This window comes from Adiantum capillus-veneris, chromosome 30, assembly GCF_014529385.1.
Source record: "Adiantum capillus-veneris isolate H3 chromosome 30, ASM1452938v2, whole genome shotgun sequence".
NCBI classification, from domain to species: Eukaryota; Viridiplantae; Streptophyta; class Polypodiopsida; order Polypodiales; family Pteridaceae; genus Adiantum; species Adiantum capillus-veneris.
In genome coordinates, this window is record NC_140960.1 from 1650188 (window position 1) to 1722276 (window position 72089).

Genomic DNA, 72089 nt, shown 5'->3' on the forward strand with positions numbered 1-72089 from the left:
GCTCCTCCTCTAGTGATGATCATTATGCCAACAGAGATTCATGCAGAGGTGACAACAGATCCCTTAGACGTTCTCATTTTCACTTCAGATCTCACTTCAAATGCTTTGGTTGCACAGAATGAGGGTTATGCACATAATTGGATTCTTGATTCTGGTGCAAGTTTTCATGTCACACCGCATAGAGAGTGGTTTTTCTCTTATGCATCGATGCATGGCATAGTCAAGCTTCATGATTCCTATGAGCTTGACATTATTGGCATTAGTGATGTGAAACTTCAGATGCATAATGACACTACTTTTGTGTTGTAGAATGTCAGACATGTGCCCAAGCTTACAAAGAGCTTGCTTTCTATAGGGCAATTGGATGATCTTGGCTACACTATAGTTTTTGGTAATCGTTATTGGATGATCCGCAAGAACAACCTTATCATGATGAAAGGTCGTAAAAATGGATCCATGTACTCAATTTTTGTTTTGAGTGTTGATGAACACTCTGTCTATGTTGCCAAGCTGTCGTGTACTGAGTTGTGGCATAGCCGACTAGGGCATATTAGCCAAGAGGGAATGAAAACACTTCAGTTTTTTTCTACTTACTTGTGTTAGATTACACGAACTTTCCATTGTGTGAGCATTGTCTATACAACAAACAGACTAGGTTGACATCTTCGCCATTGAACAAGAAACTAGGCAAACCCCTAGACTTAGTGCATAGTGATTTGTGTGGTCCAATGCCACATAAAACTCTAGGGGGGGCAAACTACTTTCTCACGTTCATAGATGATTCTACCAAAAAGGTGTGAGTGTATCTCCTTAAGTGTAAGGAAGAGATCTTTTCTTCGTTCCAAAAATTCCTTGCCATGGTTGAGGACCAATCAGAAAAAAAGCTCAAAGCTTTTCGCACGGACAATGGTGGAGAATACATCTCCAAGGAGTTCAAGGATTTTTGCAATAGAAGAGACATTCGTCAGCAGTTTACTGCTCCATACACAACTGCACAAAATGGGATAGCTGAAAGAATAAATTGCACGATTCAAGTGCCAGTTATCTCTATGATGTCTATGGCGAAGCTTACTCTAGAGTTTTGGGGGAAAGTTGTTCTGACAGCAGTGCACATCATCAACAGGTCACCTAGTTCTCCTTTGAATTTCAAAATTCCAGAGGAATTAGGGACTAGGAAAACGCCAAGCTATGAGCATTTACGTGTATTTGGATGTGATACCTATGCACATGTGCCCAAAGAACTTCGTCTCACAAGTTAGATCCCAGGTCACACAAATGCATTTTTATCGGCTATGGTGGAAATGGAGAGATGGGCTATTGTCTGTGGCACCCAAAATCCAACAAAGTAATTCATGTGATTTTCAATGAATCAAAAAATCACAAGAAGCCCATCAAAGAAGTTGAGTACAGACGGTTCGTTCTGAGGATGTAGCCTCCGAACCAACTCAGTTCAGTAGTGTTGCACCTAATCCTTAAGTGCAAGATATTACTATTGCTCCAGGGAGAGTAGAGTCCAGCAATCAAGCACTGAGATGCTTTGTCAGAGTATCACGTGCACCCGAGCGGTTTGAGCCAGGTATACATCATATTTTGGTCACTAACAATGGAGAGCCAACCTGTCATAAAGAAGCTATACAAATGGACGATAGTGATAAGTGGGAGCAGGCTATGCAATCAGAATACAATTCGATTGTGGCCAACGAGACATGGAATTTGGTTGAATTACCAAAAGGCAAAAATCTTTTACCTTGCAAATGGTTATACAAGAAGACGTATACAGCAAAAGATCATGAGCCTGGGTACAAGGCTCGTCTAGTTGCCAAGGGGTTCAAGTAGCAAAAAGGTGTGGATTTCGATGAGATTTTCTCTCCAGTAGTCAAGATGACTACACTTCACACTGTGTTTGGCTTGGTTGCTATCCAAGACATGGAACTTGTCCAAATGGACGTGAACACAACATTTCTTCACGGGGATCTTGATAAAGATGTCTACATGAAACAACCAGAGGGCTTCGTATGTGAAACCCAAAAGCCAACGAGGACAGAATTGGTTTGTAGACTTAAAAAGGCACTCTATGGACTCAAGCAAGGTTCAAGGCAGTGGTATCAAAAATTCAACAAATTCATGCAGTCTTAGGGTTACATAAGAAGTCAAGAGGATCACTGCTTATACACAAAAAGATGGAATGATGGTTCTTTAATCATCTTGATCTTGTATGTAGATGATATGCTTATCACAGGAAAATCAATTGATGAGATCAATTAGTTGAAAAAGATGCTAAGCACTCAGTTTTCCATGAAGGATTTGGGAGATGCCAATCATTTTCTTGGTATGCACATCAAGAGAGACATGAAACGTGGAATTGTTGAATTATCTCAAGAAAAGTACATCCACAAAGTCTTGCAATGTTTTAGTATGCAGGGAGGGAAGTCATTGAGTACCCCAATGCAAGCATACTCCAAACTTAGCAAGGAATATTCTCGCAAAACAGTGGTTGAGAAGGAGGAAATGGCAAAAGTGCCATTTTCTTAAGCAGTTGGCAGTTTGATGTATGCTATGGTAGCCACAAGACCAGACATTGCATATGCAGTGGAAGTGGTTAGTAGGTACATGGCAAACCTTGGCAAGAAGCATTTGAAAGCAATAAAGAAAATCCTCAGATATTTGAAAGGTACAGGTAAGTGTTTACACTTCAAAAACAGTGATGCATCTATTGTAGGTTACACAGATGCGGATTATGTGGGTTGCGTGGATCGTAGAAGATCCACATCTAGCTATGTGTTCATGCTTGTTGGAGCAGCTATCTCTTGGAGGTTGTGTCTCCAAGACTGCACGTCTTCATCTACCACTGAGGAAAAATATGTTGTTGCGTTGACGCAAGCAAGGAAGCCATATGGTTAGCTCGTCTAGTGGGAGATTTGGGCATTCACGAGGTTCCAATACTATATTGTGATAGTCAGAGTGCCATTGCTTTGGCAAAGAATCCGGTGTTTCACTCAAAGTCGAAACACATAGAGGTCAGATACCATGTCATACGAGATGCATTGGCTGGCAAGCACATCGACCTTGTCAAGGTTCACACTGACGACAACCCCGCAGATGCTCTCACAAAGAGCCTAGCCTCGAAGCGATTTACACATTGCATATAACTTATGGGTGTAGGATGAACCCTAGGCGATGCTTCATCAACTTTGTATAAACTCACTATATTGATGCTACTATTGGCCACCATGACCTTCAAGTGGGAGGTTGTTGGGGTGTAGGCCAGGTGGCCGTGGAAACCACTCTTACTCACATTTTCTTCCTAATGAATACAGGGAGAGAAAAAGTGAGAGAGTTGACTTCACTCTCTCACTTTTCTCTCCACTAACCCAACTCCCTCTGTGTAGCTTCTCCTTCATCCCCTTTCGCCTTCTCCTTCCCTCTCTTGCACTCACCGCACAGGATCCTAGATCCCCATAGTGTTTGTGCTGACGACGTCTCCCAAACACCAAGTCGAACTTGTCACTCTACTTTGGAAGTATGATATGGACTAAAGAGCAGACATGCTTGCGACAGCTAAATCTCTCGAGCACCAAATGGATTAGTCATCCATTTTGGAATGATGTCGCAGGGTAAAAAGGGATCCTCTACTCGCTAAGAAACATGGACTAATGACTAGGCTTTATCTTCTCTACCTCATAGTCGAGGACGACTATGATTTCAAGAGAGAGGTAATGTCATAAAATATAATATCTAACTTTACCAAATGATTTTCTCATATTAAATTGATCATTTAATATGGGAAGATAAAAGGGGAACAAGAGTTAAGATATAGATATGTGCTTCTAGACCTATCTCAATAGGGGACTAAAAGGAGAAATGGTTGCATTTCAATAGGGGACCAAAAGGAGAAATGGTTGCATTTCAATAGGGGTCCAAAAGGACACGGTCTACCAAAGAGCAATGTGCAATAAGTGCTTCTAGATTTACCTGAGCAAAGGACCAAGAGGAGAGATGGTTACATCTCAATAGGGGTCCAAAAGGAAGTAGTCTATCAAAGAGCAATGTGCATTTAGTGGAGCTTAAAAGATCTTAGGGTTAGCTTCATAAAAGACCTCCAAAGGCTAGTGTTAAAAAGTCCTTTGATCTTAGGCATGCTAGGGCTGACCTTGAGGTGGGAATCTTACCCAAGCATGAGGTGCTTGTCATGCTTGCTAACTAAAGTGCTTAAATTGTTTGTGGGAACCTTTCCTAAGCTTGAGGGGCTTCTCATGCTTAAATGACTAAGGTTCTTGAAGTGTTCAATTCAAACATAAACTCTTAAGAGGCATAAACAGTTTCCATGCTTAAATGACTAGGTGCTTGAAGTGTTCAATTCAAACATGATATCTTAAGAAGCATAAAAGAAACATGTCATGATCTTCCCCATGTGGCCCTCATGATGTGCTTAAATCCTATTAGATAGGCTTTAAAGGGGTCCAATGAGAATTTAGATGCATAAAAATAAAGAATTAAGCTCTTTCTCTCAAAGAGGAAAAAGAGGACACATGTCCAAATGATATAATTAAATAATACGAGAGAGAGAGAGAGAGAGGTGGACCAAGCATGAGAGGGGGTATACTCTCCCACACACACACACACACACACACACACACACACATACTCTCATTGTGTGGAGTGCAAAGTGCAAGAGCTCCATCTCCTTCTGCAAGCTTGTTGAGAAGTGGAGAGCCTACACCAACACTCTTGGCTATGGAATGCAAATCCAACCAAGAGACATGCTTCAATGATTAAGATTGTCATCTTCTTTATCTTCATTACTATGCTATTATGCTATGCTAAGCAAGAAGAGTGACGATAAGTGAGGAACTATTTCTTTCTCCTATGGATGATTCTTCTTCCTACTCCCTACCCTCATTCCCCGCTAGCTCTCTCTACCTTCAAAGGTGTTTGAGGCCTTGGGACTGAGGCCGGGGATGGTCAATGCTTTCACAAATTTTATGTTATGCTTGTGATGCATGAATCTTTCCATCTTCATAGCATCACCAAGGTCACAAGGAACACAAAGATTGTATTGTACCAAGTCTCTCTTGATGGAAGAATCTATAATACAAACGCCTTTTGGAGGGGGGACGGGCTCCAAGTAAATCCAGTCCTCAACTATTGTCATGTTCTCTAATACTCTCTCTTGCAAAAGTATTGTTCATGCCAAGTTAATTAAGTACTATGTTTATGTTGCTACCATCATTAAGTTCACCCTCTATGTTCTCAAAGTAACCTCACAAAAATGCTCACTCTAATTCTCTTAATTCCGCTATTCTCAAAGTTTATAGGCCATTTCCATTACATACGGGATGTCTGGATGAGGAATTTTCACTAATCTTGCATTGTATATGAGAAGACATGAGTTCATGGAGGCTTTTGGTGTCCATCATTTTGGGTGTGGATTTCCACTGGGATGGCACCACTCTAACCTCATATTTTGTTGTTGTTCTCCTATGAAGGATGGCAAAGTCCATAGGGAGTGTGGTTTTCTCTCTTCAGATGCTATAGACCCAGCATCTTTGTGGAGAGATCGTATCTCTCCAGGGAACTCATGATCCATATTGATTTCAGTGATCGATGTAGACTTGAAAATCTCACTACCATCTTTGCGGTTTTTAATTGTTTCCCACAAGGATTGTGGCCATGGCTCTTCCACTTCTGAATAGGTTGTAACTCTTGAGACTTGGTCTCATCCGTCAATCCACTTTAGACCATTCAAAAGTCAACATGGAAGAAGGCTCTAGATAAGAGGAAATGATAACACCCTAGGGATCGTGTACGTAAAGCCCAAGACTAGGGTGTTACACATTTGAATATTCAAAGAAGTCTGAGATTAGCTGCAAAAGAGCGAGATGGAAGGAAAGTGGATGGATTTAGAATGCCCATCCTCGTGGATCTCAGTCATTTTCATAAGCATGTTTGGAATTTTGGAATACACTAAAATTCAAAGAAAGGGGAGGAGGAATGTAAGGGTGGGAACAAGCCTTATTCAGGCGCTAGTACAGTCATTAGGATCTGACAGGTATCAAATACATTTACCACAAAGAAAGGGGAGGAGGAATGTAAGGGTGGGAACAAGCCTCAGTCAGGCGCTAGTACAGTCATTAGGATCTGATAGGTATCAAATACATTTAGCACCATAGATGTATAGTGCATAATCAGTCAGAGCCCAAACCGAGTATCTATAAATAGGACCCATTACTTCATTTTGTGGGTTAGTGATTCTACAGTTTAGAGTTTCCCTTTTGTAATTGCTAAGCAATTGCTATGAGCATCATTTAGCTCTTTCATAGCTTTATCTAGTGCCCCATTTATACACTTCTTGGTATCCAAATACATACCAATTCTACTCTCTTGTCTTTAAAGATCCATTTCAGCCTTTATCTAGTTTGTCTGCTGATATTTGAAGTCTCAATATTTGATCTGATCTAGTTAACTCCAAGTCTTTGACATGGGATAGCTGCCAGTAGTGACTAGCTCATTCCACAAGGATATTTACAAAACACGATTTGGAGATCTCAATCCTTATGCCTACGTCAACAACCAAAGCCAACGTATAGGCCATATTCATTTTATCTTCACTCAATTTTGCTTTCGTTATCCAAGAATTCTATATTTCACACTTTGTCTCACAGTGGCCTCATCTTTACTGTATAGAATAGAACAACAAGAACCAAATACTACTACTAGAACACGACAATCCATACAACAAGAGGCAACGGTTATCGACTACACAATGTACTCCATCACTTGCCGACCAAACGAGCGAAAGTACATAGGTGTAACAAACAACTACAATAGGAAAAATGCATAATACACTAAAAATCCACCTTCGAAGATGCGTATCAATGTATTGCGCTATCAGTCATTTCTTGAAAACTTTATTTTTGAAAAGCTCTCTACTTGTAGAAATATCCTTGTAGCAAGTACTCTAGAAAAAAAAATTCATTTATAGATTTAATAGCACAGGGTCTGATGGATATAAAAATTTGCAAGCTCATCCACCACATTGCAAAAAATACACGTTTTTGAAACAAGCAGGAAAGATATAAACTATTTTTACTTTTATTGTGTCCGTCACATTTTCTCTCCTTTCATTACTTGTCCCTCATTGATTGTCTTCTACTATCCACTAAGTTGATCCATTATCAGTAACTTGCTCGCTTCTTCAAGTCCAAAAAAATTAAAAATTAAAATGGCATTGCCTTCCACATGCTTCACTTATAATTACTAACATGATAATCTACTTTCTCATCGTATATCCTTTGAATTTATGTTAGTGTTTACAATGTCTTTTACGATTCACTAAGATGGTTCTTTATCAAAAATATATTGTTACTTCAACTCTACAATAAATAAAACCTACATTCCCTTCCACATGGCTCACTTAATGTCAATATCTTCTCATGCCTTATTGGCATGATTGTCTGCTTTGAAACTTTGAAACTGTGTATCTTTACCTTGATTGTGTAATACCATTTTAGGGAACGCTGGCTAAAAAAAGCTTTGCCACTTGGCACATAGCTATTGGCAAAAGAAAAAGGGAGCATCCACAAAATAACACCAAAAAAGCTTTACACTGTGCATGTTGATGTGCTTTTGTGAAGTAAGAAGACATCGACCCTTCGCCCATTGACCCTAACGCCAAAAAAGCTTTACATTGTGCATGTCGATATGGTTTCGTGAAGTAAGTAGACATCCTGACCCTCCATGCTCGATCTTACCCTCCTGGTTGTCCTCTTTCTTTTCACTCTCTGTCATCTTCTTATTTCCCATGGTCCGCGTGAACAAGAGAAAACTAAAAGTTGAGAGTGTTGGTGAAGAAGGAAGGGCTACATTGATGTTGGAATACCTACCAACATTCCTCAATAGGAGAGTGAGAGCAAGCTAGATGCAAGACATGGCACAAAAACAATGAACACATGAGAATGAAAATACAGCTCCAAAGCAGCTAGAAAAGCTGTTGGGTTGATGCAAGTGACAGTGTTCAGAAATCTAATGTAGGGGATACCAAGTATCCACAAAGTAGTGAAATCTATGTGAAGCCATAGGATGTTGAACTTAAATTATCTCAAGTAGGATATTTGCAAACTTTCAATGGGTCCCATAAAACCTTTCCCGCGATTCTAGTTCTTGATTTTATACCACAATTAGAGATTTTCCATTGCTTCTAAGAACAGCAAATGTGCCACTTTTGAGAGGAAAAAAAGGATTGGATTATCTAATGCTCAAAAAACCCTTGACATTGAATCCATAAAAGAATTGATTTTTGCTCTACTGCCACCCATGCAAAATAGAATATGGATTACTTTAGGTAGGAGTATTCACAACGAGGTTGCTAAACAACAAGGGTTGCTGAAGAAACATGTGCTTGAGGTTGCCTTGGTCGATATGTATACCAAATGTGGCGCCCCCACAAAAAGTTTTGGTTCAACTTCCTACTTGGAATGTGGTCTCTTGGAGTGCATTTATTGCAACATATGCCCAACATGGCCGTGACAAGGAAGGTATGGATTTTTTTCACAAGATGAAAAACGAAAAGGGTCCCTCTTGATGCAATACTTATGCATGAATCTTGAATGCATGTGGTATTGTGTGAGACATTGTTGTGGGCGATAGTATTCATAATGAGGTTGCCAATCAAGGGGTGGTGGAGAAACATGTTATGCTTGGAGATGCTTTGGTCAATTGTATGCTAAATGAGGTGCCCTCACAAAAGCTCAAAAAGTCCTAGATGAGCTCCCTGCCTAGGATGTCGTCTCTTGGAGTGTGTTGATTACATGGGTTGTTGAAAAAGATCTCATGCTTGGCAATGCCTTGCTTGACATGTTTGCTAGATGTGGTGCACTTCAGAGAGCACCAGAACTTCTCAAAAAGCTTCATGTCCAGAATGTGGACTCTTGGAATGCACTTATTGCAGGAGTTGCCCCACAAGGGCAAGGCAAAAAAGATATAGTCTGTTTTCAGCATATGCAAAGCGATGGCCTCTCTCCTGATTGCAGGATTTGCTCCACAGGTGTAGGGTCAGAAAGCTCTAAGCTATTTTTAGGAGATGCGAAGCAAGAGCCTCTCTCCAAAACTTCTCAAGAAGGTTTCATGTCCAAAGTGTGGACTCTTGGAATGCACTAATTGCAAGATTTTCCCTATAGGAATAGGGCTCTATGCAAGATACTAATATGGGCATAAAAATTCTTGCTGATATTGTTAGTCAGGGGTTGTTGAAAAAAGATTTCATGCTTGGCAATGCCTTGGTTGACATGTTTGCTAAATGTGGTGCCCTTAAGAGAGCACAAAAAGTGCTCGAGGAGCTTCCTGTCCGGAGTGTGGACTCTTGTAATTCATTGATAGCAGGATTTTCCCTATAGGGGCAGGGCCAGAAAGCTCCAGTTTGTTTTTAGCAGATGCAAAGCGAGGGCCTCTCTCCACATGCAATCACCTACGCATGCATCTTGAAGGCATGTGGCTCTACACAAGATGCTAATACGGGCACAAAAATTCATAATTGCATTGTTAGTCACATGCTGTTGAGAAAAGATGTCGTGCTTGGCACTACCTTGGTTGATATGTATGTCGAATCTGGTACGCTTCAGAAAGAACAAAAAGTGCTTGAGGAGCTTCCTATCAGGAATGCCGTTTCTTGGAATGCATTGATTGTGGGATACGTGCAATAGGAGCAGGGCCAGAAAGATCTAGGCTATTTTTGACGGATGCAAAGTGAGTGTATCTCTCTAAATTCAGTCACCTATACTTTCGCCTTGAAGGCTATGCTGTCATCTTGAAGGCATATGGTATTACGCAAGACACTGATGTTCATGATGAGATTCTTAGCCTGAATTTCCTTTCTTTTGGCCCTATGCAGGACACAATAGGTAGTGATCACGCACTGAGGGAATAAATTTAGCCTTTCAATGAGGAATGTGGACCAACGACAAGGCAAGATCATCTACTAATGAAAAGAAGATCTTTGGATGAGGAGGATGATCATGGCCCTTGTAGGTGACCACTAAAGAGAACGAGTTTACCTCAGAGATGGATGCGAAGTCAGCCTATGGGACAAATCATGTGTACAACCTATGCTTGCACCTCGAAAGGCTATGTCCTTGGGGACTCTTGGAGAAAGACGTCGCGCTTGGCCGTGCTTTGATTGACATGTATGTCAGATTGGATGTCCTAAAGACTGCGAGTTTGTGTGTGTGTGTGTGTGTGCGTGTGTGAGCCTACGGACAGACAATATGGCAGATTCAGCCTACCCTAAGACGAAGAATATCAAAAGTAGTGGAGTTTTTCCTTGTACAATTGTATTCTTTTTATAATAAAAAAGTCCAACACTGGAGGAGATGGATAAGTCCTCTCATTTGTGATGCGAGGTCATAGAGTTTCTGGTGAAAGCCTCGAGGAGAGATGTTATAGAGCCATCATTATAAGCTATGCCATGCGATAAAATCCACATAATGAAGCAGTTATTTACTATCAGTTATTTACTTCTTGCCGTATACATAATGAAGCAATCAAGGCAAACTAGTTTAAATTTTCACCTCTCCACCGTCCAACTCGCTAGAATCTACTCCATTTTTGCTTCCCGTCGGGTTATCTGCAACTCGAAGGAATTTTTTTTGTTCTAAGTCATCAGGTTGAGGCATAGTCTGTGCGCCTTGGAGATGGCAACGACAATGATGCTGCTGCGGACACCATCTCTCCTTCCTCTTCCTTGCAAACCAATGAGGGTTTGTGCACGCCCATCCAGCTATGTCGTTGTTTTAAATTCGGCCCAGAGTAACGCAGCCCGTATCTTTACGTCGCCTATTTGCGACACCCTACTCGCCATATCCAAAACACTTACACATACACAGAGACTCGCCCAGGCAATGTTGAGTGCTATCGGGCGAGTGAGTTCCAGACCGACCCCCTGCGAAGGGGCGGTGATTGCAGGTTTGAGAAGCAAGCTTTCGATCGCAGGGACACTGGGCTGCTTTGCCGCTATTTCCTCAGGCTCTGTGAGCACGCCATTGACTGTGGTTGCTTCGGGAATGGCGAAATGGCTGGAGCTGTACAGTGGTGTGTTGATGTTGAGGGTACTTCTCAGTTGGTTTCCCAACATACCGTGGGAGAGGCAACCATTGCAGGCAATTCGGGATATGTGTGACCCCTATCTCAACCTTTTCCGTAACATCATTCCGCCCCTTTTCAATGCATTGGATGTGAGCCCCCTTCTGGCCTTCTTGGTTCTTGGTATATTGACCTCCACTCTCAATACTGCTGTCCAAGCTTAGCTCACCGGTGTATCCATGGCCCAGGTGCTTTATCCCTTACTTTTTTTCATTTATTTACCATTTGTTCAGTTATATGCAACAATGTAATCATTAGTAAGATCTTCTTATAGTTTGCATTTGTGTATCTTTGTGCGGGTGCATACATGTACATGTGCATTATGTATTGAGATATCCAGTGATGCTCTCCACAGATATTCTTGCTTGTTTTCCATGTTTGTTCAGTGAGGGCCCTGCTCAAGAAAGCCCCTTGATAGATGCCTCATTGTGCTGGGCTACAAGATGTTGCATGTTTCCTGGCTGTCATAGCCTGCTAGTTCGGTCTGGGTATGTGGATTTGTTTGAGTGTGTGTGTGGGAGCATGCACTGGTACCCAGTTCTGCGCTTTCTTTTACATTGTGAAGTTTTGTAGGAGTTGCAAACAGTTGGTGTTAAGTAATTTTTTGTTTGTGGTGCCTTGAGGTATCAACTACCCTTCTGTTTTCGTCTATGCCTTTATCAAGTGCTATGGCTGAGTCTATCCTGCTTCTGTAAGTATTTCATCTTGTAGATCTTTGTATCAATTGATGCTCTGTGGTTGTGTGTGTGTGTGTTGGGGGGAGGGGTGTGCACGAGCATATTCAGGAACTGTATGCATGGTGACTTGTGGTTATATTGTCTTGTGAATAACTATTCCGAGTCTAAGGGCTTATACTTTCCTTGTGACCGTGAATCGGGGTCTACATGTATGAAATTTTTGTTGTTTAAGAGGTTGACGTTTAGAAATCAAGTCTTCGCACCATGTAATCAATGCTATGCATATGATTCTTCAAGAAGACAAGATGATATCTTCAGTGGATACTCATTTGCTCATAGAGTATAGGTTCCACTTCCTTAATCACCAAGGGGTCCACCACTGATTTGATATGGAAGGAGCTTGTTCTGAGCTTGTTCTCATGGTGTTGGATTAGCAGGACCAGCTACAGACCTTTGGACATAGACACGGCCTTGAGTCCTTGACTGGACAATTATCATGACAAAAAATCAAAAGCAAGGATTACGGAAGGATGATTTTGTCGAATGTGGTGGAACTTCCAAGAAACAAACTATTTGTCATTAGTGTGGTGAATTAGGACATGTTTGGAGAATTGTTCTGCTCCTGATGATGTGGCATTAAAATTTGGTTTTTTCATCACGACTCACTCGCTTTGTGGTATTTGTGCACGCACTTTGGTTTTAAACCTTCTTCACTATATAGATCTGAAATCAAGAGGGGTTTTTGAGGCGTCAGTCAAAGGCCTGGAGGAGGATGGCAGAGGCAGTTGTTTGAGCTTCCTTGGGAGAGGCAAGAGGACCTATCAAGTCTCTTAAGGATGGTATGGTGGAGGAGGCAAAGGTTTGCTTGGAGGGATAATTGTTATCGGGCTTCGTTGTAGGGCTGTCCATGCTTTTTCTCCATTTTTGTAGGGTTTTCCATGTTATTGGCCCTTAGTAGTGGGGTTGGGTAGTCCCTTGTTGATTGCAATCTTGTGAAAGTTTGTATGCAGAGCTTTGCTCATACACCCTCTTTCTCTCTGTATTCTCACATTTTCTCTCACCTTTCAAGCCCTCCTATATGTGCTCATGACCACGCTCATTTCGCTACAATTTGGCAAGATTGAATGTGGAAGTCGTGTTATTGACTTTATCTATTATTGACTTTATCTATCATCTAAGTCCAGCCATAATTTCTTGTGGAAATTCGGCAACAACTTTCCCTTTCTTGTTAGCCTATTTCTTCAACCTTGCCTTCATAGTCACTCAACCTCTATTTCAATTGGCCAAAATGGAATTCTGTTTCTTGATCTTGTAAGAATTGTCGGAACAGCGTCTCGGAACATTTTTTTCATTTCAATATTTGTGCTTATAATTGTGTGCTTCATTTTTAATATGAAAACATGTTCGGTTTCATTGGGCCATTGTATTTTTTTGAATCCACATCTATATGCCTACACTCTCTCTGTCTACGGTTCAACATGGACCCCAGTTGCCGTTCGGTCTTTTTGTAGAGGCCATGTCTCTTTCTTGCGAGCAGTTGCGCGGCATTGCTATCTCTTTGTTTGGTTCACCAAGACTTGTTGGATCAGGAATACGTCGATACCTTGCTTTTTACATAGTATGATACAGACTGGATGCTCTTGCTACCTTTTGCTTGGCCAGTGGTGCTCTCATCAAGTGGCAAAAGTTTTTTGATTTTAAGGTAGGAGTTGACGAGGATTGCTAGTGGGGTGTGTAGGAACATTTCACTTGGTTAGCTAGAGGTTATACATATAGATATCCCGTTTTTCATGTTGGTATTGATATGTGATATGAGTAGCAATTTGAGCGAGCTCTACAATCTATAAGGCGGAAGTTATGCCGTTGGTCTTCCTTGCAGAGGTAGTGTCACGAGGTTGTGGCAACCACTAACCTTAGTTGTTGGTTTCTTTCCCTTGATTTTTATTTGATTTTTGGGACCCTCTTTTTTGAAGTCACAAATAATCGGACATTGTGTGGCCAGTGTGAAATGGTCGACGGCCGAGAGTTTCACCCGCGGTCGGGAAGGGCAGGTCTCCACAAGATGGTCGGGCCAGTCAGCATTGGAATCCGAGCAGTAAAGGGTGTCTAGGCTCAGTTCAAAGTCCTTTAGGCCCCTCGTGACACTTATAAGTTGGTGGTTACAGGAAATCAACTCAAAAGAGGCATAAGGGACACTTGGCGGCTCCAGAGGATCTTGCCAGATCTACATGAAGAGGGGGTCCCCAAATTGAGAGAGGGGGCTGATTTGCTTCATTGTGAGACTATGTGAGTAGAGGGTGCAGCTGATCACAACTTTAATGGAAAGCTTGCCTTCTCCCTTGCTCTATGTAGCGCGACGATTTGCTCTCGCGCATCTCCCCCCCCCCCCCTTTGCACATATGGTAATGCCCCACTAGTAGGGCTTCTCAGATGACCATGTACAGTTCTGGGGTTTTATGCGCGTTTGCCAAGGCAAGACCCTTCTATACAGGAACCGGATTTGCTAATTGCTAATCCCCCACAGGTACATAAGAGTTCCGTTGCGAAGGATTGCGAAGATGGAGAGTTCTCTTGCGTGAAAACTTGTCCGTTTCAAAGGGAAACTGTCCCATTGCGTGTAGGAGCACCTGAGACACACGTAGACATGTTCGCTCCGCCCAAAACGATGCAAAACAGAAAATTGCAGCCTGCTGTGCTTTTCTGCAGGTTTAGGGTTTCGCACCTAAACTGCAGGACAATGCCAGGGGAGCCTCGGAAAAGCCTCGGGATGCTTAATCAGGACTTTGGGCACCTGATAGTGTCAAAACAGGGAATTACAGCATGCTGAAATTGACCTACAGCTCATTGGAAAGCTTCCAAATCGCAAGGGAAAGTGTCCTTGACGTGTACTTTTGACCTACAGAGGTTTTTTGCGTTTTTATGTTGGCGAAATTGGGTCAAAAACCTGCAGTTACAGCCATGGACAGGTTTGGACAGCTTGGTGAGAGTGAGGTGAAAGTGTTCGGATCGTCTATTCACAATAAGAATAAAGAAATACCGAAAGGGGCGCCAAATTTTGGGGCCTACAGGGTGTCGCTATCTGCTTGGTAGCGCTCTAGCTGCCAGGCCGTGGTTTGTTTGAAGTGTTAATACACAGGTTTATTCGTGATTGGTGAAGTTCCTCTGTCGTAAAGCTCAAGTAAAGTTTTTTTTCAAGTGAAGAATCGGGTGAAATCTAAAGTCTACCGTCTCCTACGGGCCGATTTCATGGTTCCGTTGCTAGGACATAATCACTTTTTCCTTAAAGAGTGAGCCTTGGTTGGTTTGCGGCAAAGACAGAGCATAGGAACTCGGAATTACACTATGACTGATAGAACAAACGATGCCAGGGAAGAGGGTTCTTCTTCACAGGACAGACAGGCTATTGCTCCAGTGTTCGAGGTTGGCGAGAGTTCACGACCACCCCTGTCTGTACCTTTTGTTGATTTGTATGCTCCACAAGGTCAAGGGTATATGACTGGGCAACTAGACGAGGATGCGTTTAGGACACAATTGGTTGCTTCTGTGAATGTGTTCTCTCGGTTGGTGCAGAATCCTAGGTTTATGGAATATCTTCAAGCGCCGCCAGCGTCACGGCAGACAAGACAATTGTCTCATGCAGTAGAGCCTGTTGAGGCTCAAGCTCAGGTCCCTTGTGCGTCCCAACAAGGCGGGGAGCACTCACATGTTGCGGAGTCACGTGGGGCTCCAAGACAAGTTCCTTCTGTCCACAAACGGGTGGTTAGGACGTCTATTCCATAGGCTTTACGAGTTCAACTAACCACCTTTCAGAGTCCACATGTTGCATTAAATGGACAGGGAACCAGTTTTTGTTAAGACTTACACCACTCTGTTGCTTCACATGGTCTACGGCATACTTGTACGGCGAGTATGTCTTCGAGATGGCCACCCATGCATATGTTGCACCCTTTGTCCGGCCGCCCACCTTTGGCACTCATATATATGGGGCCAAGGGGGTACCCATTAGATATTATCTGACCATTGTACGGGTCTTCTTCTCTGGTAGTCATGCGGGGCTGATCGCCCCCTCTTCCACATCTAGCGTTTGTTCTCTCTCTCTCTCTCTCTCTCTCTCTCTCTCTCTCTCTCTCTCTCTCTCTCTCACGGTTCCGCACACGCGCACTCACATGGCATCAGAGTGAGCTCTCCATGGTCTTGGTGCTTCCCGCATGAGGTCCTCCCTCCCAAGAAGAAGATCAGCCACGATTAGCATCAGTCAGGCAAGCAAAGGCTCTTGGTGAGTTTCTGTCGCAGAGAAACCCCTCTCCACCTGCATTTTTTGCATCCCTTGATGGCGATCACCCTTCTCCTCCCTAGCACTGGCTATTACAGACCGTTTCATTGCGACAAAGCCCTCTCTCTCCATCAGCGTTTTCAGGCCATATTTGCGTTTTCTGGGGAGCAGGCTACTTGTTTTTTTTGGAGCATACACCAACGTTTGCTGCACAGAGGGGGAGCGCTAGGCCTATGGCCAACCCTGGATCTTGTCTACTGAAACAAACGAAGAGAGTGGATCTCTCGGCTACATGGACTGCCTACACACGCTCCGACGAACCACCCGACCATAGCCACCATCCGATAGCTCCCCCGTGCTGGGGCCAGCGTCCGAGGACGTAGGCGTGCACCTGTAAGACCAAGCGTCCCATACCACCCGGCCTCACCTCCTCGAGGTGACCTCGTGCACTCCTAGCCTTGGAAGAGGGTTCCTCTTCGAAGGACAGACAAGAAACTCTTATGGTCTTCGAGATTGGCGAGAGCTCACGGCCACGTCAGACTGTACCTCCTATTGATGTGAATGTCCCTCTAGCAGTACAGGGCTTTATGACTGGGCAACTTGAGGATGATGCGTTCAGGACTCAGTTAGTTGCCACAGTGAATGTCTTTTCGCAACTGGTGCAAAATCCAAGGTTTATGGAGTTCTTGCAAGCGCCACCAGTGCAACAGCAAAATAGGCAACCTACACCGCGAACGGAGCTTGTTGAGGCTCAAGCCCAAGTACTTCATGCGACTCAGCAAGATAGGGAACACTTGCATGTTGCGGGGTCAGGGGCTCCAAAACAGGTTCCTCTCGTCCTTGAACAGGTGGATAGGATGCCTATTCCACAGGTTATGCCAGTTCAGCCCGCCACCTTTCAGAGCCCGCATGCTATCTTGAATGGACAGGGAATTGGTTACTAGGCTATGCACCCAGTTTTTCCATCACCCATGGTACATCTTGGGTATTTCGGGGGTAGGTCTGTGTGCCAGAGTATGGCTGGTTATGCGCTTGGAAGTCGGCCGTACATGCCAAGAACAATGTTTGGGTATGTATGGTAGCATCGGCATGCAACAAGGTTTTAAGTGCAACCAGGGTCAGTTTGGGGTGCCACAGGGTCATTTCGGCAAGGTTGGTTTTTGTGCACAGCAGCCAGATATGGCACCTTTGACGCAAAATGTTATTGGCCAAGATGTGCAGATGATGCCTACTACAGTGTCCATGTTACAGACTATTCCGTATGACAATTTGGGGGCACTGGAAAAGCCGAAACCTTACAAAGAAGGTGGTGCAACTGTAAAGTTCAGCACTTTCAATGGCTTTGAGGATAAAGCAAAGGCTCTCACTTTCCTTCGCCAGTTTGATACAGCTTATGCAGGAGGGAATTTTACAGAGGCCTCTAAGGTCAAGAAAGCTGCCACTTTCTTAAAGGACAATGGGCTTACATGGCGGACGACATTGTTAATGCAAGGACAGGCACCCGCCACTTGGGTCTACTTCAAGCAAACGTTTGCATCTGCTTGGCTGTCAAATGAATTTGAAGCCGACGTCACGACAGATTGGCACCGGCTTACTTCGGCTACATGCAAGGGCTTGCTGGAGTACAATCGGAGATTTTGTAAAGCGTTACTCTCAGTGACCTCCTACAGATTTGTGCCATTGACAGAGCAGATAGAGAAGTATTGTTGTGGGTTGTCTAAAGGGCTTCGGGACTACTGTACCAAGAACAGAGTGGCTACCCTCACTAAGCTTATGAAAGTTGCTAACACTGGTCTTGCCTTCTTGAAAGGAGAGGACAGTGGGTTTCCGAGCAACGAGAAAGGAGGGTAGCAAAAGAAAAATTCAGCGAAGAAGCCCAACGGCTCCTGAAGCGTCACAGGGGTTAGAAAAGGCCACCAAAGATAAGGATTCAGCACGGACTTCTGGAGCGCAGGCAAAGAAACAGAAAAGGAAGCCTTTTGTGTGCAAGTCGCTCGAGGAAAAGAAGGTCCTAATGGCTGAAAATAAATGCTTTATATGGAGCAGCCTGGTCACTTTGCTACCAATTGTCCACAAAGGAAAAGACCAGCTGACTCAGATGATAAAGAGGACCAGAAAGGCAAGAAGCCTAAACCCACGGCAGGTTTGGTGCCAGATATGGTGGGTGAACCGTAATAGGCCCAACACAGATGCCAGTGAGTTATGCAGGGCGATGCCAGTGAGTTATGCAGGGCATGGGGTAAAGTTAGGGATCAGACGGCACTCATCTTCTTTGATCCAGGTGCCAAAGCCAACTTTATCTCACCAGAGTTAGCTATGAATGTCACGTGACACATCCAACCCTATGTGTCCGTGGACAAGCTACAACATGATCAGGGTTCAGTCAGTCCAGTCAGTCTAGATTTAGAAGTGATCTGGCACTTTTGTGAGTCTATTCGCAGACCGTGCATGCCCAGTCACTTAGCATAGATGCATATCCTCTGGTTGCACACAGCATGATCATCAGTATTCCCTTCAGAATCCATCAAATTCAGTCAGGGGAATTTTCCAGTGCAGTTAGCCTATTTTCTCTATTTTTGGTATTTTCACTTCTTATTTTTAAGTGACTTCCCAACAAAAGTAGGTAGGGCAATTTTGCTAAGTTAATATATAAGCAAACCCAAGTTAGCACTAAATGGCAGAAGAGGCAGCAGGAGCACATGCTCAATAGGCACCTCCTCAGCAGAACCCCAACAGAACCCCCCAAGTGACCTAGCATTTTTGCTCCCAAACAACAGCCTAGCGTTTTTGGATCAGATCACCGCAGACCAGCCAGCGTTTTGCATTTGCAGAGCCACGGCGACAAGACCACAGCAGATCAGCCTAGCGTTTTTGCATCTGCAGAATCCCGGCGACAGAAACACCAGAATTCAGCCCTAGCGTTTTTGGTTGCAGATCAGCCCCGGCGTTTTGCACCATCATCGCGACGAAAACTCCAGAACCATCAGCGTTTTCAGTTTTCAGCAGTTAGACTTCGTAGATCAAGTCCCGAACCTCGCAGATCTCACCTTCCCGCAGCAGTTCCTCGCCACACGGTCAGTTTCCGCAAGGGTTTACAGTTTCAGCCCGGAAAACGCAGATTCCAGCATCTGCGTTTTCAGCGCGTCGTCGTCGCATCGTCGTCATCGACATCGTCACCAACATAGAGTCCGAATTCCGCAGATAGAACATTTGCAGATTTCAGCCCATAGCGTTTTTGGACAACAGTAGAAAGATTGCAGATTTCAGCCCTAGTGTCGTCGTCGTCATCACTGTCGTCATCGCCGGCATAGCCTAGACTTGCATCAGTCTCATGCATACCATTTGTACCAGATTGTGCAATCATAAGTAGACCACTCTCGCCGACGAGAGTGGGGCCGTCGGAGGAGGGTTTTACAACGTCTCTGGTGTCGTATCTCTCTTCTCTCTCTATCTCTCAGTCTCATACACTTGCACGCACAGTGTCCATTCACTTTGTTTGTGATCATCGCATTTTCCATTAAGAACGGAAGGCTCTCCCTTCCATAAGAACTAAAAGGAACCTTGAGCACAGTTCGGAGCACTCATCTGGAGCAAAGCGCGAACAATCGTTCCGCTGCACCTAACATTGGTATCAGAGCTTTGGCAGTGTTCTGTATCACTCAAGGAAAGAACCACAAGAACCACATTATATTTTTTTTTTGCTTGTTGAGGTCGCACGAACCCAAGTTCGCTTGGGCGTGTTGATTCCTAATCGTGTTTTTTGAAGAGTGACAGGAATCCCAAGAAAGAAGGGCTTGTCCAGCCTCCCCTTGTGTCTCTTTTCACTCATTGAGAGCGGACCGTGCACTTAGCGGCCGGCCAATCGACGTGAGGTGGGAAAAAGCAACCTTGGTGTGAGTGCAAGGCCGCCAAGGGGTGCGCCCGCAGGAAGGAGTAGAACTCGGGTGAAGAGAAGATCTTTCTCAAACGCGATTTGCAAGCAAAAGAAAACCTCAAGAACCTCAAGAACACCAAGACGCCCAAGAACCCAAGTTCCTCGTGAACTTAAGAACCCAAGAACCCAAGTTTCTCGAGAACTTAAGAACCCACAAGAACCCACGACTTCAGAATGGTCATCACTCGAAGCGGAATGGATACTTCGCTCGGAGGTGATGAGCATGAGAGAGGCGAAGAAGAATTTCCCCACCAGGAGGTTTTGTCGATCCTCCCCCTTTTCCATCTACAACAAGGATTGCACTAACTCCTATGGAGGCTTTCGACAAGAGGATGATGGACAAGAAGTTAGAAGACAAAGCAAGAGATGCCGAACGAGAAGCAGAAAGAAAAGACTACGAAGAAGACATGGCAGCCATAGAGCTCCAGTACTAAGAAAGAATGGCAGCCATAGCGCGTGAGAGCGAACAAGCACGCTTGGAAGCCAAAGCAAGACAAGCAGAATATGACCGTGAGACCACAGCAAGAATGCAAGTGATGTTGCGACTCTTTTCTCAAATGCAGGCACAAATTCAACAGGATCGGGAAAAGGAGACTCTTTCATTCTCTTCTTCTCCAAAGCATGATACACAAGATTTGCATGATTGTGTGAAGCATGATGATGAATTGAATGACAATGATTTGCATGATGATTTGAATGACAAGCATGATGATTTGGATGACAAAGATAAGCATGATGATTTGAATGATATTGCTAAGGATGATGATTTGGATGATAATGATGAGCATGATGATTTGCATGATCAAGATGTGATTTCTCACAAGCATGATGATTTTGCATGAAGATGCTGTGATTGTTCACAAGGATGATGGGTTAGGTAATACTTTCTCTAGTGAAGCTAACCTCATTGTAGATTCGATCAATCACGAAGAATGGATCTTGGCTTTCGAGTCGAGGTCTATAGAACCCCCAAAAGAAGATTCGATAGATGGGAACCGATCTTGGCTCTCGAGCCTTGGTCCAAAGAACCCTCACAGGAAGTATTATGTGTTCGCATGATTGATACGCACGCATTGTTCGAGTGTTTCATTCGTGACGGTTTCTTGTATTTTAATCAACATCGTTATGTGATCCCTTTTCCTAGGCATGACATATTGTATGTTGAGCACGTTTCTCTCATGGATGAGCACTAATGTATGCGGATTTCTCATGAAAAGCTGAAAAGTATGTATGTAAGGAAGTCACATTCCATGTCTCTTCCTTGGCATGACACAGTTTCCAAACGAGCACATGAAAGTATGAGCACCAAGCGTGGGCATTTCCGTTGTGTTTTGCCACAATTGATTGCTCTAGATCATAAAAGAAAGATTCGATCGCATCGTTTGCATGTGTTTGATGAACGGATTGTCACTCCATCTCTATGTTCATCTACATTGCATACACAGTCTTTAGAGAAGACAAGATTGTTTTCCTTCACTTTACATGGAATGGGTATGTTCATGGTTTTGTGTTCGAAATGGTTTCAGGAATTTTCAGCCATGGAGATTCTTGAAGACGAAAGAAGCAGGACTCTAGACGAAGTTGAAGCATCGAAGGAGCCATTGAAGACTTTGTGTCGCTTTCGGCGCGGCCCAAAGAAGCAAGCGTTGCAGACCTTTATGAAGTTCAAGTACCGCATGACCCACACATCAGAGTGGGCCGGCGAAGAGTCCCTTCTAGGATTCCGGATGCTATTGGCGATCTCCCTCGACGCCATACAGTTCGGTACCAGTACCTCACTTTGAAAAGGAGGGGATGTCACGTGACACATCCAACCCTATGTGTCCGTGGACAAGCTACAACATGATCAGGGTTCTGTCAATCCAGTCAGTCTAGATTTAGAAGTGATCTGGCACTTTTGTGAGTCTATTTGTAGACCGTGCATGCCCAGTCACTTAGCATAGATGCATATCCTCTGGTTGCACACAGCATGATCATCAGTATTCCCTTCAGAATCAGTCAGCGGAATTTTCCAGTGCATTTAGCCTATTTTCCCTATTTTTGGTATTTTCACTTATTATTTTTAAGTGACTTCCCAACAAAAGTAGGTAGGGCAATTTTGCTAAGTTAATATATAAACAAACCCAAGTTAGCACTAAATGGCAGAAGAGGTAGCAGGAGCACATGCTCAACAGGCACCTCCTCAGCCGAACCCCAGCAGAACCCCCCAAGTGACCTAGCGTTTTTGCTCCCAAGGAACAGCCTATCGTTTTGGATCAGATCACTGCAGACCAGCCAGCGTTTTGCATTTGCAGAGCCACGGCGACAAGACCACAGCAGATCAGCCTAGCGTTTTTGCATCTGCAGAATCCCGGCGACAGAAACACCAGAATTCAGCCCTAGCGTTTTTGGTTGCAGATCAGCCCCGGCGTTTTGCACCATCATCGCGACGGAAAATTCAGAACCATCAGCGTTTTCAGTTTTCAGCAGTTAGACTTCGTAGATCAAGTCGCGAACCTCGCAGATCTCACCTTCCCGCAGCAGTTCCTCTCCGCACAGTCAGTTTCCGCAAGGTTTACAGTTTCAGCCCGGAAAACGCAGATTCTAGCATCTGCGTTTTCAGCGCGTCTTCGTCATCGACATAGAGTCAGAATTCAGCAGATAGAACATTTGCAGATTTCAGCCCATAGCGTTTTTGGACAGCAGTAAAACGATTGCAGATTTCAGCCCTAGTGTCGTCGTTGTCATCACCGTCGTCATCGCCGACATAGCCTAGACTTGCATCAGTCTCATGCATACCATTTGTACCAGATTGTGCAATCATAAGTAGACCACTCTCGTCGGTCTCGTCGACGAGAGTGGGGCCTTCGGAGGAGGGTTCTACAACGTCTTTGGTGTCGTATCTCTCTTCTCTCTCTATCTCTCAGTCTCATACACTTGCATGCACAGTGTCCATTCACTTTGTTTGTGATCATCGCATTTCCATTAAGAACGGAAGGCTCTCCCTTCCATAAGAACTAAAAGGAACCTTGAGCACAGTTCGGAGCACTCATCTTGAGCAAAGCGCAAACAATCATTCTGCTGCACCTAACAATGAAGTTGGGCATCAGAGCTGAAGAGATGGGGTACACAGCAGAGGCAGGGTTGGCATGTCCTGGCCACTCAGAGTGTGTTACTCCCATTATTGAAAAGTTGCGTCTGCATATTCAGTCGTATGTGGACACATAAGAGTTCTATATCATGCCATTGGAAGGGTGCGATGCGCCACTTGGAATTCCGTGGATGTTCAGAGTGCATGGCGTGCTGGATGCCTTCGGCAAGACGATCACCCTTCAACATAGGGGCAAAACTCATGTTTTGGATGTAAAGCTTAAAGGGGAGTCTGTCCCTATTGTATCTGCTTCCGCTATCACTTCTGTAATAAAGAATTATCTTTCTGTGTACTTGATTTTTGCACGTGATGTCTCATATAATTGTCAATCAAATTTATCTGTGTTAGATAAAGAAAGGTCAGCATTTCTGCAAAAGTTTAGTGACTGTTTTTCTGATTCGTTACCGTCGCAATTGCCGCCAGAGAGACCTGAGGATCATTGGATAGATTTGGTGCCAGGGTGTAGCCCACCAAATAGACCCCCCTACAGGGTTAGCATGGCGCAATAGAAAGAGATTATGGGCTAGGTCGAGGAGTTATTAGAGAAGGGGCTGGTTCAGCCTAGTTCTTTACCCTTTCGCTCCCCAGTGCTCCCATTGCAGAAAAAGGATGGCTCATGGCGCATGTGTATTGATTACCGTGCGTTGAATAAGAATACCATATTAGAGAAGGGGCTGGTTCAGCCTAGTTTTTCACCCCTTCGCTCCCTAGTGCTCCCAGTGCAGAAAAAGGATGGCTCATGGCGCTTTTGTATTGATTACTGTGCGTTGAATAAGAATACCATCAAGAATAGGTTTCCTATTCCTAGAATTGATGTTATTCTCGATCGTTTAGAGGGTGTTGCAATTTTCAGCAGGATAGACCTTAAGAGTGGGTACCATCAGATTCGTATAAGGCTAGGAGATGTGCACAAGATTGCGTTTAGAATGACATTTGGTCTTTATGAGTTTCTAGTGATGCCGTTGGGCTAACAAATGCTTCTGCCACGTTCAACAGAATGATGGACCGCATTTTCCGCTCGCATCAACAGTTTGTTGGGACATTCTTTGATGACATGATAGTCTATTCGAAGAATGAAGAGGAGCATAGGCATGTGCACGTCTGCTGCACGTGTCGGAGCTAGGGACTTGCCGAGCACCGTGTGCGAGCCACGAAGGCTGCAAGCACACAACTAGCAGGCCTAGCAAGCTCACAGAGAACAGGGGTGTGTCACTCACCTCCCTGCGCTTGTCACCGTGAAGGATTCCTCGCCGCGAAGAAGAGGGAGCCGCCGTCGTACTGCGCTCAACCGCCTCGCCGCCGCAGGTGCCGTCGCAATGCTCGATCACACACACACACTCTCTCTCCCTCTCTCCCTTAAGCGCGCGCGCACACACACACACACACACACACACACCTGTGAGCACACAATGGAGATGGGGATGGAGATAGAGGGCAAGAGCACTTCTTCTATTGCACACCCAGAGAATGGGTCAATTTTAGGTTTAGGTGACTTTTATATGAGCTCTCCCCATTCACATTTGGGCGCCCATGCTTAGCCAACTAACCCTTGTGTGTTCCAGTTAGAGTGCGCCTCTCATCGGCGATCACTCTACCCTTTTCCTATTGGATTGACAAGCCCGGTGCCTGACTCTACTAAATAAATAATACGGCGTCCGTCGTAGGCGATAGGGTGTCCGTGAGCCACGAGGGTTAACATGCCCCCCTTCCTGATGTAGATTCCGTCCTTGGAAGCTATTGAGTTGAAGCTTGTTATGTCCATGTTGTAGAGCATCTGGATTTGAATCTGCAAGGCACAATCACTGTTTCAGCAAGTGGAATTATATGGCCATAAATCATGAGGGGAATGTAAAGTACATGTAGAAATGAGTAAATGCAAGATTTATGAAATTTTAGACTGCCATTAAGGACAAATAAATCGCTCTTTGAGTAAATTAATAATTTTTAGAGTTTTGGGCTTATGGGTGAGTCTATCAATTAGTTAGCTATGACTAAGGTTAAAACAACTACTCTAGTACTAGCTAAGAAGATTATCTAAATGCAAGATTCCCTAATTGTGCTTTTCAGCTTTGATTAGCCAACTAGCTCTCACAACTGCAAACAAAAGCTTGAAATATTAACTGTAAGCGCGATGGAAGTCTTTTAAATGTCATTGTTTTTTTTTCTTTTTTTACTTTGGTTCACAATCATTTGACGTGTGTGCTTATTTTGTATGTCCGGGGCTTTTTGCTTCTCAAAGAAAAGCGCACACACTGGGAACCTCTAGGGCTCTAGTACCATAGACAATACATGTGAGTGAAGTACCAAATCAAGCTAGGATTTCTCTTCCAACATTAGATTTTTCATTTGTGGCACTTATGTTTTTTGCTTCCATTTCCTTTGTATTCTCACTAGTGTTTTTGTTGTTTAAGTGAGCAAGCTTCTCTATGCCTTAAACATTCCTAAGGTCTCAAATACTCAGATAATTTTATCAGCTAGGTGTAGTGGTCAAGTAAATGAGTTAACCTAAAGTCACGGTCTCCTAATCTCAAGGCTCGTCCATAAGATTAAACTCTAATTCCATCAACTTAAGTAAAGACAAATTTATACATCTATAATGGCAGATAACAAACATAACTATTGCACTCAAACAAACCATGAAAAATCATTATTAGCAATTATACATATCCACCAACATGAATCATGGAAAGTAGTACACCTGGAGGTATGGAGTTGCTCATTTCGTCGAAGCAGATGTCCTCAGCCATGTGGATGGAAATCCATATAAGTCCTACCTAACACATCCAAAAAACAAGCACTATACCTCTAGGAGGCATGTCAGTGTGAAAAAATTAAAACTCCTAGAAAACAAACTCAAAACACAATCCAGACCCCTAACCTATCTATCTGTTATCCCTTTTAGAATCAAGGAAAGAGGATATTATATAAACCGGGTGGCCACCCTAAGGCTAGGCCTCTATCCTCATCATCTAGATAAACGAAATCATTTTTCGTGAGGCCATAGTCTTCCTCGGTCTCTATTATTTCTTCTTTATCATCCTCTTGCGCAAGCGTGTTAATCAAGAACCTCGCGATGCGTGGATACTCATCTTGTGCAAAAGAATAAGCATGTGCCACCGGAGAAACATTCGCTACTGGGTAGGGATCACTAGTTATCCATAGACGTATCAGCCATTCTAACTCCTCAAAATTTTGCTCGCGCGCAAGTCTCTCTACCAAATCCCATTCGCAAGAAGGTACAGGGTAGCAGATGTGAAACACTTGAGAAAAAGAAAAAGGGTACCTTTCATAAAAAATAGAAGCGCATGCCTCTGGTGAACTAGCCATCTTTGAGAATACAGATAGATTTGGTTAGGTCTTTAAAACATGAGTTGTTTTTATGTGCTGCTTGATGTGACATGGTGAATTTAGACTTATGTGTAGGATCTGATAGGGTGCTCTCTCGTTGCTAGTCGCTCTTGCTCTTTTACTTAAAAAAATAAAATAAATAAAAAAAAAAATATAAAAAAAAATATATATTTTGGTTTGTTTGCTAGAACTAGTATAAGGCTTTATATATACATTCCCTAGGATTGGAGATTGAGAGGTCAGGGAGGAAGGTTAAGAGGGGAGCAAGTGAATGATGGATGTCAGCAAACACTCCCCCCTTCTTTGGGTAGATCATACCTTTTGGAATGATGTCGTCACCTTTTGAAACCAATTGTTCCAAGTTGTTACGGGTGAAGGCTTTAACCAATAGTTTTCGATCGCCCTATGAGTTTCATCTAGTTGCAAGGGTGGTAAGGTACTCTCCCATGATTTTATTTGCAACATTGTTGTAGGTGGTGAACCTACAACGGGAGGTGCAACCTCTTTCTTGCTTGTATGGATATGTACAATGGTAGGTGGAGGTTGTGTCAAAGCTTCTATTTCCGTATAGGAACTACATGAAGAGCAAGAAGCTTCATTTGATTTCCTTGTTCCTGAGCTAGATGGAACAAATCGTTCTTTCTTTGGTACCCAAACTAGCCCTAGAGCGGGTGTGTAACATTCCGTGATTTTTTCCTTTCCACGATTTTCAATTTGTTTTGGAGCCACAGGATTGGGTTTACACGGGCCAGGTGACAAGTAAGAGCACAATTTACGTTTTGGCACCCAGATTTGATCATTTTTCATAGTAGCCTTGGGCTTCCAATAGTTTTTTAGGAATCCAACGTAACATTTCTTGGGACGAATGGGACGTCTCTTACCAGGCTGCTGTCTTTTAGCATTGGCTATGGTTGCTAAAGAAGCTTTAGGGACCCACATGTATGTTTTCTTTGTTATATTGGGATGGGTCTTGTGTGTCTCAAGCTTTATTTCAGCTACATCAGTTGAAGCTCTAGAGACTTGGGCTATGGGGACATATGGTTTAACCTCTTGGATACGCAATGTTTTGGGTTTTATTTCCTTAAGAGACAATATCTCAGGTACTATGGCTTGCGTGGCAGGGCTAAGAGTTGGTTTTTGCGTTGTGACACCCCCAGTCCCCCAATCAATAGTGCATTTGGTGGCTATCATCCACGTGCGTCCTAGGTTTATATTACCCTCCATAGTTCTAGTAGGCATGACCAAAAAGTCTTGAGCTACAACCCCATTGTCATAACTGACAGAAGTGTGTCAGATTCCTAAAACCGTAGTTTTTTTCTTGTTGACACCCTTGACTTGGATAATACTCTCAGATAGAGGTGGCTTCCCTAACTGACACCACACCCCATATGATAGCAGATTATATTTAGCACCCGTGTCCAATAAGGCGTTATACAGCACTTTTCCATAGGCACTATTTAACTCAATAGGGTATCGTAAAGGCGTGTCAGAGTCCAACCAATCATCCTCTATTTCAACGTGGAATGCATGTGTAACTCCAAGATTAGCCTCTCGCTGGCGTCTTATGCGTTGTTGGCGCTCTTTCGCCTCAGCTTGAGCTTGTATCTTTTTCAATTCTGTTTGAGCCTTGGCTGTCTTTTTCGTATGGATGGCACATAGCTCCTCTTGGCTTAAAGGATCATAGTATCTTTTAAATTTGCTCCCATTGAGGAATCCAATGGTTTCAACTCCATCAAGAGTCTCCACACGAATGGTTCCTTGTGGGGTGATCTCACATACTCTATATGGTCCTTTTCTCGCATATTTCAACTTTTTCTTTTCGTTACGCACTCCATACATAAGGACTTTATCACCAACATTGATATCTTCGTTCTTTAGATGATGGTCAAACCATTTCTTCCTCCTATCTTTCTCCACAAGTGCATTTTGCACAGCTAATTTTCTCTCTTCATCTAGCCTTTCAAGGATATATAATCGCTCAACTAAGGGGTTACCATCCCAACCTTCTTGAGAAGCTACTCGAAGACTAGGAACGACAAACTCCCATGGCATAACCGCTTCTTGGCCATACACCATCTTGAATGGTGTGCAGTTAATGGCAACTTTATACGCAATACGACAAGCCCATAGAGCTGATGTAAGCTTTAAATCCCAATCTGTGCGATGAGCTTCCACTGTTTTGGTTAAGATAGAGATTAAGGTCTTATTGGTGCTCTCAGCCTGGCCATTTGCTTGTGGATAATAAGGTGTGGATTTATGGTGAGCTATCATAAAGTTGGTAGTGAGTTCTTTTATTACTCCATTTAGAAAATGAGTACCATTGTCACTCACAATCTCAAAGGGACAACCAAATCTTGTAATAATGTTCTCAAAGAGAAACTTGGCAGTTGACCTTGCATCGGCCTTACGTGTCGCCCTGGCTTCCGCCCACTTTGTTACATAGTTAGTGGCAACGATAATATATCGAGATTGAGTGCTACGAGCTGCCGGACTAATTGGGCCTACAAAGTCCAAACCCCATTTTTCAAATGGTTGAGTTACTTTAACAGGATGTAAGGGCATCCTATCCTTTTGTTGTGTGATCTTGTAACGTTGGCATTCATCACATCCTTTTGCAAAAAGTGATGCATCCTTAAATAAGGTTGGCCACCAATAGCTTGATTGCAACACCTTTCTAGCTGTTAGTTCCCCTGAGAAATGTCCTCCGGCTATACCCATGTAGGCTTCTTGCAGTATGTATAAATACTCATCCTCACGAGCACAACGTCTAAGAATATCATCCTTCCCTAGCCTGTAGAGAGTTCCCGCATTGAGAGAGTAAGGTTCACATTCTTTTAACAGTTTTCGAGCTATGTCTTTACGAAGCTCTTTGGGTGGAAAACCATTAACTAGAAAGTTCACAATATTCTCACTCCATTCAGGTATGGTTTCGACTAGGAATAGAGAAGTATCAGGCAATTCATCATCGACTCCAGTAGGGGCTTCACCATTGGGTATGCGAGACAAATGATCAGCCATGACATGTCTTTTACCAGGTCTCACCACAACGGTAAAATCAAACTCAAGGAGAATTAACAACCATCGTGTAATTCTTCCCGTGGAACAAGGTTTATTTACTAGATACAACAAAGCTTGATGATCAACATAGAACACAAACTTGTTGGCCAGAAGGTAGTAGCGAAATTTCTTTACTGCATAAATCATACCTAACCCTTCTCGCTCTGTAGTGTAGTTTCTCTCGGCATCATTCAATTGATGACTTGCAAAGCTGATGGGGTAGTCCAATTTATGTTCCCTTGGTTAAGTTAGAACACACCCAATAGCAAAGTTTGATGCATCAATATGTACATGGAAAATTACATTCCAATCGGACACTCATAGAATAGGAGCGCTGGTCAAGGTCTTTTTCAATGACTCATAAGCATAGTCACACTCCGCAGTCCAGTGGAACTCAATAAGAAGCTTGTACAAAGGACGAGCTATCTTGGCAAAGTTTAAAATAAACCGTCGGTAATAACCAACATGGCCCATGAATCTTTGAACTCTCTTATAGTTTGTAGGTGGTGGCAATTCAACAATGGCTTTAATTTTGCTCTCATCTGTGGAAATCCCATTTTTGGACACTATATGCCCTAAAATGACTCCATGTTTAACCCAAAATTGGCATTTGAAAGGATTTAAGGAGATGTGATACAATGTGCACTTCTCAAACACTTTTCGTAAGCATGATAGATGTTCTTTCCAAGAGGAATAAACACAAAGGTCATCTAAGAAAGCTTCACAAAACTCCCTCAAATATTCTCTAAAAGCAGTGTTTATTAATCTTTGAAAGGTAGCCGGGGCATTGGTTAAGCCAAAAGCCATAACATGAAATGCGAACACTCCAAATTCGGTTATAAAGGCTGTTTTAGCTTGGTCCTCCAGCGCAATTGTGATTTGATTGTAGCCAGAGTACCCATCTAAAAAGCTATAAGCTTCCTTCCCTGCAACTCCTTCAAGTACATGTTTCGAATATGGCAAGGAGTAATGGTCCTTCCTAGTGGCGGCATTGACCTTCTTGAGATCTACGCACACTCTGAGTTTCCTATTCTTTTTTGGCACAATCACTATTGGAGACACCCATTCTGAGTGCTCAATAGGGTATATGAATCCGCATTCCATAAGCTTTTCAATCTCTTCTTGAACGATCTTTGCATATTTAGGATTCATTGGGTAGGGTCGTTGCTGAACTGGTTTAGCGATGCTATTCATGGGGATTGTGTGTTGCACCACGGAAGGTGGAACACCTTTCATATCATGATATGTCCAAGCAAATATATCCCTGAATTCCTTGAGAAGTTCTTTAAGTACACACTCCTCAGTCGCTGTCAGATCTTGGGCAATGAAGACAGGTTTAGACTCTTCTCCTGGGTCTGCTAACTCTATTTCCTTAACTATCGCCGGACCATCATAGACTCCATTGCTCCCATCGATAGGTTTTCTTTGGGTCTTTGTATACACAACCTTACGTTCCTCTGTGGTATAGGATTTGAAATGTTCAGGTGCAGGGTGTAAGTCTGTGGGGTCCTGTTGTTCTGTGGACTGTGATTTAACTTCTGATTCCTTTTGTTGTTGAGCTAACTCTCGATTTTGTCGTCTCCTTACGGTACGGCTCAAACTTGGCTTCTCTGTAGCCTTTAGTTGTGCGATGTCAATGGGTTGTGGACTACACCACATAACGCTTTGAAGGTATTCACCCCAATTATCTACCAACTTTCGATGAGCATCACATGTCCCTATATAATTAAGCCATTCTGCGGTAGATTTCTTTTCATTTATTCTAGCACGCACATTTGCTCGATATCGTCGCCTCTTATATCTCTTACTCTTCTTGTTTAATTCTCGATTACGGTTGATTTCTAGTGAAGACTCACTAGATGAATCACTACTTGTGTCTTCTGCTCCCTTGGATAGATTATCATCTAGGTTACCACTGGGCTCTGAATGGTTTGTCCCCACATTTGCACTAAGATTTAACTCAGATTCTTCGTCCTCAGGGTCAATTTCAACTGATGATTCCGACCCCAAATTGTGTGTGCTATAGTCTTGTGAGGCGCTACTCGTTTCAATGCCAGTCAAACTTTCATCTTGTAGATCATCAGAAGCTATATGCATTGCTTCTAGCATGTTTAAGGGTACAAGTGGTGGTATTTCATCCCCCTCAGGTGTTATCCAGGTCGTCCCCCTATTTCCCCAAGTGTCTATGGTTGCTGCTAGGTGGACCCAATCCACATTATCCGACTCAGTCATCCCAGGTAGTACATCCATATAAGGAGAATCTTCCCCAACATCAGTGTCCGCTTTACACGTGTAACAATACTGCAATGGGGCCGAGTGAACTGTGGTGTCAGATCTATGATCAATTATAAACCTGTTTCCTAGAGGATATGCTCGACCCGTCGTAAGATCCACTCGAATGACAGAATCTTGGAACTGCAAGTAGACATGGTTTTTAGACCAGTCATGCACCATTTTTGCTTCCCTCATGAAAGGACGTCCTAAGATCATCTCCGATGCCATAGTGTGTTTGGAGAAATCCATAACAATAAAGGTAATCCTTATTTTATGTCCAAAGACCTTGATCTTGAGATCTTCTAGCATCCCAATAGGTTTAACAATGGATCCATTGGCCATCTTCACTACTATGGTTGTGGTCGCAAGGTGAGGTCTTCCTATAGTTTCCTAGCAATTTTAGTCACAATGCTAACCCCAGCGCCACCATCAAGGATTCCCTTCACAGTTAATCCCTTAGTAGTGATTGGTATGGTCGCATTGGATTCATCACCCTCAAAGTATTGTCCCAACTTGTTAACAGGTATTTCTATAACAAGGTTCTCATCTAGGTTGGGTTGTGGATCTAAGTGTTCCTCCTCTATTGGCATCTCCGCAGCTCTATCCATCTGTGCAAATTGTGGTAGTCCAAACTTTAGTTCTCCATTGAGGAAGGCTCGAAGAGTTGAGACTAGCTCGGGGTCTTTATATAGTTTGGACATGATGGTGGTTCTAACTTCTGAAGACATGAAATCCATTAATTTGGTAATGTTTAACGGCACCTTTTGGCCTTGAGTCCCTTGACGTGGGGAAGATGGGATCTCCATTTCTTCGATAGGATCAGGTAGTCCCTCTGTAAACATTCTTTCCATCAAGAAGTGAGTACGCCCACTTTCCCATGACTTTAACTCACTTTCTTCTTGGATGACACTAGGTATGTCCAAGGGTCTATGGACTTGGTGTGGTTGTTGTTGCGTAGGGAACACGGTGTCTGTAATCTAGATCTTCCTAGGTGCTGGTTCTAGATCCCTTTGGGTATCTTCTACCAAACTCCTTAATTGCTTGGTTCGCTCAATCTCCTCTATAGGGTTTGGGTAAGTTCCTATCTTCTTTTTGGATCCTGGCCATTGTGGCTCATGAAGATCTTCCTTGTTGGTTTCTATGTAAGTGGTCGTTTTGGTCTCCATGGTTTCACCTGAATGTGAATCTTCTTCAGCGTCGTTCATATATACGGGGTCGTCACCAGTCCCTATGTTGGTCTTTGAACTGGGGTTTGACTTCGCTGCTTTTTGCGATCTCTTTCTTCGTGTTTTCTTCTTTTTTTGAGATTGGGCAATTGATGCCGTGTCTCTTTCCTCAAGAATATAATTTTGTTTTTGGAGCATCGATCGTGTGAGTACGTTTATTGGTACCATGGGTGTACTTGGTGATGGCTCCTCGGTAACTTCAATCAAGTTTAATGGCATGATCTTCGGTACATTTGGATTATTTGGACATTGGGCAATCAAGTGATCTATGCCACATCGATTATACATGAGTGTTGGCATTGTAGACGTGCTCGCTTGATTGGTTTGCATTAGTGTGGCGTTCTTTTGTAGCCTAATAGGACACTCGGCTACACGATGTGGACCTCCACACTCATAGCATTGAAGAGGTGGTCTCTTAGCAGTGTAGTTGATATTTTGGCCTCTTGCCGCAAGAGCAGCTACTTGATATACATGTTTGACTTGTCCCCAATAGTCCTCCATGTAGTATTGTGGACTTTCTTCAAGCACATCCATCCCATAGGCAATATTATGATCTATATCTTCCTCACAGCCTTCCAAACAAGCAATAGATGACTCACAACCCACTTGATTCACAGAAGTGATTCTCGGATGTGGTGGTTGCGGTCCTAGCACTGGAGGTGGTAAGGGTGTTGTTTGGACAACATTTTGGGTGCTTGTTGAAGAGGTGGGGCCGGCATCAATGCAGGCACTCGAGGTGTGTCTGTCTATGCTAAGGTTGGTCTATTGGCCATCACACGCTTAAATACTATGCAATCCTTAGCTTGATGACCATACCTTCCACAGGCATTGCAATTCCCATTGAATTTTACTCTAAAAGTAGGGCACTCACTGGTACTATGCGGTCCATAGCATACTGAGCACCATTGTTGCTCCCTTCTTGGATACATATGATGATTTTGCGGAGCACGATTGTCTCTAAGACTCTCTTGAATAGCCTTGGTGAGATCTGCTAAAGTCATCTCAAATATCTTTGGCTCTTTAGCAATAGGCTTTAGGGTCATTGGCTGATGCCCTGATGCTTGCGAGCTAATAGATTTAGGCTCAACAAACACTCTTTCTCCTTGAATCATGAAATTATCCTCCAATTGGATCGCATTGGTGGTGACTGCTTCCCAAGTGGTGATACCTCTGATGACTAGACCATTGTAGATATCCTCATGTCGTAATCCCCTAATGAATCTATCGAGCAATTGGTTATTGTTGAAGCGCTCATTTGGATTACAACGAGAATTCAAATGCTTCAAGCGACTTATAAAGTCTCTCACCGACTCTCCTTCCTCTCGTTGGGCTTTCTGGAGGTGAGAGGCTACACCCCAAAGCACTCCCTCTCGTATCTATTCTTTTAAAAACAGTCTCCTAAGAGTAGGGTAAATCGTTTTTTCTTCCACCCTTAGGGTTCTATACCAATCCCCAGCCTTTCCACTTAAGGTTAGGCTTAAAGCATTGCTCTTATGTAGGTCATTGTGTTCTCCCAGAGAATCTCATATTTGTTCAAACACTTCGATATGCTTTCTCACATCCCTGTCACCACTAAATTTTTGTGTGAGCTTGGCTATTTGTACTGCCTTACTTCTAGGCTCTCTATCAGGCGTGTTACGCATATTCTCAGCAATAGATCGACCAATAGCTTGAGCAAATGTTGCCAAGTCACCTAAGTGAGCAGGCACCACGGGTGAAGGCGCGCCAGAGACTACATGTGGAGTAGGTATTGGCATTGGGCTTGGCGCATAGGAAGCCCTTGGGTTCCACGTTGGGTACGATGTTGTACCATGTGGTGGTCCATAGTTCACATGAGTGGCCTTAGGCATAGCAGACGTCGGATGTGACATGCTAATGCTAGCCGGTATAGTCCCTTGGAAATAAGAACTTGTGTATTGTGGTTGTGGAGCATAGGTAGTTGAAACAATGGGAGGGGTAGGGATTACATGAGTACGTGGACCCATAGGTGCATACGATTGGTACACACTTGTAGGTACTATTGCAGGCATTGAGCTTCCATGTAGCGGTGCTTTACTAACAAACGAGGTCCATGGTGTGTTTCTTGGCATGCCCATCATTGGGGTAGGCATGGTATCCGTGGTGTCATCCAGGGAAAGATGAGCTAGACTTGGAAAAGTGAAGGTATCACTTGTGGGCTCAGAGTGCATTGAGACCCCTGGCGAAACAACATATGGGGGATCGATGGGACTCACTGGGGGAGTCTCCATTTGTGATAGAGTGGGTTGTTTCCCTTTGCCCGTGTCTAAAAATCGCATAGGACCCGTCGAAGGTATGTTCATTCCTGGATTTTGCCTCTCGGATTGGATAATCCTATGGATGACATTGCAGATCATGTGTTGTTGTTCCTCTAGACTAGTGGCACTAGATGTGGATTGTACAACTTCTAACCAACCCACATGGTATGTGTAGCCCATGTATAGGTCGGTTAAAGTCTCCGTGTGTAGGTCATATTCCCAATTTTCATTGAGAAATACCCCGTCCAAACTTGGTGTACTAGAGGGTTGCCGTGAGGTGGATGCAAGGTTGCTTCCCGTGTTTTGACTTTTAGTCACCGCTACCTTAGAGGCGACTTTGGAAGGTGGTAGCTCGGTAGGGCCCTCATTAAATGAGGTAGGTAGAATGTCCATGTGGACACTCTGAGGGAGTGTGGGGTCTACAGGAGATGTGAATGGTGATTCTACTTCCCCACCCCCTTCGTTTACTTCACTAGCCGTAGGTTCAGAGCGCATAGCTCTACTAAAAGTTTCCATCAAACGGCTAAAAACACTAGTTCCAGGTTGTTGGGCCCAGCTAGGTACGGTTTCATTTGTTCCCCCGGGGCTTTCTGTAAGATGCTCTTCCATAATATCGTAGTCAGAGGAAGAGTCGCTAGCCGCTATATTTGGGTCCTGGGTTGCACTACCTTGGGTCCCCGCCGAGGGCGTAGACCCTAGCGTGGAAGGATAGTGAGTACCCCGTAAATCGAAGCACTAGCTAGTTGTTCGGACTCTAGCACACGACCAGAGCGTAGATGCATGTGCTTTGGGCGCCCTATAAGTGTCGGCAAGTACCCTCAAAGGTTACTTGCTTTGTTTTGTGGGTGTTTTGCACCTCGTTTTCTACTTGATTTTTTCTTGTTTTTGATGTTTTTTGAGGTTCGAAAAACGGATTGGGACGTGTGATAGCTCGAAACGAGCGTATCGCTTAAGAGATCTAGGCGCACTTTACAGAACACTGTTTGACTATCGAAAGCTCCCAAAGTCCCTAAAACAGTCAATTTCTCCTAGTTTCTACTTGGGCACATGGCTTAAAATAGAAAGTTGAAGGGTGACTTGTGGAGGGAAAGGTGAAGGCTTTGCCCCACATGCTTTCTCCTTTCACTTGAGGACTAGCCTCTATATAGTGAATAGCATTTATCTTATATCATAAGACCAAGACCGAGCCCAAGCCCAAGCCCAAGCTCAAGCTCAAGCTCAAGCTCATCAAATGATCCCGATCCCGATCTATCTTTTTGGGACAAACTTACAACTAATTTTTGGGTGGAAATAAATATTCCCCTCACAAGAGAGCCTTGCGCATGAAACCTCACCCAAATTTTATTTTTATTTTTTTTTAAAATTTTAACAATTGCTTTTTTTTTTCTGTTTTTTTTGAAGATAATGTTGACGAAAACGTGCCGATCTGTGGTCCGTGAGACTGCTGCGCACTGAGCTGAACTAAGTGCGGATAACAGGATCGTGCAAACCAGATCTGAGCCGTTCCGACTGTGCAGAATACAAATTGAACTAGATGTACCGAAAACGAACTGAATTGCCTGTGCTGAACCGAACTGTAAGCAGAAATCGAAATGTGCAAACTTGTTGTGAGCTCAAACAGAACTGTGTGAGCTGCAGCAGAACTGTAATAGACTGTGCAAATAAACAGACCTTTCGTACACTAACCCACAACACAAAACTCTTGCAAATCTACACCAGATCTGCACACAGTCACGAGGCTTCTCTTTCTTCCTTTCTACTTAAGCTTAGTGACTCCACGGGGCAGCACAGAGTGCTTCCCGGAGCTTGGTGCAAGGCAACTCCCCGACAGCGGCGCCAAAAATGTGCGCGTCTGCCGCACGTGTCGGAGCTAGGGACTTGCCGAGCACCGTGTGCGAGCCACGAAGGCTGCAAGCACACAACTAGCAGGCCTAGCAAGCTCACAGAGAACAGGGGTGTGTCACTCACCTCCCTGCGCTTGTCACCGTGAAGGATTCCTCGCCGCGAAGAAGAGGGAGCCCCCGTCGTAGTGCGCTAAACCGCCTCGCCGCCGCAATGCTCGATCACACACTCTCTCTCCCTCTCTCCCTCAAGCGCGCGCGCTCGCGCGCACGCACACACACACACACACACACACACACACCTGTGAGCACACAATGGAGATGGGGATGGAGATAGGGCAAGAGCACTTCTTCTATTGCACACCCAGAGAATGGGTCAATTTTAGGTTTAGGTGACTTTTATATGAGCTCGCCCCATTCACATTTGGGCGCCCATGCTTAGCCAACTAACCCTTTGTGTTCCAGTTAGAGTGCGCCTCTCATCGGCGATCACTCTACCCTTTTCCTATTGGACCGACAAGCCCGGTGCCTGACTCTACTAAATAAATAATACGGCGTCCGTCGTAGGCGATAGGGTGTTCGTGAGCCACGAGGGTTAACAAGGCATCACTTGACCATTGTGTTCGAAGAGCTGCGCAGTCACAGGCTACTTGTCAATCCTAAGAAAAGTGAATTCTTCCTGGAAGAGATCCACTTTCTTGGCCACATAGTCTCAAAGGATGGTGTCAGAATGGATCCCACAAAGGTTAAAGCTATCAAAACATGGCCAAACTCGAAGACTGTGCACGATGTTAGAAGCTTCTTGGGATTGTGTTCCTACTATAGAAGGTTTATCAGGAATTTTGCAGAGATAGCATCACCTCGTCACGCATTGCAAAAGAAAGAGGTCACTTTCAGAGGGACCCAAAAAGAGATTTCAGCTTTTAGTCTCTTAAAGGAAAAGTTGACTCTAGATCCAGTAATTGTTTTGCCAGATCTCTGGAAGTCGTTTGTGGTCTAGTGTGACGCATGTGGCAGTAGCATCGGAGCAGTGCTAATGCAAGATGGACGGGTAGTAGCTTATGAAAGCCGAATTTTGTAAGGGCCAGAGAAGACTATGCAAGTCTATGAGAAAGAGCTCTTGGCCGTGATTCATGTGCTTTCTAGTTGGAAGCACTACCTCTTAGGTGTTGATTTTGTTGTCCAAACAGATCATTAGACCTTGCGATACTTCTTGACGCAGTCAAAGTTATCCGAAAAGCATATGCGATGGGCAAACATTCTTTCAATGTTCCACTTCCAGATTATGCTCGTGGAAGGCAAGAAGAATGTTGTGGCTGATGCGTTATCAAGGAAGCCACAAATTTCAGCTGTGGCAATTCCTTATCATTATGAGCTAGATGACATGAAGGAATAGTATGCTACTGATGAAGATTTTGCAAGGATCTTTGAACAGTTGCAAGAGGGGAAACATCATGAGCACTACCTCCTCAGAGACGGTTTTACGATGATGCATGGCAGACTTTGTGTCACTAGGCCATTGCGAAATAAGAGTCATGGAAGAGAGTCATGTCCCACCATATGCAGGGGATAGTGGTATTGATGCGACAATTAAAGCGGTAGAGATATTCTTCTATTGGCCTACCTTGAGGAGAGATGTGGATGCCTTTGTGCGAGCATGCGCGATTTGCTAAAAGGTCAAGTTTGACAGGCAAAAGGTATCGGGGCTGTTACAACCACTGCCGATTTTGGATAATCCATGGGAAAGCATTGCTATGGACTTTATCTTTGATCTTCCAAGAACGCCAATAGGGAATGATGGTATATGGACCATTATCTGCAGGTAAGCAAACATGCCCATTTTATCCCTGACAAGAAGAAGATAAAATCTGCTCAGATGGCATGCTTGTTCATGCAATGTGTTTAAGTACCACGGTATGCCACAATCGATTGTCAGTGATCGTGATCCTCGCATGACCAATTTGTTATGGAGAGGATCGTTTGAGAACATGGGTAGTCAGAAGAGTCTAATCCTACTGTCTTAGATCTGTTGAAATGCTATGTGTCAGATAATAAAGGCAAGTGGGAACAGTATTTGCCTATGCTTGAGTATGCGTACAATAATACGGTGCATTCGTCGACTGGCAAGGCATCTTTTGAGATTGTTGAAGGTGGCAAAAAGTTCCTCCCATTTTGCATATACAAAGGACAAGATCTTTGAGGTAGATCGATATGTTGAGAACATGGATGAAATGTATAAGAAAATTAAAGTTGCCTTGGAGAAGACTCAGGCAAAGCAGAAAAATGCTGTCGATCGTCATCGTCGTGAATTGCTATTATCACCTGGTGATTGGGTACTGTTAAGGTTCGAAAAGGCAAGGTTAAAGAAGATGAAGGGCAAGGAACGGCTGTTTCCTAAGCTCAGCATGCGTCACTATGGGCCTTTTGAAGTGCTTGACAAGATCAACGATGTGGCTTATAGGCTGAAATTGCTTGATGCGTGGAAGATTCATAATGCGTTTCACGTGAGTCTTCTAAGACCCTTCCCGGGTGATGTGCCAGAAGATATGCTAGATGAGGATCAACCAGAAGTTGAGGAACTTGATGAGATCCTGGTACTTGAGCAAGTTTTGGCACATAAGGACAGAAAAGTTAAAGGACAGGTTGTAAGACGCTACTTGGTGAAGTTCAAAAACTATCCGCCTATGGATGCAAAGTGGATGGAAGAGCATGAACTGTCAGAGTCACCAAATGTATTGTAGCTTTACCTTGAAGCCTTTGGGTTACAACCTACTTATGTCCCAACCCAACGTATGCAAAGGAGGAGTAATGATAGAGTTACCACATCAAATGTACATATGAATTCAGTGCAATAGATCGAAATGACAAAAGTATGAAGGTCTCGTTAAGTTGTTTGTATCTATGTGTTACGACCTTTCTTGCGGATACATGTGATGATAAAAGAGTGCTGATAACACAAGATCATCAGTGGTGTCTATTTATGGTACGCAATTGAGGACATTTGCAATTTCAAGAGGGGGGTATGTCACGAGGACGTAGCAACTGCTAACCTTAGTTGTTGGTTTCTTTCCAATGATTTTTGTTTTATTTTTGAGACCCTCGTTTTGAAGTTGCAAATGGTCGGACATTGTATGGCCAATGTGAACGGAAGTTTTACCCTCAAACGGGAAGTTGGTCGGCATTGGAATTCATATAGTAAGAGGATGTCTAGGCTCAGTTCAAGATCATGTAGGGCCCCCCGTCGTACTTAGCAAGTTGGTGGATATTAGGAAGTGAACTCAATAAAGGCATAAAGTCAAGGTGAGATCACCAACAGAAAGTATCTGACAGTTGGGCCACATTGCACTTTTGGATGCGGTCCCAATGAGGATAGATGGTCAGATGATCAATGGGAGCCCAATGAAAGCATCTCCTAAAAATTAGGGAACTGCTATTTTGGGCCATGAAATGTGTTCGCATCATTACCTTCGAAATGACAAGGGGAACATTTTACAACTCTACCGCGAAGTCAACTGGGTAACCAGTTGGGAGATTTTTAGGCGGCAACCCCGAAAGGGGAAAATGCTTGTAAACGCGCCAAGTGGCACATTTCTTTGCACTTTCCTCATGCATGAAGAAGTGGCGCTGAATTTGTAGCTGGGAGGCCTCATTTTGCAAGAACTGTCACATGTTAAGAGCTATGGAGTGCTTCCTTTCCTCTCTATGTACAGTGTGGTGCTAGGAGTGATTATCTGTACACTACACACTGCCCTCTCTCTCCCCTACGTGCAGTTATGTGATGCCCCATAAGAGGGCTCTTCATTTGACCGATGTATAGCTGTGTGGTTTCATGCTTTTGTGCTGAGGCAAGAGCCTCCTTGAGCAGGAACAGGGGTAGCTAATTGCTACTCCAAAGCAGGCACCGGTGAGGGTCATAACCTCACCGTATAGGTGCAATTTCAGCCTGTGTATGCGCTGTATTTTGACTGTTTTTCAGCCATACGGAGGCCAGAACCATTGGGAACAGTGCCCCACCAACAGAGGATAGTTCGGGGACTGTTTAGGGCTGAAAACAGGGCAAAAAACGTGCTGAATTTACTGTTTTTGGGCAGGAATCAGAGGGTTTATGCCAGTGGAAGTGAGTTCCAGCAGGGGAATTGGTTTTGTGCAAGTTTTGGGGCTGTTATATTGCCGAAATTTGGCCAAAACAGGTGGTATCTAGCTGGATACAGGTGAAGAATTCCCAAGACTCTACTTTGTAATTTACCCTCTCAAAGTATAAAGAAATCCCGGAAGAGGTGTCAATTTTGGGGCCTACTGTCGGCGTTTACTCGGAACATTCTAGCTTTCGAGCTATGTGTGTGTGCTTAAGTGTTAATTACCGTCGCAAGTTTCCTTTGCACGTTCTTTCTGTGTGTGTCTAAAGTAAAGAATTTCAGGTGAAAGCCAAAGCTTACCGCCCCACGGGCCGGTTTCAACCTTGGGTCTATCCAATTGGCATGTCAGTTCTATGCCAAGCCACCCTTGGTCACTTGTATGAACAACTTGTTATCAACATGGAGAGCCTTTCCCAAATCTCTCTCTCTCTCTCTCTCTCATTCTCGAATGTCCTCTCTTTCTACCTCAGTGATCTCTCTTCTCCACAAGTGTGCCTTGTTCTTGTGCTTGGCATTGCAAGTGTTCTAGAGCAGAGTCGAGGTGTCCACCGGATCACGAGCCAGTTTTTGTCTTCATTGCATCTTCCGCTGCCACCTTTGACATGGTATCAGAGCCCTAGGTGTCATGACCACCTCGAATGCTTGGACTTGGCTGATCCGATACTATTTTGGACTCGATTGAGAGAGAAGAAGCTTGCTGTTTTTCCCCAGTTTTCTCCAAGTTTGGGGCAGATTTCGGTATGTGGAGGCTATGGACCCTCGTCTACGACTTCCACTTCTTTACCCTTGTTTACCCCGCCTTCTCTTCACTGAGGGGAATCCGATGGAGGCTTCGGGATGTGTAGCACTTCTGGATTGCTTTGGTTTTCCCAAATGGAGTCATGTTGCCGTGCCTTCCCGCAAGGGGAGCAAGCATGCGGTTCTTGGATCCAGAGGGATAGCTATTCATTTTGAGCTTCTACTTCGGAGAGAAGTGTTTGGACAACAATAGGATCTTCAACACTTCTGGAGGACGTTTCTATGGCTGTGTCTCCTTGGAGGAGTTGGATTGGCAGATTTGCTGGGCCTTTTGCAAACGCATGTCTTTCTTGGAATTGTCGAGGGAGCTATATATCTGATGGGCAACAAATTGATGATTCAATTGCACCTTTGTACCAGATCGTGGATTATGGATGACAGAGGGGGATCTCTTTCCTTCTTGAAGGAGTGGATGCTCTTTGATTTTCTCTTGTCGATCTAAGGATGGAAGTTCCAGTTTCGGCTTCAGGTGACTCTTCCGGCATTTCAGGTGCATGTTGGAGTTGGCTTTGGTAAAGGGGGATACTTTTATCTCCAGATTCACTTCTTGTTTGATCATCCGACTTTCTTGGATGAGGTTTAGAGGTGGAGCATGTGGTGCCAAACCCTTAGCCGACAATGACAATAGTTGGAGGAGGTTTTGTTGGAGTATGGACTTCTCCTATCTCCATGTTCTCTCCTTTCCCGATGGTAGATGGCCCTATAGATTTGGTCCTTTCTTTGCCCTCTTGTGAGTTTGTCAGCACCAGTTATGGGACAGGTTTGAAACCTTTTATGGGTGGTTTTCTTGATGATCCACAACAGATTTGTTGAGATCCTTTCGATGACAGGTTTGCACGTAGTGTCGACAGTTGGTGGGGACATCTAGTTCCTACCTTGGAGTCAACAACATTTGGATGCTTCTTCCTCCATACATCCCTTTGGAGAGCTCCAATCTTGGGGGTAGACCTTGGGGTACAGATCTAGCCACACTGGTTAGTATAGCAGGTTCTTTCCTCACGGTTTTTTGCCCAGCTTTCTTGCATGTTATATATCAGCCCCAACGTTCTTCATGGGCTTGGTCCCCAACCGGTTTCTTTACTCTTCCTTTGAGTATTGGTGTCATGTTGTGTATTGGATATCGATTTCACAGTTCAGTTGTGGGTATATTCTCTTCAGCACAAGTGGAAACGACAGTTCTGATGAAGATTTTAAGAAAGCAAGTTACAACAGTGGGAGTATATGTGCTCTTCCGAGTCCGTATGTAGTTTGGCATATTATATTGGATTCTACCTATAGGTTTGATCTTGGCAGGTGCAGAGGGGTGGCGGACATTTGGTTTGATCTTAAGGAGTTTGCTTGAGTAGTTAGGTCTTGTTGGACCCCGACGGTTTCTTTGATAAAGATGATCCTTAAGTGATGACCTTTTAGGTCTTCTTATTCTTAGCAGTCCGAGTTTATCGATGGTGTGATTCTCTTTGAGCCTCGAGTTCTTTGAGGTCCAGGTTTTGCTATTTAGTTACAGAGGAAGCACTTTTACTCTAGGTTGTCTCAGATTTCTTTCTGGTGGTACTCATTCTCTTTTTCCAGGATTCAACGGTAGGGGGGACTTCCTATCTTGGGTGGAGTTCTTGGCTTTAGCTCTAGAGCTTTTAGTGTGAGCGTTTCCTCTGTTCCGACGTGGGGTTGAGTCAGTTGTTACCTCAGAGCGTACTTTTGAGGATACTTCTCGTTCAAAGGGGGCTTCCATGTTATTATCTTCAGTCGACTTCCAGTGCTCCATTCAACGGGGTACCATGCAAGATGTCTTCTAGTCCTTGGTTTCCTTGCCCATTTCTAGTGGCTTTGGATGGTGTGCTTCATTTCACAGTGCAGTTAGTATCTTACCGGATGTTCTTTTTTAGCCATTTCTGTGATTGCTTCGTCTTTTGGATTTGTGGTGTGATGGTTGCTCTTCTTGGTTTATTCGAGCAGTATTTCCTATGCCTTGTCAGCCTTGGAGAGTGTACCATTCGGGACACACCTACTTCCCTTATCCTTAGATTGGCATGTCATTTCGTAGAGGTCGATTGTGGTCCTTCTCAAACTAGGAACCAATGACAGTTAGCTCGAGCATTCTTCATAGTGGGGAGACAATCTTCTTGCTCCTGCTAGATTTGGATCTAGGTTCCATAGGTATATCATTTTTTTCTATAGGATTCATCTACTTCGGGGGATTTAGTTACAGAGGCAAAGATTGTTGGAGAGTTATGATAGTTATCCATGGTTTGGGTATTCTCCCTTAAGAGAGGGGATGTGGAGCCAGCTTGGGAGTTAGTTTGCGCAGACTACTTCCTTATAGGTCTCGTGGTTTTATGTGCAACGGATAGGATTGAGAGTCTATCTAGTGGCTTTCTATAGCACCTTGTTCTTCTCTTGCAGAGCTTGGGTGCAAGGTCTCTTGATCTTGTTGTTAGCTGCGGTCTCAATATTGATGTGTGTTCCTTTTTGCCGGATGTTTGTTCCCAATTCACTTTGAGAGTGAGCTGATATAGCCTCGGGATGTGTTCCTAGACAAATGAAGATTAGTACTAGTTTTCACTCTCAATTCCAATGAAGTTCCTTCAGATACAGTTTGCAATTCATCATTGTATATGGTGGTTGGTGCAGTTCTTTGGTTCTTTGTCATCGGACGATTGATTTCTCAGTAGCTTTGGTTGTTCCATTCTTTGGACTTCCCGAAGGAGCTTGGAGATTCTGGCACGTGGTATATGACTGGAGGTGCAGGTTTTTGACTCTTTTCTTGAGGGTGGAGCACTTTAGAGTTGGGAAATGATCTGGATAACAGTAGTTTATGCCTTTACCCTCAGTTTTGATGCATTCTCTTGAAGCGGTCAGCAGCAGTACCTTTTGCAAATGTTGGTTGTGCGACTTGTGAGTTGGTTGAGTTGAGGAGATTCTTGATAGAGCTGGATTTAGTTTCAGCGGACAACATTTTACTTCCCGGACGTCTTTTGGGGGTAGTGGTTGGATGGTATGATGGCCACATATTATTCGACCTCGGTGTTCTGTAGCACATTTCCTCGTCCATGAAACCCTCTTTTTGCAGTTGCAAATTGCTCACACCAGCTTCTTGGTCCGTCTTCTTGTTAGGAGTTGAGAGGGGGTGTTAGAGTTTAGGCATCTCTCTGGATTGGTCTAGTCAGTCCCTGTTTCTTCCATGGACTGGTGTTAGGGATTGAGGACTGTTTTGTGGCTGTGCTGCCCAGCTAGTGTGAGGTAGGTTTCTCATGTCGGGTTGTCTCTAGCCATGTTTAGCCTTGCGTTTTGGCCATGGTCTTCTGTCATCTGTCACATTTTTCCCCTCGAGCCCTATGGGCCTTCGGTGCTCCTTTCCATCGTCTCCCTATCTTTCCCCCCATTTACTAGGGTCGTGGGGCTGGAGGTGTGGGTCAGGCAACCAGCTTGTTGGCCTACATATGGAGGCGGGGGGGGGGGGGGGGGGGGTTAAGGGTTGTCACCTCATCAGTCATACAACAGTAGAGCCCATAGGAGGGGGTGCCCTTAGGGGGCAGCCCTTGGGGGTAGATCTGGAGCTGGCTTGCAGTCACTGTAGGTTAACCTAGCGTTTTTGGCCAGCTACCTAGGAAGACTCCCTTAATGGACTTCATATCAAGCTTTGTTCTCAAGTCATTGCGTACATGAACAAAAGCTTCACAGCCAAATACTCTCAAATGATCATAAGAGGTAGGTTTGCTAGACCAAACCTCTTCTCGATTGTCATTTTTCAGCGTACTATGAGGAGAGTGATTGCAAATATGAACTGCAGTTTTCAATGCCTCACCCAAAAACTCTTGGGAAAGATTAGCGGTAGACAACATGCAATGCACTCTCTCGCACAAAGTACGATTATACCTCTCAGCCACACCATTAGAAGACGGATTATAAGGGGTTGTCAACTCCCTTTTAATCCCATTTTCATCACAAAAACGTTGAAATTTAGTAGATACATACTCTCCTCCATTATCAGATCTGAGACATTTAAGTTTAGTACTCTTTTGCGTAGTGACAAAAGCATGAAACTTCTTAAAAGCATTAAAAGTCTCGCTCTTACTTTTCAACAAATGCAACCATCCTTTCCTAGTACAGTAATCAATGAATGTAACAAAATACAATACACCACCAAAAGACTTAAGATGCATAGTGCATACATCGGAGTTAATAAGATCAAGAGGATTAGCTTTGCGAGAGACACCAGAGTAATAAGAAGAGTTCTTTTGCTTTCCATAAAGACAATCGTCACAAAAATCCAAGTTTTTGCCTTTTACATCGACCCTCTTCAAAGAGGAAAGCACATCAATACCCTTTTGGCTCATATGGCCAAGTCTCTTATGCCACAATTCCGTGTGTGAAGCAACTTCAGCAACAACAAGAAACTTGCCAAGCAAAGCTTTGCATTGAAGATAGTACAAAGTACCTCTTTTAGACCCTTTTGCAACAAGCATAGAGTCCTTAAGCAACTTCCATGAACCGCCAACAAAGATGGTAGTAAAACCATGTGCATCTAACTGGCCAACTGATAGCAAACTTTTCTTAATGCCTGGTACAAACTTGATATCATTCAATAAAAGCTCTTGACCATTGTTAAGAGCCAAGCGCATGGTACCCATTCCCTCAATATTGCAAGCAAAATTATCACCAAGGTACACCTTGCTATAATTGCCTGCAGCATATGTAGCAAAACACTCCAAAGATGGAGTCACATGGAAAGAAGCACCATAATCTACTATCCAAGACTGGGATAGGCCATCAATTAGCACTAAGCAACGCATCAATGACATCTTTCTTTGAGATAAGCATGTTTTTTGCATTAGCTATCACCAAATGTGAGGGGCATGAAGCCGCAACCAAGATTTCCTCAACGTTTGACAACTCTTCAATGACCACACTAGAGGATACATTTGCATTTTCAGCATCCTTGGAGGAATCACTTGTTGATTTTTCCCCTTTCTTCTTATCTTTCTTCTTCTTCTCTTGCGCTTCCTTCTTCCTATCTTGCTCTTTCTTGAAATACCTGCAATCTGGTTTCTTGTGACCCTTTCTGCCACATTGATAGCAAGTGACATCTTTATCCTTTGTCTTGCTCTTACTTCTATTTTGAGTCCTGTTGCCCTTATCACGCTTTTGATTTCTACCTCTTGCAGTGTAGGCAGAATTGCCACCTTCCCCACTATACTTGCGTCTAATCTCTTCATAGACCCTCTCACAGCGTCATACGTGAGGCTGGGATTGTTACTCAAGGAGACAACCAATGTCTCCCAAGTATCTGGCAATGTCATAAGCAAGAAAATAGCTTTCAGCTTATCATGGAATTGCTGAAGCCCACTGTCCTGCAATTGACTCAACACACCTGTAAAAGCACTCAAATGCTCAGAAGCTGACTTCGAGTCATCAAGCTACATATTCACCAACTTTCGTATCAAATGCACCTGGTTCACATGCGTGGTGTTTTCATAATTAGACTTTAGCTTTTGCCACATTGCATAAGCTGAGTCAAAACGCTCGATGTCCGTCAAAATGTCATCATTGATAGCCATTTTGATGTAGGCCATAGCCTTCTTATTTAACCTGGTCCACTCTTCGTCAGATAAACCTGGCGGCTTATTCTGTTCCAATGCATCTTCACAATCCTTTAAGAAAAGGATACCTCGCACGCGTTCTTGCCAAAGATCGAAGCCTTGACCATCAAACCGTTTGATTTCCATCAAACTTTTAGTGTTAGATGCGGAAGAGGAAGAAGCTTGAACCACAAGTGTGTATACAAGAGAGATGCAATAGGCTAAAAATTTCAGCAAATAGTAGTAACCACAAGACTTTGCATCCAAAGAGCCACAGTTTCTTTACATGAAACAGCCCAAATATAAAATTTCAGCTGAAATGTGCAATTTCAAGCACCTGTACTCAACTTTTCACTCAATTTGTCGCGACAAACATCAATACATGTGATCCCACAACTTTGGTACACCTGCGTATTACTGTTTTGACCTGTAATAAGCTGTAAATCACTTGTTTTGACCTAAAAGCAATCTGTTTTGGGCTGTTTTGGGCTGTTTTCGTGACCTTTTCAACCCCGAAAGCAAAGGGCTTCGCGATGGAAGCGAAAATCGTCGCGGAAAAGCAAGATTTACTTGTTGTCCAGTAGACTGCGCAGGGCTGTTTTGAAACCCTAGGGCTTTGATACCAGTTGAAAGCGCGAAGTAGAGTGTACCGGTAGGTGCACATCGTGATGTAGTGCAGGATTGGGGCAAGAAGCAGGAGGCACAGTGCAACAGAGCGTTAGGGATCGAAGCAGGGAGAGAGAGAGAGCTCGTACGATTTGGGGAAAACTCACTTTGTGAGTTTGTGGGTTTTCCCACTTTTATTATAAGTGACTTTAAAAAATGTGTCCATGTTCAGGTTCAATGTGAACCTGGACAAAGTATAAAAATGTACAATAAGAGGTCATTTAGGGCCTTTAACCCAACAAGTTTGGGCCGAGTGGAGCCAGGCGTGAGTGCAAGAAGCCTGTAGCGTTGCAGATCGGAAGGAAGGAGAGAGAGAGAGAGAGAGAGAGAGAGAGAGAGAGAGAGAGAGAGCTTGTACGATTTTGGGGAAACCTACTTATGGTTTTGTGGCCTTCCCACTTTTATTATAAGCGACTTTAAAAAATGTGTCCAGGTTCAACGCGAACCTGGACAAAGTATAAAATGTACAATAAAAGGGGGTCATTTAGGGCCTTTAACCCAACAACCTCCCACTTAAAGGCATAAATGACGCCTTTAAGCTAACCAACTCCCACCAGCTGTATGCAATGCTCATGTTGAGCCTTAGCAAGACTCTTGGTGAGCACATCTGCAGGGTTATCTTGTGTATTGATCTTAGTCAAGGTGACTAGTATAACCGGCCCGTACAACGTAGAGGGCGGTACTATTTCAATTACCTGTTAACTTTACACAGAGCACTGAGAAGGGAAGAGAACACAGTTGCGTCCAGCGACTAGAATGTCACTGCGCACACGAGACCGACACCGTGTAGGCCCCAAAGACTGGCGCCCCTTTCGGTATTTCTTTATTCATATTAAGGTAGACGATCCGACCACTTAGCACAAGCTTTCACAAAGCTGTCCAAACCTGGCGAGGGCTGAAAACGCAGGTTTTCGACCCGATTTCGACAGCATAACGGCGCAAAAACCCCTGTAGGTCAAAAACACCTGTCTAGGATGGATTCCCTCGATATCTGGAAGCTTTCTGGTGAGCTGTCACAGAAATTCAGCGGGCTGTAATTCTCTGTTTTTCATTGGCGGGAGCCCAAAAGCCTGTACACGCATCCCAAGGCTCTCACGAGGCTCCCCCGATGTTCCCTTGCAGTTTAGGTGCGAAACCCTAAACCTGCAGAAAAACACAGCAGGCTGTAATTCCTTGTTTCGGATCGTTTTTAGCGGAGCGAACACGCCTACGTGTGTCCCAAGGGCTCCCGCACGCAATGGGACAGTTCCCCTGTGAATTGGACGAGTTTTCACGCGAGAAAACTCTCCAAACTCTCAATCTTTCGTGATGGAACTGTGCGTACCTGTGGGGGATTAGCAATTAGCTAATCCGGTTCGTGTTCAGAAGGCTCTTGCCTTGGCAAACGCGCATAAACCCCCAGAACTGTACATAGGTCAAATGAGAAGCCCACTAGTGGGGCATAACATACTGTACGTAGGGGAGAAAGAGAGCAGTATGTAGCGTGCGGGGCATCACTCCCGTCACCATACTGTGCATAGAGGGCAAGGTAAGCATTCCATAGCTTCTGTACCTGCTACAATCCACCTCAGGCTGAAAATGGCGTCCCCTTTGTTGATATGCAGCTCGTTTTTGCCTCGCAGAGTGGCAGAATCGCTCACAGGCTGACACGTCGCCCAGTTTCCGAGTTTGGGCTTTCTGGCCCGGGCAATCCCTGTCTGACCGACCTAGATCCCCGATGTGAGAAACCCATTTGGCTGCAGCCGTTTCACACTGGCCATGCAATGTCCACTTGCACCTTTTCAAGGGTTTTGGGACAAACAAGTAAAAATAAAATAAATATATCTAATACTTATTTACGGAAGGCAACAGGAAAAATACACCTCCTGGTGACAGACTAGACCATCCTTCAATACCTGACGTATGAAGTGGTACCGCACATCTATGTGTTTGATACGTGCATAAAACATGGCATTTTTGGCTAAATAGATAGCACTCTGGCTATCACATCTCAACACTGGAGTTTTAGGAGGCATGCCAAGTTCTTTTGCAAGTCTGCCCAACCAAATACTTTGTTTGAAGCCTCTGTGGCTGATATGTATTCAGCCTTAGTAGTACTCAGTGCCACAATTTTCTGCAACCTAGAACACCAAAAGGCTGCACCACCAACAATAGCAAATACATATCCACTGGTAGATTTCTCGGTATCCATGTCACCTGCCATGTTTGCATCGCAATATCCCTGCAACTCTAAGTCACTTTCTCCATAACAAATACACTTTGATTGTGTACCTTGCAAATATCTCAGAATGCATTTGACAGCTTCCCAATGCGCTTTGCCAAGATTCGACATGTATCGACTAACAACTCTAGTGCATAAGCAATGTCGAGACGAGTGGCAACCATAGCATATGTAAGAGAACCACAAGCTGATGCATGAGGGATTCTCTTCATTGCTTTCAATGCCACCTCATTCTTTGGGCAATCTGCTTTGCTAAGCTTAGTGTATGGAGGTAAAGGTACTCCAAGAGGCTTAGCATCACTCATATTAAATCTGTCAAGTACTTTTGCAATGTACTTTTCTTGGGATAAAAACAACAATTTCAGCTTTCTCTCTCTTTTAATACACATGCCCAAAATATGCTCTGCATCACCCAAATCCTTCATAGCAAATGCTGAATTTAGCTTACGCTTTGAAGCATCGAGACTAGTCTTATGTTTCCCGTTAAGCAGCATGTCATCAACATAGAGAACAAGTATGATGGGACTACCATCTTCATCCCTTTTCGTATACAAACAATGGTCTGCATGGGTGCGTTTAAAGCCTTGAGACAACATAAAAGTGTCAAACTTCTTATACCATTGTCGTGATGATTGTCTCAAACCATACTAAGCCATTTTCAGTTTGCATACTAGTCCCTCGCGTATAGGAACTACAAAATCCTCAGGTTGTTTCATGTATATGTCCTCCTCAATATCACCATGCAAAACGTTGTCTTTACATCCATTTGATTCCATTCCAAATCAAGCACCGCAACGAGAAAAAGGACACGTAACGTTGTAAGCTTTACAACAGGGAAAAATATTTCTTGAAAATCAATTCCTTCTTTCTGTGCATATCCTTTTGCAACCAATCTTGCCTTGTACTTGGGATTTTCATCCACACTCTTAATCTTGTACACCCATTTGTCAGGAAGAGCCTTTCTCCCTTTAGGCAATGGAACAAAATCCCAAGTATCATTTGCATACAAGGATTTCATTTCCTCTTGCATTGCAAGCTCCCACTTACTAGACTCACATGACTTAGTCTCTTTATAAGTAAGAGGTTCACCCTCATCTGACAACATTACATGATGCAAAGAGGGATTAAATCTCTGCGGTTGCCTTCTCAAACGAGTTGACCTGCGTAACCAATGATCTACATTCTCAGGCAATGGTTCTACACTATGAGGCAACTCATTTTCAGCTTTATCATGCTGCTGAAAATCATTTTCAGCCAATTCAGGTGGCTGTCTATCCTCATTAGGAGCATCAATATCATGTCCTACCTCTTTTGCTCAAGGTTAACCGATTGATTATCAATTATAGCTTGCGGTAATGCATCATGAGGCTCTTTTTCAGCATCAATGGGTGACACTAGAGGCTGAAATTTGAGTGTTTTCTTGTCAAAATCAGATTTTGTAGCATTCTTAAGCAATTTTGCATCATTGAACACTACACCTCGGTTGCGAATTACCTTTCTAAATTGTGGTAATCACACTCTATAGCCCATTTCACTTTCTTCCCCATAACCTAGGAAGACTCCTTTAATGGACTTTATATCAAGCTTTGTTCTCAAATCATTGCGTACATGAACAAAAGCTTCGCAGCCAAATACTCTCAAATGATCATAAGAGACAGGGTTTGCCAGACCAAACCTCCTCTGGAATGTCATTTTTTAGCGTACTATTAGGAGAGCGATTGTAATTATGAAGTGCAATTTTTAATGCCTCTCCCCAAAACTCTTGGAAAAGATTAGTAGTGGACAACATGCAACGCACTCTCTCACATAAAGTACGGTTATACCTCTTAGCCACACCATTAGAAGACGGATTATAAGGGGCTGTCAACTCCCTTTTGATCCCATTTTCATCACAAAAATGCTGAAATTCAGCAGAAACATATTCTCCTTCATTGTCCGATCTAAGACATTTAAACTTAGCACTCTTTTGAGTAGTGACAAAAGCATGAAACTTCTTAAAAGCATTAAAAGTCTCACTCTTACTTTTCAACAATTGCACCCATCCTTTCCTAGTATAGTCATCAATAAATGCAACAAAAGACAATGCATCACCAAAAGACTTAACAGGCATAGTGCATATATCGGAGTGAATAAGATCAAGAGGATTAGCTTTGCGAGAGACACCAGAGTAATAAGAAGATTTCTTTTGCTTTCCATAAAGACGATCGTTACAAAAATCCAAGTTTTTGCCTTTTACATCAACCCTCTTCAAAGAGGAAAGCACATCAATACCCCTTTGGCTCATATGGCCAAGTCTCTTATGCCACAATTCCGTATGTGAAGCAACTTCAGCAACAACAAGAAACTTGCCAGGCAAAGCTTTGCATCGAAGATAGTACGAAGTACCTCTTTTAGACCCTTTTGCAACAAGCATAGAGTCCTTAAGCAACTTCCATGAACCGCCAACAAAGATGATAGTAAAACCATGTGCATCTAACTGGCCAATTGATAGCAAACTTTTCTTAATGCCTAGTACAAACCTGACATCATTCAATAAAAGCTCTTGACCATTGTTAAGAGCCAAGCGCATGGTACCCATTCCCTCAATATTGCAAGCAAAATTATCACCAAGGTACACCTTGCTATAATTGCCTGCAGCATATGTAGCAAAACACTCCAAAGATGGAGTCACATGGAAAGAAGCACCATAATCTACTATCCAAGACTGGGATAGGCCATCAATTAGCACCAAGCAACGCATCAATGACATCTTTCTTTGAGATAAGCATGTTTTTTGCATTAGCTATCACCAAATGTGAGGGGCATGAAGCCGCAACCAAGATTTCCTCAACGTTTGACAACTCTTCAATGACCACACTAGAGGATACATTTGCATTTTCAGCATCCTTGGAGGAATCACTTGTTGATTTTTCCCCTTTCTTCTTATCTTTCTTCTTCTTCTCTTGCGCTTCCTTCTTCCTATCTTGCTCTTTCTTGAAATACCTGCAATCGGGTTTCTTGTGACCCTTTCTGCCACATTGATAGCAAGTGACATACTTATCCTTTGTCTTGCTCTTACTTCTATTTTGAGTCCTGTTGCCCTTATCACGCTCTTGATTTCTACCTCTTGCATTGTAGGCAGAACTGCCACCTTCTTCACTAAACTTGCGTCTAATCTCTTCATTGAGAATAGACCCTCTCACACCGTCATACGTGAAGCTGGGATTGTTACTCAAGGAGACAACCAATGCCTCCCAAGTATTTGGCAATGTCATAATCAAGAAAATAGCTTTCAGCTTATCATCAAATTGCTGAAGCCCACTTTCTTGCAATTGACTCAACACACCTGTAAAAGAACTCAAATGCTTAGAAGTTAACTTCGAGTCATCAAGCTTCATATTCACCAACTTTCGCATCAAATGCACCTGGTTCATAGGTGTGGTGTCCTCATAATTGGACTTTAGCTTTTGCCATATAGCATAAGCAGTGTCCAAACGTTTGATGTCCGTCAAAATGTCATCATTGATAGCCATTTTGATGTAGGCTATGGCCTTCTTATTCAACCTGGCCCACTCTAAGTCAGACAAACTTTGTGGCTTATTCTCTTCCAATGCATCTTCATAATCCTTTAAGAAAAGGATACCTTGCATGCGTTCTTGCTAAAGGTCAAAACCTTGACCGTCAAACCGTTTGATTTTTATCAAACGTTTAGTGTCAGATGCGGAAGAGGTAGCAGCCATCTTAACTCAACCACAAGTGTGTGTACAAGATAGATGCAATAGGCTGTACTCAGCTTTTCACTCAAATCCTCGCACAAAACATCAATACTCAGCTTTAAATCACCTGTACTCAGCTTTTCACTCAAATCCTCGCACAAAACATCAATACACATGATCCTATAAATTTGGTACACCTGCTTGCTGTTATAACCTGTAATAACCTATATTTCACCTGTTTTGACCTAAAAACAACATGTTTTGGGTTGTTTTGGCAGTTTCGGTGACCTTCTTGACCCTGGAAGTAAGAAGCTTCGCTATGGAAGTGAAAATCGTCGCGGGAAAGCAATGTAGCTTGTTGTCCAGCAGCCTACGCAGGTCCTGTTTCGGACCCTAGGGCTCTGATACCAGTTGAAAGCGCGAAGGAGAGGCTAGTGGGAGATATGCGAGGTAAAAAAGTGCAGGTTTGGGCCGGGTGGAGCCAGGCATGAATGCAAGAAGCCTGTAGCCCCCGGTAGATCGAAAGCACAGAGAGAGAGAGAGAGAGAGAGAGAGAGAGAGAGAGAGAGAGAGAGAGAGAGTACGATTTTGGGGAAACCTACTTAAGTGGTTTTGTTGCCTTCCCACTTTTATTATAAGTGACTTTAAAAAATGTGTCCAGGCTCAATGTGAACCTGGACAAAGTATTAAAAGTACAAAAAAGGTGGTCATTTAGGGCCTTTAACCCAGAGAGAGAGAGAGAGAGAGAGAGAGAGAGAGAGAGAGAGAGAGACACTTGTGTAAATGTGAGTAGAGGGTCCATGTCTTTTTGCTGTATTCATTGGGAATTCTGGAACAGCCTGTTCTAGTCAAGGAGACGAGGGTGACATAGGGGGCTTAATATTGATGAAGCTTCTTCGTTGTACTTGGGCTTCCGTAAAACTCCAAGGGAGAGGGCAAGCGCAGTGACAAGGTGGGAGATCGACAACCCTTGGGTCTGTGGAATTTTTTTTCTCTGATACCATTGTAAAGATTACTGCTGCTAGTTTTAGATTAAGTAGTTAAACTTCATTGTTAAGTTTAAACTGAGACTCCAAAGAATAGAACACTGCTGAATTGACTGATTGAAACTGAATCACAATGGGTTCCTTATGTAGGAGATGGAGTCATGTATGAAAAGATATGTCCCGTGATAGGAAAAAAACACATCCTTAGATGCAATGATCATGGCTATAGGCGAAAACAACTGCAACCACTCGGGTAGAAGTTGCGACCAATCTGCGATGAAACGTAGCCGATTGTTGAAGGAATGTGGCTGTTGATGAAGAGGCATGTCCTTCTGGCGAAGAGTCTCAGCCAGTTGAGAGAAGGGGTCCTCCTTACTAGTCACTCTTCCCATCTGCAAGGATGAAGGTAATTTAGTGAGTCACAAATGGTGACATAGCTCGCGTCACGTATCAAAAAACGAGGAGGCTAAATCTTTCATACTGTGTTGTGAGAGACATGCTTGACCAAGATAGTGAATTTTGGTTACTCTTCTTAGCATTGAGATGAAGCTCATGCTTCCTTGGCTGTTGGACGGCTTCCTCTATTTAAGAGAAGGCCAAGTTGTTGGCAAAGAACACTCTTATAATGTGTCGATGTGATCCGAAGATGTGATTCATCATTTGATTGAATGTTGCAAGTGCAATAAGTGGAAGGGCATTGCCAAGAATTTGTACGACATGCTGTCTTAGGCGCATCATTTGATGATACCCATTTTTCAGTTCTGTGCAGCTAAGCCTGCAGAGACACCTCGGGGCTCTCTCTCTCTCTCTCTCTCTCTCTCTCTCTCTCTCTCTCCTCGTGTGTGTGTGTGTGTGTGTGCGCTAATAAAAAGAGGAAAATGGTATAACCTTTCTATCACCCAAGTGTGGTAGATTGGTTATGCCATTTCCCTCTTGAATAACAGGTCTTTAGTTCAACACTCGTCGTCGGCTAGATCTTTAAGGTCTTTTGAGATAATTTCCTACGACGTTAAAACTCTCTTCTTCTCGGGTGTGTGTGGGTGGGTGTGTTTGTGTGTGCTAATAAAAAGAGGAAAATTTTATAACCTTTCTATCACCCAAGTGTGGTAGATTGATTATGCCATTTCCCTCTTGAATAACAGGTCTTTAGTTCAACTCTCCTTGTCTGCTAGATCCTTAAGGTCTCTTGGGATAGTTTCCTACCACGTTAAAACTCTCTTCTTCTCGGGTGTGTGTGTGGGTGGGTGTGTTTGTGTGTGCTAATAAAAAGAGGAAAATGGTATAACCTTTCTATCACCCAAGTAAGGTACATTGGTTATGCCATTTCCCTTTTGAATAACAAGTCTTTAGTTCAACTCTCCTCGTCGACTAGATCTTTAAGGTCTCTTAGGATAGTTTCCTACGACGTTAAAACTCTCTTCTTCTCGGGTGTGTGTGTGTGTGTGCGCGCTAATAAAAAGAGGAAAATGGTATAACCTTTTTACCACCAAGTGTGGAAGATTGGTTATGCCATTTCCCTCTTGAATAACAGGTCTTTAGTTCAACTCTCCTCGTCGGCTAGATCTTTAAGGTCTCTTGGGATAGTTTCCTACGACGTTAAAACTCTCTTCTTCTTCTCTCTCTCTCAACTATTTTAATGATGTCAATCATGTGGGTTCAACATGGTTCATAGTTAGATTTATGTGTTTTCTGCATCTTGTATAATAATCTTATTCATATGTCTTGCAGGTGGCAGGTGCAGTTGACTGCCACGAGTTGTAAACTACAATTGGGTGTTTTGTATCATGGCGGTGAAGCATTATGAAGAGAAGCATCATGACTTCTGAAGTTAGAATTATTTACACAGGGAGTATAGTGCGTAGGCACGGCAGTAGAGTTTATATATGTATAGCCAGACATACACGACGACTGTTTAGATTGCGGACATACATGATGTGTGTGTTCCTTATGCTTCTAAAACTTTAGAATGCAGGTTCGTGAAAAAGTCGAGTATTTTTTTGGCTTTCTCAATAGCCACTCTGCTAGACTTCAAGATTATGGAGTTATTTTGAGTCCAAATTCAAGAGTTTCTGTTTTTGATATGTGCTGGTCATACTGCTGTGCTGTTTGTCTAGCTAAGCTAGTCCATGATGTAAGCGGTGTTTCTGTTTCGAGTTCAAATTCAAGTCTGATCATAGAAAAGTTTAGTGTCACATCCTAAAAAAGGGATACTGATGAAGGTTTATTGGTATCAAAACAACCCTCATACATTTTGATTTTTTTATCATTTTTATTGTACTTATATATGTAAAGCTTTCAAATCATTATTGACTATTAGTCTGTTAATGGGTCCCTTCATTCTTTTTCGTTTTGGAATGCCAAGGTGAGTCTTCACCTTGTTTTAAAAGTATGTTCAAGGTTCTGCTTCTTATTCGAGATCCTCACACGGTTAAGGCTTTGTCTCTTTGATTAACTTGATCCTCTGCGGAATTCCTTATGTATTGTTCTGTTGCCTTCTTCTAATTCGATCAATTTTGAGGTGTGCTTCATTCTCCTTCTTCACCCTTGCTAGTGCTATCTTCCTTGTTTTCCTCAGATGCATGAAGCTTTTTTGGAGTATCATTGGTCTGGCGGGGGGGGGGGGGGGGGGGGGGGGGGGGGGGGGGGGGGTTGTTTCCACCTATAGGATATGTCCATATCACATGGGTTCAATAGGACGGCATTTTTAGTGTCACATCTTGTCTCATTTTTTACCACAGAGCGATATCATTTAAGGAACTTTGAAATAGATTTTTTGATTGAATAGAAAAAGGGTGTGTTATAATCTTACACACAAGGTATTTTTATAATATATCTTTTGAACGCACATGATATAGTAGTTTTACGTAGAGTGAACCCCCCAAAATTGGTCTCTTCGCTTCACTACTTAGTCTTTGCAAGATTGTCATTCCTTGTTGCACATTTGACATCTAAATGTTGCATGATTTCGACACCGATGTGGTTGGTATTTAAAGGATTAAAATCTTCTTTGCTAGTGAAACTACTCTTGCTCCAGCATATATTGTCGATCTAATTAAAAATGTTGGCGTATGCATATATTCAAACCAATAAACAGGACATCTTTACTCAAATAATATGCACTTTAGTGTCCTTAAATGTTTTAATCACATATTTAGGTAATAAGTTGCCATAGTCACTATGGAATTTTTTTTGAGTATAGCATTGTGCATGTCTCGTTGATTTGCAGGGTTTTTTATGTAAAGAACCGTTTGTTAGACAAGAAATTTTTGTAGAGTGGAAATTGCATAGAGTAACAGTACACACAACATTTGGTTTAAAGAAATTGTTATACCCTTGCATCGAAAAAAAATTTACTTGGAAAGAGGTGGTTGGAAATGGAAAAATTGTAATTGATAGGACTCTCTAATCCTTCCATTTTGAAATATGTCAAGGTCCATGACATTGTGGATATGAAAGTTGATATGGAGAACGTAGAGTAAGAAACCTTATAGCTCATTGTTTTACTAGAGTTGGTTGCAAGAAGTGCACACAATAAGATTGCAAGTGAAGTAGAGTGGAGGAATGATTGAAATAGTAGAAGACATCATGAAATAGGAGGGTTTATACATAGGTGCTCTTGAGAAAATTTACATGTAGTAGTCTCCTCTATAAGAGAACCTTATGATAATGACTATGACAATGAGAATTGCAATAACAAAAATCACGATAATGACGATGGCCACCACTCAACACAGGCTTTGGATAGAGTCTCCTCTTTTGACTATAGGGTGTGAGATCTCGTGTATGATACATACTTATGAAGTGCACAATTGTAGCACTTACCCTTGATGAGGAAAGTAGAAAGGAACTAGAGGCAGTTACATTTCTTGACATCAACATTATTAGATTCTTCAAAAAGAAAATCAAAGTGCCATTGAAGGAGAATTTTGTATGACACACAAAGTTTAAAACAAAGGAGCTCAAACACATGGTTGTTTAGGAGTATGAAGAGTCTGGAGAGACGTCATCTTCTAAGGAGTAAGACATAGTTGCAAGCTACAAAAGTTTGAGAGAATTTTGCTCTAGTGTTATATATAATTCCCTAAATACCTCTGCCCCCCCCCCCCCCCCCCCCCCCCCCCCCCCCCCCCCCCCTTGTTGGGGGAAAATGATAGGAGAAGTGGAGGTTTTGGAGATGGATCAGAGGCAACAAGGATGCAAGGCGAAGGCGATGAGAGATGGAGGAGGTGAGTGCGAGGTGACGGATCTTTATGGCATCTTCTAGCTAATATATTTTATTTAAGAAAGAGCCACTAGTAGAGACAATAGAGAGGACTCAAGATATTTGAAAATCCTTTGGTAAGTAGAGACAATAGAGAGGACTCAAGATGTCATAAAATCTAATATCTAGCTTACCCAAATGATTTTCTCATATTAAACTGATCATTTAATGTGGGAGAATAAACGGGAACAAGAGTTAGAATAGAGACATGTGCTTCTAGACCAAAAGGAGAGAGAGGGTTGCATCTCAATACGGGTCCAAAAGGAGATGGTCTACCAAAGAGCATTGTGCAATAAGTGCTTCTAAACTTATCTCAGCATGGGACCAAGAGGAGAGATGGTTACATCTCAATACGAGTCCAAAAGGAGGTAGTCTATCAAAGAGCAATGTGCATCTAGTGGAGCTTAAAAGACCTTAGGGTTAGCTTCATTAAAGACCTCCAATAGTTAGTGTTAAAGTCCTTTGACCTTAGGCAAGCTAGGGCTGAGCTTGAGGTGGGAACCCGACCTAAGCTTGAGGTGCTTGTCGTGCTTGCTGACTAAGGTGCTTGAGGTGCTTGTCGTGCTTGATGACTAAGGTGCTTAGGGTGCTTGTCGTGCTTGATGACTAAGGTGCTTGAGGTCCTTGTCGTGCTTGATGACTAAGGTGCTTGAGGTGCTTGTCATGCTTGATGAGGAAGGTGCTTGAGAAGCTTTCTATGCATGGGAGGTAAGGTGCTTGAGTCAAAAAGAGACCCTACAAAGGAGGGGGAAATCCCCAAAGTTAGGGGAATCTTTGACTTAACCTCCCACTCACCCAAAGGACATCCTTTTCTCAAGGGGCACATGGGGCACATTTCGACTCTCCCTATGCTTAGCCACATGGTGTGCTTGAATGCTATTGGCTGGGCTAAAGAGGGGTCCAATGAGCTTTTAGCTCCACCCAACAAATATCGAGATATTTTCAAGCTCTCTCTCTCTAAGGGATAAGGAGGACACTTATCCAAAGACTACCCATGTACTTGAAATGCATGCTGCATGTGATTGGCTAGGGGGAAAGGGGTCCAATGAGCTTGAGCCATGAGAAAAAGGTAGAACTCGCCCCAAGCAAGCAAGGGGTGTGCTGGGGGGGTACACACACACACACACACACACACACACACACACACACACACACACTCATGTTGTGGATTCATTCTCACTTGGTGAAAGTAGAGGAACTCCACCTCCTTCTCCAAGCTTGTGAGAAGTGAGAGCCTACACCAACACTCTTGGCTATGGAATAAAAATCCAACCAAGAGCTATGATTCAATGCTTAAGTTTGCTATCTTCTCCATCTTCATTACTATGCTATTATGCATGCTAGCAAGAAGAGTGATGATAAGTGAGGAACTATTCCTTTCTCCTATGGAATGTTTCTTCTTCCTCTTCCCTACCCTCATTCCCCGCTAGCTCTCTCCACCTTTGAAGGTGTTTGAGGTTTTGGGACTGATAGTTAATGCTTTCTACAAAGTTTATGTTATGTTTGTTAGGCATGAAGCTTTCCATATTCATTGCATCACCTAGGTCACAAGGAACACAAAGATTGTATTGTACCAAGTCTCTCTTGATGGGAGAAACTATAATACAAATGCCTATTGGAGGGGGGACCCGCTCCGTATGAATCCGGTCCTCAACTATTGTCATGTTCTCTAAACTCTCTCTCTCGCAAAAGTATTGTTCATGCCAAGTTAACTAAGTACCATATTTATGTCGCTACCATCAATTAAGAAGTAATATCACAAAAGTGCTTTTTCTAATTCCCTAATTCCGCTACTCTCAAGGTTCATAGGCCATTTCCATTACACAAGATATTTGAATATCCTTTGGTAGAAGATTCTACCTTGCCCAAGGAACTTGAACTAGCTATGTTTCAAAGATAGAAGAGTTGAGGAAGTAGTGAGACAACAAGAAAATGATCCTTAAATTGATATACTTTCTTCATTAGTCAAAAAGGAGTTAGAGGCCAAGGAGAAGACTAAAGTGGTGAAGAGGAAAACAACTAGTCGAAAAGGGATTGAAGTCTTAAAGAGGTTTTGAATTCAGTTAACCAAATTAATATAGAGCTGTAGAAACACAACAAGAAGGTGGAGAAGGTTTGCCAATGTTAGGTGTCACCTTGTTAGGAGCTACATGGGATCCTAAAGTAGAGAAAACCTATTAGGCTGAAGGAAACCTCATAAGATTTACGACTTTCGTCTTTACTCTCCATGGCTATGTGTTGCGATCCAAAATTTAGTATCAGGAAATCATCTCTTTAAGGACCCCCTTGTCAGGTCGTTAGCAAAGATGACCATCTACAAATTAAGGCAAGATGTGGGGGTCGTTGACCCTAGAGCCTGGCCCTCTCTGGTGCGTAGAATCCAATCTGTGGTAAAACGAGCAGGGCCCAAAGTGAAAAAGGCTCGAAAGGACGCAAACAGGGAGCTGAAGGAAGGGGTGGAAGAACTAGCCAAAAGAAAGCAAGACGGAAGAATTCTTCAGGAAGAGCACAAAAGATGCTGGAGGCCAAAGCAAGTCTGGCTAATCTGCAAGCTGAGGAGATTAACAAGATCCGACTACTAGCTAGAGAGCTTACCCTCAAACGCGAGCCCACGAACCAGACACATTTCTTTAGAGCTCTCAAAATCAAAAGAAGAAGGGACACTATCACTGTAATTACTAACAAGAGGGGGGATGTTGTAAGAGACCAGAATGCTATGTCCAAGCTCATGCTCGACCATCTCGATCAATTTATTGGCCAACTAGAAGACTAGAGCTGTGGAGGCTAGAGCCGTGCTGCTTGGTACGGTCAACTGTGACCTACCTACTGAGGCAAAAGCATTGGAGAGGCCTATCGATATCGACGAATGCTAGACTACCTTACAGGCTATGGGGAAGGAAAAGCCCCCTGGGTGGGACAGGCTAACTACTAAATTTATCTTAGAATTCTCGGAGAATATCAAAATCTCGATAGTGCAACTAGCCAACAGGGCTCTGCTCAAGGGGCATTTGAATTCCAGTCTAAAAAGAGGGTTGATCAAACCTATCCCCAAGTTGGTTTGCTTCTCTTTGCTGAAGCACTGGTGGCCTATCTCTATGATGACAGTTGCGTACAAGATCATTACTAAAGTGATTGCTCTAAGATCGGCTCCAACCTTGAATAGAATCATCACACCCCACCAGCATGGATTTATAAAAGGTAGGTCAATCTATGACAACATCTTGGCTGCCATGGTTGGTATTGAATACGCTTCCTTCACCAAGCAAGAATGTATCCTCCTCCAGCTTGATAATGCTTATGATAGAATCTCATGGACTTACATTAAAGCAGTCATGCTCTAGGATTTGGACCTAGAATGTGTGTGATTGTCTGAACTTTGGGGGAAGGAAGTTACTATGAGCTCCTCTTCAACAACAAGATAGTGGGAGGGTTTGAGGTGAAGCGCTCAATCAAGCAAGGTTGCCCCCTTGCCCCACTACTTTTTCCTATTGTCTCTCACCCGCTGGTGACTGCGCTTGAGGGTAGTGTGACGAAAGGGGAAATTCAAGGTCTTTCATTGCCTAGAGGAAAGCAACTACTGGCAAAGCTATTTGCGGATGAATCTTTGCTTTTCCTCAAAACTGATTCAGAGATGCTACGAAGAGCCCTTTAGATTGTCCAACTTTTTGCCACTGCCTCCGGATCTATGTGAAGTATTGAGATATCTAGACTGATATCTCTCTCAAAAAGCGACACCTTCGACGCCGTGGAATGGTCCGGAGAGGTAATAGGCAAGGGCACTATATTCAGGCACCTTGGTGCTCCACTTGGAGTGGCATTACAGATAAGCAGAGAGTTGACTGGATCTTGACTAAAGTCAATGACAAAATGAGAAGATGGAAGTTTGTGCTCCTGATCAATGCTTTCATAACGCCGTACATTTCATTTGTATCACCGTTGCTTAAAATGAGAAAATCCAATTGGAAAGAATTCTTGAAGCTTATCAAGCAGTTTTTATGGAAAAGTAACATGAAGGCTACAATCCCTTACCAGTGGGGGAGATGGGAATGGGTAGCAAGACCTAAGAAGTAGGGTGGTATCGAGATTACTGACCCTATGATTAATGTAAAAGCTTTGTGTGCCAAACTCGTGGTTTCTTTGACAAACCAGAAATAGGAGTGGGCTATTATGACCTGGGATACGATGGAAAACGCAAAGCTTGCCTCAAGAGGGGGCATATGTAAGATGACCATGGTGCCGGACAAGATTCTTGCACCTTGTTGGACTCTCCTTGGACCCTTTCTTGGAGGGAAGTTGCACGACAAGTGAGCAACAAAGGAATCTATACGCTTTTACATCTCGGGGATGATATAAGTTGTTGCTGGAAGGATGGGGAGCTCATGGTAATGGAACATAAATTGGGGATCTATGAAAGGCTTCTCATTAGTAGACTCTTGGAAGTGCTGACATTTGCATGTCCTACTGTATGCGGATCATAAATAGATTAGAGAGCCTGGCATTGGCCAAAAGACAAAGTGTTATTGATTCCCAAGACCCAGAGTACATATAATGTGGTGGTGTACCAAGCTGATTGGTTTGCTCCACTCAACAGAACCTGGAAGAAAAATTGGACAGAAGAACGATGGAAAAAGAGGGTTGCTACCATCTGGGAGACTTAAGGGCCAAACTACATAAAGGTATTCATTGGAAGTTGCTGTGGGGAGCTTTTCCAAGTGGGGTTAAGGTGCAAGCTAGAGGTTTTGTCTCAAGCACTTGCTCAGGCTACAACTCAGCCTTGGAAGACCCCCTCCATCTGTTTTGCAAGTGCCCTACTTTGCGGGGTCTAGCCTCTAGAGTGTGCAAGTGGGTAAGAAGGACTTGGAAGATCATATAAGCTCATTTTTTATGACAAGTGTGGGTAGAATTTTACAAATGTAGTTGTGGATTCAAAAGATGTTTCAGATACAAAACTTTGGCATGCACATTTTGGGCATCTGAATTTTACTAGTTTACTGGGTTTGCAAAAATCTGATATGGTTGCTTTTTGCCGCCCCTTGAAGCACCTTCTAATCATGTTTGTGAAGGCTATATTTGGGGTAAGATTCAATGTTCAAAGTTTCCAAAGGATGGTTCAGTACTGGGCTACATGCAAGTTACAACTTGAGCATAGTGACGTTTGTGGGCCTATGCAAACTCCATCCTTGGGCAATTATCTGTATACACTTTCATTGATGAGATTACTCCATGCATGCCTGGATGTTTTTGCTTAAAACTTAAGTCCAACGTGTTCATGTATTTCAAGCAATTTTTGGTTATGATTGAAAATGTCTCTAAATGTACTATGGACACATTTCCTTGTTCGGATCGAGAGGGGGGGGGGATATGGATAGTCATAAAATAAAACACCAATGTACTATGCCGTATACACCTTTAAAAAATGGTGTTGCCGAAAGAAAAAAAAAGTTCGCTTATGAAAATGGTACAATGTATGGTCAAAGTGTCAAGCTTTACCACATTCATTTTGGCTTGAGACTGTCATGTGTGCTACTTATGTACTTAACAAGTGTCGTACCAAAGCCTTGCATGCTATGACTCCTTATGAAGCATGGCATGATAAGAAGCCATCTATTGATCAAATGCGCGCTTTTGGTTGTTTAGCTTATGCTTTGACGCCACAAAAGAAGGCAAAAAATTCGATGGTGAGGTTGTCAAATGCATTTTTGTTGGTTACAGTCCTGAAAGAAAAGGTTATAGGTTAATGGAAATGTGCATAATGCATCGCTTGAGGGTTTAACATAAAACCAAGTTCAACAGAAATCCCCTTTGGCTATAGATATTTTGGCCTCTTTGTGACGTTCTGTGTAGCCAATCTTTCCTTTTGTTGTGTGTCATACTTCTAGTAGACATTGTGTGACCTATATCATTTCCATTGAACCAATTTCTCCAATCACAAGTAAAGCCAAGTATTCATGTAGTATTCTAAACAACTCAATTTTCATCTTGTAAATGGAAAACTTGTACTCGCAATATAGGCTAAGCCTTGGAAGGGAGTAGGGAGTGCTTGTAGGGAAAACTTGGAGTCACAGCTTAAGTTTTCCTTTGTTTATAGAATGTCTCCACCTAGTAATTTTCAAGAAAACGTAGCATTAGGAAGAGGATGGGGTCTAGGAGGGCCTCTTGATTTTCCATGAGCTTATGGAGGTGATTAACATTTTGACAAATAGGTGTAGGCCATGTGTGCAAGAATGGTGGGTGTGTAAGAGATGTGTAAAAGTGGTCAAAGGATGCACTTCCCCCCCAAAAAAGAGGTGGATAATTTTATGATGTTTAGCCTTCCATAACTCTCACATTTGATCTTCGATCTGAGTGAAGATCATAGATATGCAATCTATGTGTCGAGCTCTTTTCATAGATATGCTGCTTGATATGGTTTTACTCGCTACATTTTAAATTCCATTTTGGGAGGGAATTTTGAATTTAAATAAACTAGTTGTTTTGCCTTTTGAATTCAAAAGCCGTCCTTTGATTACTTTATTAATACTAAAGGTTTGAATTTCTTAAACTTCCAAATAAAGAGGCCCTCCTAGATGGGTGGATGCATGAATAGGTGGACCAAAAACCTTGTCCCGGACAGAGGTTTTATAACCGGTACATAAAACTATCTCTATTAGTTCAATTCGATATATTATTTTGAACAACTTTTTAATTAAATATAGAATTTCAGCTTTTTGTTAAATATAGAAGACGGCTCTATACCTCTTAACTATGCACGTCAGCTAGCTCTTTACACCATTACTATTTCCACGTCTCTTTTTCAAATATAGAAGACGGCTCTGTAGCTCTTAACTATGCACGTCAGCCAGCTCTTTGTCTTCCCGCTCTCTCGTTTTCCTGTCTCTCTCTAACTCTCTGTGTAGGAGCACAAATTGCTGTTTTACTTTGTAGGCCTATCACACATCTATTGCTGTCATATACTGCTCTTGCTCTCTGTAGGCCTATCACCTTGCTCAATCTCTCCCTCTCTAGCATGGAGCAAGAATCTCACACTGTATGTGACTGCTCTCAGCCTCACTGTGAACTGTGTGCTAGGTATGCTGTTGATGCGATCAAGGAATATCATGCTAGGAGAAAGAGGGAGCAACGTGCTAAGAACAAGCTTGAGCAGGTAGCACGTGAGAAAGATAATGATCAAAATGGTGTTGATGATGCAAAGCGTCAAAGACTTTGCAATGACCTTGTTATGCTCTTCAATCGGTGTACGAAGGTCCTCGATGTTGCATCATGCTCAGATATTTTGTGCAAGTTTGTCAATCATCCTTCTCTTGGAGACCTTGAAATGCCAAGGGCACAAACAACCTTCGTTGAAGCCATACGCAACACAATAGATGCAATCAAATTACCCAAGAGCGGACATGAGCTCTTTCTTAAAAGGTTCATCTCACCACAATGCTTATGAATGTTGAGTGTACATCTACCTCAAAAGTGAATGTTTCAGCTGCATCTAAGTTGCTAAATTTGCACAAGAGGAACTTCATAGCTGCAAAGAATCGGTTGAGGGCAGCAGGTGATGGCAATTTGCCAATCTCTTTGTGTGCTCGACAGTCCATGGATCGTGGTTTCATAACACCTGATGAGAAAGAGTTGATCTTGTCTTTTTGGATGTCTAACACTCGTGTTTCACCCAATAAGAAGGATGTGTGAAAAAAGCGTATTGGAAGAAATTCATACGTCAAACATCCTGTGCATCTTCTTGAACAATCTCAGGTAATAACTTGCTTCACTATATCCATTTTTATATTTGCATTCATGACCTATATTCAGTATAATTGGGTTGATAAGAGTAGATATGAAATCGGATATGAAGGAAGTTATAAATGGAAATAAGGGGAATCTGTATTTGGTCCTAGACTAAGAGTAGATAAATATTGGATGTGAAGGAGAATATAAATGGAAACATAGTTTTTATCATACGCGTATGTTTGCTGAAACATACGTTTGCAGACGCATACTTTCACACGCGTATGATATGTATAAACTGGTTAGGTAAAAAACTGGTTTACATAACCAGTAAAAATCTTTTAACACTTATTTCTCACCGGTATACATAGTGGTTAAGTGTTCACATGTACTCGTCAAGTGTTCACATGTACTGTTTGTCATGTCAGATAGGTAAAAAACATATCTGTCTGAAAGGAAAATACTGGTTTACATATCCAGTAAATTTTTTTGTACACTTACTTCTCACTGGTATACATCATGATTAAGTGCTCACATGTACTGGTTAGGTAAATAACATACCGGTTTTAAATGAAAAGACTGGTTTACATCAGCAGCAGTCAGAACATTTGAACTGGTTGACACTTATATACCACTGGTACACACCAAGGACATGTGTTCATTTTTTTTAACACATTTTTCTCACTGGTATACATCGTGGTTAAGTGCTTACATGTACTGGTTAGGTAAATAACATAGCAGTTTTAAATGAAAAGACTGGTTTACATCAACAGTAAGAACATTTGAACAAGTTGACACTTATATACCACTGGTACGTACCAAGGACATGTGTTAATTACTTTTAACACTAATTTCTCACTGGTATACATCGTGGTTAAGTGCTCACTTGTACTGGTTAGGTAAATAACATACCGGTTTTAAATGAAAAGACTGGTTTACATCAGCAGTAAGAACATTTTCACTGGTTGACACTTATATACCACTGGTACGTACCAAGGACATGTGTTCATTTTTTAACCCTTATTTTTCACTGGTACACATCATGGGTAAGTGATCACATGTACTGGTTAGGTAAATAACATACCGGTTTTAAATGAAAAGACTGGTTTACATCAACAGTAAGAACATTTGAACTGGTTGACACTTATATACCATTGGTATGTACATACCAATGACACGTGTTCATTTTCTTTAACACTTATTTCTCACTGGTATACATCGTGGTTAAGTGCTCACATGTACTGGTTAGGTAAACAACATACCGGTTTTAAATGAAAAGACTGGTTTACATCAACAGTTAGAACATTTGAACTGGTTGACACTTATATACCACTGGTACGTACCAAGGACATGTGTTCATTTTTTTAACCCTTATTTTTCACTGATACACATCATGGGTAAGTGCTCACATGTACTGGTTAGGTAAATAACATACCGGTTATAAATGAAAAGACTGGTTTACATCAGCAGTAAGAACATTTGAACTGGTTGAAACTTATATACCACTGGTATGTACCAAGGGAATGTGTTCATTATTTTTAACACTTATTTTCACTGGTATACATCGTGGTTAAGTGCTCACTTGTACTGGTTAGGTAAATAACATACCGGTTATAAATGAAAAGACTGGTTTACATCAGCAGTAAGAACATTTGCACTGGTTGACACTTATATACCACTAGTACGTACCAAGGACATGTGTTCATATATACTGGTTTACCTAACCAATTAAGTGAAAAAACATAGTGGTTTGAAATAAAAATACTGGTTTATAGTAATGTAACAGTTTTCCTCAAAGATAATAAAAACCTGCAATTTTCTTCAATGTTCTTTTACCATATATGTCTTTCATTGTAGGTGGAGCTCTTTCTCAACTTCAAAGAACAATACCCTGAAATTGTAATAAGGCAGCGGGCGTTTGAGTACATGAAGCCATATTTTGTGTGGAAATTTAGAGACTGATATACTTGCTGCTGCATTTCACATGTTCAAATGTCCTTCCTAAAGGATGCCATAAATCACATGCGAAGTTCTGTATTCGGTCTGCATGGAAAAGCTTGCCAATGTCAATGCAACATATGCAAAGACAATGGTGGATGCAAGGCACCAAAAAACCCTATCAAGAGTGTAACAGCCTTATTGGACTCTATACTGTGTCCAAAATCAGATACGTCCACCTTCCATGCCCTTGCCTACTTGAGTGGTCAATGTAAAAGGTGTGGCTCGAATAAGTTAGACTTTTGTGGTGCAGAGGCTGCATTTATTGCTAAAAAGATTGTGGTGAAGATTTTTGAGGACCTAGAAGTAGGAACTGTGCGTGACGGTCTAAAGAAGAAAAGGAAAGTCTTGTCGCATAAGGAAATATCATGCTAGGATCTCTCAGTCATGTTCAAAGACCATCTTAAGAAATACATAATGCATAATTTTGTGTATAGATGGCAAGCAGAACAATATAAGGAATGTATACAAAGCTTTCCAGAAGATGTTGTTGTGTCAGTTGTTGACTTTGCTAAAAATTATAGTTTCAAAGAACAAAATGAGATTCAGTCCATGCATTGGTATTCAAATCAAGTAACTATTTTTGTGCACATAACATATTTCCAAATTGCAGGTAACGACATCACCCTAGATCAATATTATTTCTTTTGTATTAAGCCTTCAATAATTTTTGATTTTTATATTATGCAGGTGACATCCACGAGATAATTCACTTCTTCATTTCAGATGACAAGCAACATGACACACATTTTGTTCAACACTGTTTTCTGAAACATGCGGAATGGCTAAAGCAATTTGGTCTAAACATAAGGCGTCATTGGGTATGGTCTAATGGAGCAGCGTCACAATTCAAAGCAAGAAGACCATTCTATTTCCTTGCCAGGTATACCATGTTCTAACAAAAATTATCTGAAGGTGGTTTTAATATAGAGACCTATAATATTGGCATTAAAGTTGTAATAAAATGCTTGTCTAACATCAGTAATATTATAATACGTGTTTTTTTTGGTAATTTTATCGTGCCAAGAGTATATTAATCTTCTTCTATCCATTGAATAAATTGCAGATACAGTGTTTTTACGGGATGGAAAATGTCTTGGAACTTTTTTGCATCCGGCCATGGTAAGGGAGAACACGACGGTGCGGGAGCAGTGATAAAAAGGTCTTTAGCTCAATACCAATTGCAGCCAAACTGCCCAAAGATAGACTGTGCTGCAGATGTTGTGGCATATTGAGATGGACCTTGTCAGATGGTGCTACAGCCACCTATGCATCCCAGTCCCGTTATGTAAGCAGGATTTTTTGGGTGATTGAATTGGGAGATGTTGAAAGGGGAAAAAATTGGGATGTGAAGGCTGTAAAAAATACCCGCTCAATGCACTCTGTTTTTGCATATTCAGAGCATGATACAATTGCTTTGAGAACACGTTCACTGTCTTGTTTTTGTAGTGCATGTAAACAGGAAAAGTGGAGGAGATGTGTGAGCAAGTCACGCGTTCCTTTCTGGACATACCTTATTTTGGAGCCTACAAAAGAAGGGGAAGACGATGACGAAGAAATAAATGAGGATGCAACGTATGAAGGACACTATGACACCCTCAGTCAAGCTCTTATTGTTGGTGATAATTTTGCTGTTCCCGCACCAAATGACAATGAAGAAAAAGTGGATTCCTATATAGTGAAATGCACTGAAGCTATTCAGGAGTTTCATTCAGACGCTGAAGATGACTGGGGCAATATCATTGGGCAAGGATTCTATGCTATCAAAGGGTTTTACTATCGTATGATAAATGAGCAGACCTACGAGCTTTTGGACAAAAAGCCAGAGGTGTTCGTATATTCACATCTTGTTCGGGCAATCAAAATCCCCATGATACCCCATCCCTGCAACTCAAAACTATATACAATATCACTTGATGTCAGTGAGTCTATCTACAATAGTATGCCTTTTGAGTTGTAACCATCTTAAGAAATGCATAATGCATAATTTTGTGTATATCTGCCTTTAATTGTAAACTGAATTGTCTCCCTCTCTCTCTCTCTCTCTCTCTCTCTCTCTCTCTCTTTGTCACTTCTCAGTATCATTTCTGTATCATACCAGTCACTTCTCAGTATCATACCGGTATCATACCAGTCAATTCCTAGTATCATATCGGTATGATACGGTATCATACTAGTCATTTCCCAGTATCATACCCATATCATACATTCCCTCTCTCTCTCTCTCTCTCTATCTCTCTCTCTGTCATTTCTAAACATCATACCAGTCACTTCTCAGTATCATACCGGTATCATACCAGTCACTCCTCAGTATGATACCGGTATTATACAAGTCCCTCTCTCTCTCTCTCTCTCTCTCTCTCTCTTTGTCATTTCTTAGTATCATACCAGTCACTTCTCAGTATCATATCGGTATCATACCAGTAACTCCTCAGTATCATACCGGTATCATACCAGTCCCTATCTCTCTCTCTCTTTCTCTCTCTGTCACTTCTCAGTATCATACCGGTCACTCCACAATATCATACCAGTCCCTCTCCCTCTCTCTCTCTCTCTCTCTCTCTCTCTCTCTCTCTCTCTCTCTCTCTCTCTCTCTCTCGCTTCTAAGTATCATACCGGTCACTCCTCAGTATCATACCGATATCATATTAGTCACTTCACAGTATCATACCGGTATCATACCAATCACTTCTTAGTATAAGACTCTCTTTCTCTCTCTCCCTCTCTCTCTCTCTCTCTCTCTCTCTCTCTCTCTCTCTGTCACTTCTCAATATCATACCGGTATCATACCAGTCACTTGAAAGAATCATACCGGTATCATACAAGTCACTTCTTTGTATCCGACTCTCTCTCTCTCTCTCTCTCTC

The 72089-nt window shown here is 42.8% G+C and overlaps 1 protein-coding gene across 1 annotated transcript; it reads left to right on the forward strand.

Moving 5' to 3' along the window:
* Positions 1-10589: 10589 nt before the first annotated feature.
* On the forward strand, positions 10590-57326 carry LOC147417429 (ylmG homolog protein 1-1, chloroplastic-like). Its single transcript, XM_086507401.1, has 2 exons — positions 10590-11321; positions 56976-57326. The coding sequence occupies exon 1, from the start codon at positions 10686-10688 to the stop codon at positions 11295-11297; it is 612 nt and encodes a 203-aa protein (XP_086363527.1). The 5' UTR covers positions 10590-10685; the 3' UTR covers positions 11298-11321; positions 56976-57326.
* The last annotated feature ends 14763 nt before the right edge of the window (positions 57327-72089 follow it).

Excerpts from the sequence above, each read along its gene's own strand:
- LOC147417429 (XM_086507401.1), top strand. The coding sequence starts at position 10,686 with ATGGCAACGACAATGATGCTGCTGCGGACACCATCTCTCCTTCCTCTT.